General features: G+C 36.1%; 6 protein-coding genes and 1 pseudogene across 7 annotated transcripts; 2 read left to right on the top strand and 5 right to left on the bottom strand.

Moving 5' to 3' along the window:
- Window positions 1-18,777: 18,777 nt before the first annotated feature.
- On the top strand, window positions 18,778-19,589 carry LOC122298505 (classical arabinogalactan protein 5-like). The gene has a single exon (XM_043108278.1). The coding sequence runs from the start codon at window positions 18,901-18,903 to the stop codon at window positions 19,324-19,326; it is 426 nt and encodes a 141-aa protein (XP_042964212.1). The 5' UTR covers window positions 18,778-18,900; the 3' UTR covers window positions 19,327-19,589.
- Window positions 19,590-23,001: 3,412 nt separating this feature from the next.
- On the bottom strand, window positions 23,002-24,676 carry LOC122298586 (blue copper protein-like). Of its 2 annotated transcripts, XM_043108406.1 has the most exons (3): window positions 24,459-24,676; window positions 23,237-23,720; window positions 23,002-23,151 (listed from the first exon to the last, which is right to left on the bottom strand). In XM_043108406.1, the coding sequence occupies exons 1-2, from the start codon at window positions 24,628-24,630 to the stop codon at window positions 23,269-23,271; spliced, it is 624 nt and encodes a 207-aa protein (XP_042964340.1). In that variant the 5' UTR covers window positions 24,631-24,676; the 3' UTR covers window positions 23,002-23,151; window positions 23,237-23,268. The 2 variants fall into 2 exon arrangements, with proteins under 2 accessions (XP_042964340.1, XP_042964339.1); XM_043108405.1 differs by having other exon boundaries at window positions 23,128-23,720.
- A 6,093-nt stretch (window positions 24,677-30,769) lies between these two features.
- Window positions 30,770-32,370, bottom strand: LOC122298446 (28 kDa ribonucleoprotein, chloroplastic-like). The gene is made up of 4 exons (XM_043108176.1): window positions 31,899-32,370; window positions 31,709-31,807; window positions 31,196-31,483; window positions 30,770-31,056 (listed from the first exon to the last, which is right to left on the bottom strand). The coding sequence occupies exons 1-4, from the start codon at window positions 32,280-32,282 to the stop codon at window positions 30,913-30,915; spliced, it is 915 nt and encodes a 304-aa protein (XP_042964110.1). The 5' UTR covers window positions 32,283-32,370; the 3' UTR covers window positions 30,770-30,912.
- Window positions 32,371-33,741: 1,371 nt separating this feature from the next.
- LOC122298556 (intracellular protein transport protein USO1-like) lies at window positions 33,742-36,735 on the bottom strand. Its single transcript, XM_043108361.1, has 6 exons — window positions 36,203-36,735; window positions 35,829-36,101; window positions 35,156-35,313; window positions 34,760-34,865; window positions 34,501-34,626; window positions 33,742-34,364 (listed from the first exon to the last, which is right to left on the bottom strand). The coding sequence occupies exons 1-6, from the start codon at window positions 36,392-36,394 to the stop codon at window positions 34,227-34,229; spliced, it is 993 nt and encodes a 330-aa protein (XP_042964295.1). The 5' UTR covers window positions 36,395-36,735; the 3' UTR covers window positions 33,742-34,226.
- A 2,030-nt stretch (window positions 36,736-38,765) lies between these two features.
- On the bottom strand, window positions 38,766-41,204 carry LOC122298463. Its single transcript, XM_043108211.1, has 5 exons — window positions 40,687-41,204; window positions 40,509-40,577; window positions 40,143-40,225; window positions 39,817-40,019; window positions 38,766-39,047 (listed from the first exon to the last, which is right to left on the bottom strand). The coding sequence occupies exons 1-5, from the start codon at window positions 40,887-40,889 to the stop codon at window positions 38,985-38,987; spliced, it is 621 nt and encodes a 206-aa protein (XP_042964145.1). The 5' UTR covers window positions 40,890-41,204; the 3' UTR covers window positions 38,766-38,984.
- Window positions 41,205-44,172: 2,968 nt separating this feature from the next.
- Window positions 44,173-46,437, bottom strand: LOC122298645. Its single transcript, XM_043108482.1, has 5 exons — window positions 45,784-46,437; window positions 45,613-45,681; window positions 45,441-45,523; window positions 45,133-45,335; window positions 44,173-44,502 (listed from the first exon to the last, which is right to left on the bottom strand). Exons 1-5 carry the CDS (start codon window positions 45,984-45,986, stop codon window positions 44,401-44,403), a joined length of 660 nt encoding a protein of 219 aa, XP_042964416.1. The 5' UTR covers window positions 45,987-46,437; the 3' UTR covers window positions 44,173-44,400.
- A 2,222-nt stretch (window positions 46,438-48,659) lies between these two features.
- LOC122298727 lies at window positions 48,660-60,222 on the top strand (annotated as a pseudogene).
- Window positions 60,223-71,552: the final 11,330 nt, after the last annotated feature.

The following is a 71,552-nucleotide window of genomic DNA, read 5'->3' as shown; positions in this document are numbered from 1 at the left end:
GGTCCAGTGCACCCATTCCTATTATTCCGCAGGTAGTTTCAGAACTGTCCACTCCTATAGTTGCAGTTCGTAGGTCAGTTAGGACTATATATCCTCCACAGCGTTTCTCACCTACTTTGAATTACATTCTGTTGACAGATGGTGGAGAACCGCAGAGTTACGAAGAAACCTTGCAAGATGAAAATTCTAGCAAGTGGAAGCTGGTCATAAAAGATGAGATGGATTCCCTGTTAGGGAATCAGACATGGGAGTTGACAGAACTTCCATCAGGGAAGAAGACATTACACAACAAGTAGGTGTACCGGGTGAAAACTGAGCATGATGGCAGTAAGAGGAACAAGGCCAAACTTGTTGTAAAAGGCTTTCAGCAGAAGCAGGGTATTGATTACTCTGAGATCTTTTCTCCTGTGGTGAAAATCACAACCATCGGGATGGTACTGGCTATAGTTATTACTGAAGATTTATTTCTTGAGCAGTTAGATGTGAAGATAGTTTTTCTTCATGGAGACCTTGAAGAAGACATCTACATGCACCAATCTGAGGGGTTTGTGGTATAGGGAAAGGAAGGTTTAGTTTGCAAATTGAGGAAGAGCTTGTATGGCCTGAAGCAAGCTCCTAAACAGTGGTACAAGAAATTTGATAACTTCATGCATAGTGCAGGGTATATTAGATATCAGGCAGATCACTGTTGCTATGTTAGGCACTTTGACAATTATTATATTATTCTGCTATTGTATGTGGATGACATGCTTATTGCAGGGGCTAATATTGATGAGATCAATAATCTGAAGAAGCAGATGTCAGAGCACTTTGCAATGAAGGATTTGGGAGCTGCAAAGCAAATCCTTGGCATGAGAATTGTCAGAGATAGAGTCAGAGGTATGTTGAGACTCTCACAGGCTGAGTATGTGAAAAATTTATTCAGCAGGTTCAATATGGACAAGGCCAAACCAGTTGGCACACCCTTGGACAGTTACTTCAGACTCAGCAAGAATCAGTCACCTGAGTAAGAGGAAGAACAAGATTACATGAATAAGGTTTCTTATGCCTCAGCTATTTGTTCACTTATGTATGCTATGGTTTGCACAATACCGAATATTGCCCATGTAGTGGGAGTTGTGAGTAGATACATGAGTAACCCAGGAAAGCAACATTGGGAAGCAGTGAAATGAATTTTGAGGTACCTAAATGGCTCCTTAGAAACCTGTTTGTGTTTCTCTGGAAAGAGTTTAGAAGTGTAGGGCTATGTTGATGCTGATCTAACTAGAGATATTGATAGCAGAAAGATCACGGGCTTTGTTTATACACTTGGTGGTACTGCAGTGTCATGAGATTCTAATTTACATAAAACAGTTTCTTTGTTTACTAGAGAAGTTGAGTATATTACAGTATCAGAGGCTGCAAATGAGATGATATGGCTACAGGGCTTCTTGGAGGAATTGGGTAAAAAGAATCAGAAATGCACTCTCTATAGTGATAGTCAGAGTGCCATATTCCTTGCCAAGAATCCAGCATTTCATTCCAGGACCAAGCACATTCAGATCAGATATCACTTCATACGATCATTATTAGATGACGGACAGTTGCTACTCGAGAAGATTTGTGGAAGCAAGCACTCTGCTGATATATTGACAAAGGGTGTTACACTTGAGAAACTGAAGTTGTGCGCAACTTCAGTTGGTCTTCTAGCATGAAGATAGGTGTAGTGAGTTGCAAAGGTAGAGGATATCATGTTTGAGGAAAACGGCGATACAGCGAGTGTACCAGTCTCCAAGTGGGAGAATTGTTGAGTACTGTGGAGTCTGGTCCACACCGCTCGAGCGAAGGCATTGGTCACTCGAGCAAAGTCAGACAAATTCAAACGCTCGATGTCAGCTTGATAATGAGCTCGAGTAAATGCGGGAAGGAAGTTTGCTCGACGCGCGCTCGACACGCCGCTCGAGCGAACATGCATTTTACATAGCTCTAGGATTTTTTCCGTCGTTTGACTATATATATGATTATTATATATTATATGGCCATACGACATAAACACTGTGGACGTACAGTGATTGATCTATCATTGTTGTGCGATATTCCTTAATAATAAAATCTTCTGCAACTCCCGTAGATGTAGATAATTTGCCGAACTACGTAAATCTTGTATCGTGTGTGATTATTTTCCTCTTCTATATTCTTTTTTAATTTATTGTCATCGTTTTTTATAATAGGCCCCATATTTACATGGTTTAAAAATAAATTAAAGATAAAAATTAAAAATCAAAAAAAAAAAAAAAAAAGAAAATTAACTGACTACCTTAAAAAAAGTCAACAATGTCGAGAGGTGTTTGCTTTGAAATGAAGATCAGAACGAAGGAGAAAGAAAGTTAAAGAGCCATGGCATAAACCAGTTTTAACTTTTAACATGATGTAAGCCTTTATTATTCGAGAAATACTACACATCATTCTACACTACACATTTTATATATTAAAATATTATTTTTTATTATTTTTTAATTTTTTATTTCATTTTATTCTTATTAAACTAATTGAATTATTTTATTTATCATCCACACACTATATATTTATTATAGAAAAAATAAAAAAAAATAAATATGGTGTGTGAAGTGTGAGGATGACAAGAAGAATTTTCCTTATTATTCTATCCGGCCAGTCCCTTTTCCATCTTCTCCTGCATGATGTGTCCCTCTTTCATTGGAGGGTGTAATATTGAGTTTGTCATCTTGACTACCTTAAAAAAAGTCAACAATGTCAGGAGGTGTTTGCTTTGAAATGAAGACCAGAAGAAAGGGAGAAGAAAGTTAAAGAGCCGTGGCAGAAACCAGTTTTTAACTTTTAACATGATGTAAGCCTTTATTATTCTATCCGGCCAGTCCCTTTACCATCTTTCTCCTGCATGATGTGTCCCTCTTTCATTGGATGATGTGTCCCTCTTTCATTGGAGGGTGTAATATTGAGTTTGCCACCTCGTCCAATTTTAAGATTTTTATTTTTAGTTTTTATTTTTTATTTATATATATAAATTAAATAATAAAATCTGCATTTTAAATTTTTATACGAAAGTCATTCTCTAAATACAGTCCAAGAACCACAAAAATGGTAAGGCATGCTTAACCCTCTTGAGGGCAAGCACTATTAATAACATATATATATGCTCTACAGCTGCGAGGAGTTTAACTGATTTCCAGTGGTCGTTAGGTTTGGGTTTAACTTTCATTACTTTCTTTTTCTAATTTTTGATGATATATAACTCATGTAGCCTAACTTGATAATCATGGCAAGCGGTATAAGTCAGTATTAAGAAGGCGGGCAAGGTCGAAGACCGGACGACCTTAAGGTCTGACCGTCTGATACTTGGAGCTCAAAGTTTCATGGCATGACACATGACAAATTTATCCTAAAATGGGAACTACAATAACCAGATAATGGTCTAATGCAGCCTGAAGCTCAGAGTTTCAAGGATGACGCGACCGTAGGCTACAATTAACCAGATGGATAGTTAATCAGAGAAGACAATGAGAAGATCTTATTTAAATGTAGAGAAGAAAAATATTAATATTATTAATATCAAATTTATAAAAAAATTTTAAAAAATAATGAGTCTCATCAATAATTATTTTGAAATGAATTGAATTTGGTTCATCTTCCAAACGCAGCTTCACAGGGCAAAGGGCAAAAGGCAGCCCTAGTATGAGTACTGCTGAGTGAGAGGTAAGGTTAATATGGTCTTTTAAGGTCTTATTTGTTTATATAGATGAGATGAAATAATATAAAAATTAAAATTTGAATAAAATATTATTAAAATATAATTTTTAATATTATTTAGTGGATGATATATATATATATATATATATGAATTGATAAGCTTTACCGACATGATGAGATTCTATAAAAATAAATTTATAAATGATTTGACTTTATATGATCTATTAGATTTATTTTATAATAAAATAATTATACAATATGATAAACCATATCAAGTTACGTCAATTTGTAAAATTACTTCTATATAATATTTTTTTATTTAAGTATTTGTCATATAAATTTATTTAAAATATCTCATATTAACAAGTGTTTTTAAAAAGGAAAGAATTTATAATTCTTTTCAAAAAATTAAAACCACTTTTATTTTTCTTTCTGAATGGGGAAAAGCAATTAAAAACAACTAGAACGATCGGTAATTAACCATTTAACCTTAAAAAACGAAAAAAAAAAAAACAAAAAAGAACTAAGTTAAGACGAGAATGGGCTGAGCCCAACTTCACACGAAGCGAACAGAGCTTATAGACACCTATGTAGTCCATGCAATTAACAGGCCGCAATGTTTTTTATCTTTGAAAAATGCTGGAGTATTGGGTTTCGATAATTTTTTTTTTCTTTTTTGTAATTGCTATTTAAAATCTTTACATTATATATTATTTAAATAACATAATTTAAATGGGTAAGATTTAAAATTAAAATTTATCTTATAAATTAAATTATGTCACGTGAATAATATATGGTGTAAATCTTCTATATATAAAAAGTGTGTATGAAACAGAAAATCTTGTTTTAACGGTTTTTCTTGTTTTTCCGTTAAAGTTAACATCGTTTGTTTTAACAGTTTGGCACATAAAATGAAGACATAAATGTTGAGAGAGATAACATTCAATGTTGTTATATGATTTATTAATCTCAATAATTATAATACTTAATAGTTTATATAATAATAAGCAATTAAAGATTAGTTATTATATTTTTCTCTTTCTCCTTAACATATACACGTGTATTAGGTGCATAAGACGTGAATCCCTAAGTATAATATACGTGTATTATACGTTTCATTAACTCAGATTATTGAGTATTCCAAATTTAAAAATCTCATATAATATATAATACAAGTGTGTTTAATCAAAGTGTTTTTTTTTTCCATGGTAGTAGGACGTAGCTTCCGCTAAGTCATATTCCATACGTGGACTTGCTATGATAGGCACGTGACAAAGGCCGTGATCTTTGAGCTAATCAAGAAAGAGTAAATTCGGCCAACAATTTTAAAATATATTTTATGATTTATATATATGCTATATATAGAAAATATTATACCACAAATTTTATAAAAAGATTATGTTTTAACTTTATGTTGTCCCTGATCGACTCAACCAACAGCAAAATAAGATTTCAATGTTGTCTCTATTGATTGTCTACAGGATGACATAAATTGATGAATTATAATACAAACATCAAACGACACATATTTTGAACTACCGTTTGTGTTAGATTTTTATTAAATTTTTTGTATACATCTTTGCTAAAATTATAGATGTTAGAAACATATATTGGATTATATGATACTTTGAACTAATTTTTTTATTTTCTCCAATATGCCTTAAATTATTAAGTGACATCAATAATTTTTATAAAATATATATTATTTTTTACAAATAATCATTTCATAAAATTAGACAAACGTGCTTTACACGTTACTCCCACGTAGTACTTTCAAATAGGATTATTCATTCATCCAACACTATTTATCAACAGCTAGAGTGCAACATACAAATTTAATTTCAGACGTGGGCTTTATTAAACTATTAGCACTTAGATATTATTATTGTGCATGCAATGAACAATATAATTAAGGGGCATGCTATTTTTACATTAAATTTAATCATTAAACCATATATGCAGTACTTCATTCCCTATAAATTGAGCTATATATATATATATATATCTTTATATATATAAATAGCCTATCAAAGGGAAATTCTTTGTTTTAATCCTTCTGGCCATCGAACTTCACTTGTCTCATTGATTGTTGTAAAAGAATATTTATAAAAAAGGAAAATAACATTTCTAGTACCAGGCACTTCTTCGTATTCATTGCTCTCGCTTCGTCTTCCACATGAGAGTTCTTGATGTGCCTCATCAATAGATTTATATTCTGCGCCAATTAGCATACGCAGTAGAATACAGATATATAATTTCTTTAGAAATTTTGCCAATCTTTTCGTCTCCGCTATTGTCGCACCTCTCTCTCTTTGAGCTAGCAATCAGATCAAAACTTCAATGGCGACGAGATACTGGATCCTCTCTCTTCTTGTTCAGAACTCTAGCTCTTCTATCTGAAACCGATTGTAAGAACAAATCTCCAAACATTCCTTGGACACTCCTCTCTACAGAATATTTACTCCATTTCACCCATCCATTTCATTGCAAAGTATGTCTTTTTTTATATTGAATTAATGTATATTTGGTTCAATTTTTGCAGTTCAATCTTCCTAATTTTCGTGTTGGAACCCTTGATTCTCTTATCTCTCTTATCGACGATCTAGTGAAAGTAATTTATTCAAGACCTAGATACAATTTCGCATAACTTGGTTATTTAGATTTCAATATCTATTTATTTGATTCGGGCAAGATACTCCCCTTTTTTTATTTTTAATTTAAGATTTAAATTTTGAAGTTTTCTTTTGTTATCAATTTATTGTGTGTGGTTATATATATATATATATATATATATGAGATAGAAAAGACAAGAAAAGAAAATGTGTGTTTGAGAATTCGTACGTGTAGATCATGAAAAAATATATATATTATATATATTTATATTCCAAGATGAGCAGTAGCTCTAAATCTAGAGGTGCAGATCATGATGAAGAACAGACTAACACGATAGCGATAAATGGGTGTTCTGGAAAGTCCTAACGATGCAAGTGCAGGGCTCGTTCATTTTCATATCAAATGAAGAATTCAAAACTCACTTCAAGAAGCGTCTTTCAAAACAGCAACTTCTGCAGATCAAACAACACGGCCTGAGATTGAACATGTTGAATAAAAGCCAAACTGTACCAAAGAAGTTCTCAAAACTGTACACAATGAACCATACAACCAGATTTTCCCAAGGGATTCGTTCTTGTTCCTGCTGTGAATATGATGACAGGATTTGTGGAAGAAAACCCGGTCCAAGATTTGGGACTTCAAGAAGGAACAGTACTGGAATTTAAATGGCCGAATCCTGAGGTTCCGGAATGCCCACACTTCGAAGTTAGAGGCTAATACTTCATGTTAAAAGATAATCTCAATATTTGATGCAATATATATCAGGGTACATGAGATTAAAGTTTGTTAAGATCTGATTCTCTATAGTCGATGATTGCATATGACCTGATTCTCATATGGAAATTTTGAATTCAAACCTGCCGACTCCTTTAAAAAAATTAAAAAAAAAAAAACATAATCACAACTATGTAATGATAATTCTTATATTTTTATTAATCTTAAAATATTTATTTATTTATTTTTTTACAGCTACTTATTGAGTGTTTATCACGGCTATAAAAACATCAATGCATAAGCTAATTCCTTTTGAATTATTCTATTATTAAATTAATGTGTATAATATATCATTCATATCATTTAAATGGTGTCAATGTGAATGATATATTTTACGTACCGATTTAAGAATTAATTAATTTTTTAATGTTAGCTTTTATATCAATAATCATATTGTATTAGTATGTCAATCAGTGTTATTGAAAATATATAGTTTTTTCAGTAAAGTAATATTTTTTTTTTCTTTTATAGTTGTTAATGATGCTGCGAACTGAGAACCTGAATGTTATTTAAAGTTTTGCAATAACATGTTCATAGAATTAACGACCTTTTAACAAATATGGTATCTTTTTTATTTTATTTCTTGATCAACTACAATTAAGCCCGTTTGAATGTAGAGTTGAATTGAGATGGGTTAAATTCTTTATGAATAGTAGTGAGTTAAATAATTGAGTAAGTTTTATAGAGACCATCAAATATGAGTTTAGATGTGTTTAGATTTTAAAATGAGTTTATATATATTTATAAAAAGTTGAAAAAGATTATGAATTCTGCATGTAAAGAAGTATTGAGTTGAAAATAGTTGTGGGTCTCACATATAAAAAGATTTCGAGTTGAGATGAGTTTAGTAATTTGAGAATTGAGTATTTAGATGTTAGATTTAGTTTCAGTGGTTACAAAGTGAGACTAGCAAAAGCTTTACGACCTTTTTTTTTTACAAATATTTTCATCTTATCTTATATAATCATTATAATTTTTTTAAATTTACATTCAAAATAAAATAAATAATTCAATATTTTTGAATCCTAAAATAAAAATAATATTAAAAAAATATATTTTAATAATTTTTTTTTAATTTTTAATTTTTATCTCAATTTATTTCATCTCATCTGTAAAAATAAATGAGACCGAGATAAGCTCGACACTCACACCCTGTCACTACTCCCGCGAGCAATGATGATCATGCTTAAGAGGCTCCGATCTGCCACTTCTACCAGAAAATGATATTCATTTGTCGGTACCAAACCTTTATGGGCATGATTTCTATTGTGAATACTTATATGAGTATCCCAATGCCTTGGAAAAACTTCTACAAATTCTACTTATATTTCTCAACGTTGTTGATATGTCAAAACTTAATTTGTAAAAGGTGTTTAAAAAGTATATTCTACCACATCAACAAAATGATCAAAAGTGTATATCCTACACTGATTTGCAAGTAGAAGTACTTGTTTCTAACAATTATCCATGAACATCACAGCAACAGAGATATTATCATTTGCAACAACAAAAGAATTCATATCAATAATGATTTCATTGTAAATAGTGGGTATTTTAGACGTCATACTCTATTTGCTATGAGCTCTATTAAAATTGAAATGCTAATTTCTCAATCAAATTCTTATGGAGGAAGGTCTCTCTCACTCCACTTTCTTCATGATCCTTGAATTGCTCCATCATGGAGCATCAAGGGCATCGCAACAACTACTTGTTGATCATATTTCTTAGACAGTGTGTTGTGATTTGGACGCTCAGGTGCACAGAGAAAGATTTAGGTTCTATATATACATCATGGCATGATTAATAGTATTAGAACAAATACATTTGATGTTCCTTGGTCATATGTGAGTAGAGCAATAACGCAAATATATGATATGCATTCTTTTGTAAATACTGTAGAGGCATTAGGTTGTTGCTATCTACGGTTACCTGTAACAACTTTTATTCTCTTTTTTATTCTTTTCACAGTGTATATATTCACAGCATTACAAATGAAATATAATGAGGAGAATACACAATCTATTATGCTTAATTTCTCTGTATCCACTTTGCTCACTCTAACATGGTATCCAGAGCCATCAACTAACAGTCTCCGATCCATGGCTGAAACTTCTTCTACCCTTTCTCCTCATCCATCTTCATACTCCACCATTACTTCATCTTTCTCTCACATTGTTACCACCAATCTATCCATTAAAAATTATCTCATCTGGAAAGTGCAAACCTCTGCATATCTACCGGTTCAGGACCTTTTCTCCTTTGTTGATGGTTCTTCCCTCCCATACCAAATTTCTTCTTGCAACTTCCAATGAGCTCCCAAAAACAAATCTTGCCTTTCTCTCCTGGCGCAGGACTGACCAGCTCGTCCTAAGCATCATTTTCTCCTCCCTCTCTGAATCTATCTTAGCCCATGTTCTACCATCTACTACCTCTCATCAATTATGGACATCCCTTTCTTCCATGTTTTCATTCCAATTCCAAGCTAAGGAGTTCCAAGCTCGTTTTTAGCTTACCAACTTGTCTAGAGGAGATCAAACCACACCCGATTACTTTGGGAAGGTACGTCAGTATACCAACTTGCTGATTCCCTTGCCTCTACTGGCACACCTTTATCCAATAAGGAGCTAGTCACCTATTTGCTCAATGGCTTTGGTTCATTCAACGAGTCTTTCTTGACCTTAGTCACTACATGAGCTGACCTTATCTCATCACATGAACTCTATCAACTGCTTCTTATTTATGAAACCTAATTATCTCACAACAATCATCTTGCCATTTCTTCCGTTAAGCCTTCTATGCATTTTAACTCTACAACCAGAGATCAATGTGGGCACAACTCTTTTCGAGGGGGCAGTCAAGGCTGATGCGGAGGTCGTTATAACCCAAATAGCTGTGGTGGACGCACTTCATCCCCTTAGAACTTCTCCCAGCAATACAATTCATAGTGTCCCATTTGTCAAGTATGCCAAAAGGCAAGGGACGTTGCACTTCAATGTAGACATCGCTTCAATCACTCATATAAACTTAAAGCTCCAAGGACATTCTCTGCAAATTAAACTGCCCACAGCCCATCTCATGAATCGGTTTGGTACCCCGATTCAGCAGCAACTCATCATCTTATTAATGATATGTCTAACTTGAATTTATCTTCCAAGCCTTATGCAGGTGGTGAGAGCATTAGAGTGGGTAAGAATGATATGTCTAACTCTAATGGTCTCACCACTTGCATTCCTATAGAAAACTTCGGTGACTCTTCTATATGCTACAACTCTTCTTCTTTGCAACTTACTTCACGTTCCATCCATAACCAAAAATCTTGTCTCTATTCTCAAATTTTGCACTGATAATAACTGTTATTTTGAATTTCACTTCACACATTTTTCTGTGACAGACAAGGAGACGCATAAAATCTTCCTCATTGGGCCCACCCATGACGGACTCTACACTTTCCCCACTACTATGTCTTCATCGCCTTCCCCATCTATCCATGTTGGTGAGCACACTTCTATTGATCAGTGGCATAGACGGCTTGGGCATCCTTCTTTAGCCTTAGTTTCTCGTGTACTGCACTCTAAGTGTTTGCCTATTTTTCCCATAGAATTAGTTTTTTAATGTTCTTCTTATCTCATTGCAAAATGTCATCAAATTCCATTTCATACTAGTCAGTCCTATTATACTCGACCTTTAGAATTGATGTGCCGATGTTTGGAGCCCAGTCCACTATGTTTCTCACAATGGTTATAAATACTATATTTCTTTTGTTGACTATTATACTCGCTTCACTTGGCTTTTTCCAATTAAATTAAAATCTAACGTGCATCAAATTTTCTCTTCATTTTTACCATTTGTTGAACGATTGTTTAATACCAAGTTAATCACACTTCAAACTGATGGTGGTAGTGAATTTAAACGGCTCAGCCTTATATGCAAACAACTTGGTATAACACATCATTTCTCATGTCCCCACACCCATTAACAAAATGGGCTAGTGGAACATAAGCACCATCACATTGTTGAGACCGAGCTTGCACTCTTGGCCCATTTTTCCCTTCCCTTCACTTATTTGCCCGAAGCCTTTGAAACAACAATTTATCTCATAAATTTACTTCCTAATCCACACTTAAAAATAAGTCCCCTTACTCCATGGTATACAAATTTAAACTAGACTACGAATTCTTAAAAGTGTTTGGATGCGAGTTCTGGCCCAACCTAAGGCCCTATACCTATCATAAACTCAATTTTTGGTCCATGTCTTGTGTATTTTTGGGGTATAGTTCAACCCATAAGGGATATAAATGCATGGACCTCAAAACCCACAAAATCTATATTTCTCGTGATATTCTCTTGAATGAAATCTCATTTCTCTTCTCCAAATCTCGGCCCACCACTGTCCCTCTCAAATCTAGTCCTATCCAAGCCACACTACCCATCTTTCCCACTTCTCTACTGGGCCCAACTCCTAATCCAACCACTAATCTTCTCAGCCTATCCATCCTTGGCCCAGGTCCAGTGTCTCTATTCCCGACTTCACCTATCCCTCAAAACTCTCATTCTTCCTCTTTGACTTTACCAAACCCAAAAAATCCATCTATTTCTAATTCTTTTGAATCCCTCATTCCCTTACCTTCTCCTTCATCTCCTACTATTTTAGTCCTACCAAGATCTCCCATAATTACACGTGCTCAAACTAACTCTTCCCGTCCTCGAAAATTTACTGATGGAACTGTCTCCTATCCCACTCGACATTGTCTCACTGTCTTTGCACAGGTTCTAGATTAGCATTCAAGTTTCTCTCAAGCCTTCAAGTTCTCTAAGTGGAAACAAGCCATGAAGTAGGAATATGATGCCCTTCTTCAAAATTGTACCTGGACTCTTGTACCCCCGCTCACATAAACGTTCTTGGCTGCCAATGGGTGTTTCATACCAAAACACATGCTAATGGTTCATTTGAAAGGAGAAAGGCCCATTTAGTTGCTAAAGGGTATCATTAGCAACCTGGTATCGATTTTCATAACACTTTTAGCTCAATGGTTAAGTCTTATACAATTCGTCTTGTGCTGTCAATGGTTGTGTCTAGAGGGTGGCCCTTGCGCCAGATTGATATCCAAAATACATTTTGCATGGATTATTAACTGATGGTGTTTACATCCAGTAGCCTCAGGGCTTTGTGACTCCACTCAGCCTCATTATGTTTGTAAGCCTCAAAAAGCTATATACGGCCTCAAACAAGCTCCAAAAGCTAGGTTTGCTTAGCTAAGTACTTGGTTACTCGATTGTGGTTTTATTGCTTCTAGAGCTAACCCCTCATTCTTCATTCTTACTCATCATGATATTCAAATTTATTTGCTAGTGTATGTCGATGACATAGTCATCACCTCTTCAAAACAATCTACCATTGTATTTTTTATTCATGATTTAGGTTGCGCTTTTCCTATAAAAGACCTTGGCAGACTTGCGTTTTTCCTAGGCATAGAGTCGACTATACACAATAGGGCATTCTACGATCTCAGTGTAAATACCTAAAAAATATGCTCACCCAAAGCAAGCAAAACCTATGTCTTCACCCATGGCTGCATCTCTTAAATTGTCCAAACATGATACTCCTAATTTTGAGAATGTCACATTATATAAAAACATTGTGGGTGGTTTACAGTATGTATCCATAAGAAGACCCGATATTTCCTTTGCTAATAAACAAATTCTGCAAATTCATGCATACATTGAAACTTTCCCATTGGAGTGAAGTCAAATGGATTTTAGGATATTTAAAATCCACAATCAATCATGGTTTATTTTTTGTATCAAAGTCTAGTCTCACACTTCAAGCTTACACTGATGCCGATTAGGGTGGGTGTCCCAATGATCATAGATCAGTCAGGGGTTATTGCATCTTCTTAGGCAAACACCTCATATCATGAAGCTCTAAGAAACAAGCTATTGTGGCTAGATTCTCAACCGAGGCAGAATATAAATCCATTGCCTCATCTGCAGCTAAACTTATTTGGTTACAAACTGTTATGTATGAGCTTGGCATCCCTTTATCTCAAGCTCCAATGGTGTGATAACCTTGGTGCCACCTACCTATCAGCCAATCCTGTGTATTATTCAAGGACAAAACATATGGATATTGACTACTTTGTAAGAGATAGAGTGGCTGCCAAAACCTTAAAAGTTTCCTTCATCAGTTCACAAGATCAAGTTGGTGATGTGCTTACAAAGCCTCTTGTAGTTGACAAGCTCCTTCGTTTCCAATCAAGTCTCAATGTTGTAGATACACCCTTGAACTCGAAGGGGCGTATTAGAATAAATACCTTTGATTTTCCTTAGTCATATGTGAGTAGAGCAATAACGCAAACATATGATATGCATTCTTTTGTAAATATTATAAAGGCATTACATTGTTGTTATCTACGGTTACCTTTAACTTTTATTCTCTTTTTATTCTTTTCACAATGTATATACTCACAGCATTACAAATGAAATACAACGAGGAGAATTCACAATATGTTATGCTTTCTTTGTATCCACTCTGCTCACTCTAACAAAGAGAACTCAAGATATGTGTAAAGGGGTAAAATATCATAAGGTCCAAAATAGTTTTTAAGGCTTAGCCCATCAAAAGGTAATCACTAGAGGACAAAAGAAGAAATAAAGAGAGGGGACAAAGAAGGGAGACAATGTGTAGTGTTAGGGTATCAGGAGAGAAAAGAGGAGAAGAGATATAAATGAGGGGTGAGGTGACATAAAGTAAGGAGGGAGCAGGAGATAAAAGGCACAGGAGCTTACGACTTAGGGGGACTTTTGGCTAGGCTTCTTCGACAAGATTTCTTCAACCTCAAGACATAGGTTCTAGCAATGGAGTCCGAACCTCGATGAGAGACATTCGAAATTTATTACATAGTGAGGATGAAGGGCCTGTTTGGGGTTGCGTTATGAGTCTTAAAAAGTGCTTAAATAATCTTAAAAGCTTTTTAATGAAAAAACTAAGTGCATATTTGGTATTGCAGTGGAAAATATAGCTTATAACTTTAGGATTTATAACTTATAACTTGAGTAATTAGTTCTACTATTAAAAATTTATTTACTGCTTGGTAACCATATGTTTAAAACACTTTCAAACATGTTACATTTGTTTGAAAACAAATTAAAAAAGTAATTTCTAAAGTAGAAATGACGATTATTTAAATTTTTAAAATTTGAATTACGTTCCGCATTATTTAAAAAAGCATGTTTGAGAAAAAGCATAAAAAAATAATGCTTTTCCTTAAAAGTACTTTTTAGCTTATTTGAGATTAAAAGTGCTTTAATATGTAATATCCAAACGACCTAATTTTCTCATTAAAGAGCTTTTAAGAATAATTAACTACTTTTTAAGAGTCATACTGCAACTCCAAACATGCCCTAAGTCATTTGGATGTTACATATTAAAGTACTTTTAATTTCAAATAAGCTAACAAGTACATTTGAGAAAAGTTATCATTTTAAAAGCATTTTGGTGCCTTTTCTCAAATGTGTTTTTCTGGATAATGCGGAATATAGTTCGAATTTTAAAAAGACTGTCAATGAATGAAAATATCCATACAATTGGATAATTATAATTTTTAAACTTTCAAAAATATGATCATAATCTTTAAAAATTCAAATAATCGTCATTTCTATATTATAAAATACTTTTTTAATTTTTTTTTCAAACAAACGTAACATGTTTGAAAGTGTTTTAAAAATATTGTTACAAAATAGTAAATAACTTTTTAATAGTATGACTTATTACTTAAGTTATAAATTATAAGTTTTAAAGTTATAAGTTATATTTTCCACCGCAATCTCAAACATGCACGAAAGACCATGAGAGATTGTAAAACAAGCTTGTTATATCGGATTCCTTTCTCCTCAAACCCTCGTAGATATAGGCTCAGTACCGACTCACGTAAATCTATGTTTTCATCTCTCTTTACTTTCTCTATATTTATTTATTATTTACCACCATGGATATACGCACGGACAATGCATAGCCGCACTAGACCAATGCTAAGGGCCCACACAACATCAATTCAGGCCCAACACTATCTCAATGGGGTTAGGGATAGATCCTTCTTCCTTTCTAGATGCTTGTGGCGTTTTTGAGCATTAACGATGTGGACTAAACAAAGGCACAAATGTAACGTATATATAAATTTACATTTTCAGTACTGTATTAGAAACCTTCCAATTAAATGATATTTTCAGTCAAAGGGTGTGTAAGTCTTGTGTATTTCTTTTGAAAAAAATGAGTAAATCTTAGACCCACAAAAATTATTTTTTTAATAATAAGCCCCATTTATTTTCAAAAGGAATGAGGATGACTTGCACACACTAAAACAAAATCTATCATTACTCTTTCGTAAGTAAAGATTTATGGAAGAAAGAATATTCTTGTTCAAAAATAAAGAAAAATCTTATATTGTTACACGTTGATGACGCATGCATGAAAAATAATGTTAAATACAATTTTAAGATTTATAAGTCTCATACATCCTAATTTTGAAAAAAATAGGATCTACCATTAAAAGTGATTTTTACGTAAATTTTACATTTACCTACTTTTTTCAATCGAGATATGTAAGACTTGCATACATTAAGGCCGTAAATATTATTATTTTTATGCAGGATAGCAAAATAAAAAGGAAAGAGCCGAGTTGGCACACCTCTCTCTAGTTTCGGAAAACCTCTCCCTTCTCTCTAAAAAACACCCACCCACGTATCTCGGCCGGAGGGGGTGGGAGCTTCGGCTCCTTTCCCCCTCCCTCCCCCTCCCCCCTCTATTTTTGTGGTTTCATTTTCTATTTTTTGTTTTTCCAGCCAAATAAGGAAATCGTAGATTTGGAAGACTCCGGCGACCACCGACCAACACGGACCACTTCATGGTGTTGCCTAGCCACCGATCTTCAAGTCCATCGAATACGGTGCCAAACAGAGCGGTGAAGGGCTCGCACGCGCGGGTCATTTTTTCCGACGTTCCGGCGTGTGGCTCTCACGCGCCACCGGGAATCCCTCTGCCGACGTCACGAGCGGCGTTTCTGGTGCCTGTGAGTCGGGGACTACCAAAATCTGCTGTCGGTTTCCTCCTAGCGTGGCGCGTGTACGACACGCGCTACAGTGCTCACTGGTTCATTGGTTTTCCGTGTACAGCGATTCCAGTATTTTTTGTCTGGTGTCTTGTCTTTTATTTTCTATAAATAAAAATTCAAAAAAATAGTGCCATCGGACTTTTTTCCGGTTGGAGTAGTCCCCCCTCCGCTTCGCGGTGCTTGGTGGGGTTTGGTGCCCCATATTTCGCTTAGTCGGATATGGGGATTTGGTAACTCTATTTTAGATAGAGTTGAGCTGTCTCTTAGACTTAGGTCTTTAGAGTTTAGCGTCTGGACTAGACCATGTCAATCACATTAGTGTGTTGAGAAGTTATTAATGTTTGTAACTGGCTTGATATTTTAAGTCCAAGTTGTATGTTCTCTTTAAATGAATAGATGTGATCTGTTATTTAAAAAAAAAAAAAAAAGCCAATTTACAAGTGGGTAAGCTATTTTGATTCCTCTGTCATGCACCCACTACTATAGGACCACATGAGAAAAGCAAGGACTTTTTCTCTCTTTCCTTCAAACAAGTTCTGAGAACCATTGCGTATGAATTTGGGTGGAAGGTTCCGGTGGGAAGATAAGTCGTTTTCGTTGGAAATCTTTATAGTAATGACAGGTGTATTGACAGTAATGAAACCTCACAAAAAAGGGCAATCAAGTGGACCCTCCAACAACGTGACAGCCAATCACTGCGCACATATGCGCCTCCCCCACTTCTTCCCCAACCAACAACGTTCGATACAATATGGAAAATATATATAATGCTTTGTACACTTCCATTCCACCTTATTTATTATTTATTTATTTATTTTATAAAATAGAGTTAATTAATGGTCCATATGCAATACCATGTAATCATTATCTTATATGAAGTAAAAATAAAAATCAAGTGTAGTATATAACACATAGAGATATTAATTGTATTTAAGAGAAATTTATTTTTTTATATGTCAGTTATTGAAATATCATGTCGAAAATTATAGATTTAAAAAAAATTGATAAAATGAATTTTATATATAAAATTTTAAATAAAATTATAAGTACATGTAATATTACTGTATATCATCCATGTTCGGAACACATACATGGTACTCGTGTAGATATCCACCAATAAGAATTCAATTATTCTTACGAAGACAAATTATTAGTGGGACTCAAAATACAGCAAGTCCTCAAAACAAAACAAACGTGTCTTGGGAGAATAACTAATTTATAAATAGTAAGTAGATGGAGAAAGTGATAGCATATGACAAAATAATCTGGATTAGACAAAGTTCAACGCGTGATACGTGTGTGTTCTTCACTCATTGTACCTTGAAAGAGATGGTCCATTTCAAGTAATTAAAAATTAAAGCTAGGACTGCCAATATGCCCCCATCATAGCAACCCAAGTATATATATATATATATATATTTAAAAATATAAAGACAATCTTTTTGTATAATTTATTGAGAAATGCTACTTTATTGTATAAATTTACTCTTTAGATAAAGAGAAATGAAATTTATGTAATGCTTACTCACCTTATAATTATATGCAGCATTATTTTTATTCTTTATTTTTTTCAAATTGTGGGACATCTTCTCTTCAGATCTATTTTTTGTTCTATCTTTTTTAATAAGGGAACAACTAAGGCCATCGAAAGTTGTCCCGACAATTCCCACCGATAAATTTAAAATACAATTTTTTATATTATGTGCTTTTTGCATGCATTTTTTTAATCACTTTAAACATTTTGAAAAATAAAAAAATCATGAACTCATTAAAAAACAATTCTTTAACTATTATGTAAAAAAAAAAAAAAAATCGAATGAATAGAATTTATAGGAAGAATGTGTCGGTAGTTTAAGCAATTTCCTTTTAGTAATAGCAAAGACCATAATTAAAAAATTAAAATATGAATAAAATCATGATTTTTGAAACAAAGAAAATTGATCAAAACTTCTAATAACATTATTATTAGGTAATAAACTGATTATTATTAGTAATAACATTAAGGGATTTGATAATCATTTATAGTCAATATATCATTTTGTAGATGTTTGTCATAATGGTAACAAATTAATAAATTTTATGCTTTTTAACTGATTTTAATTTTTTTATTATATGAATTGTAAAAGTAAATTTACTACATATTCAGCCATATATAGAATTTTTCACAGTAATATATATTGAATAATTCTACTTATTATTTTTACACATCTTACATCATATTTTTTTTTTTGTCTATAACAAGTATATGATTGTAGATAATAAGTTAAATAATTCAATTAATTTAACGTGTATAAAAAAAATAAAAAATAATATATATTGAATAAAAAATATATATATATATTAATGAATAATACATATATGCATAATGCTATTATGCGGGCAGTGTATTGTTTAGTAAATTTTATTTTTAATTTTTAATTTTGTTATTAAAGAAATGAATTTAAGTATACTAATAAATTATTTTACTTTTTAAAAATATTTAAATAAATTAAAAAAAAAATGAACTGAGAGCCCCGCCCACGGAAAGAGCAGCAGCACAGTAACCCCACCCTATATATATATATAAAATATGTGTGTGTACAGTACGCAGCATTACAAGCCTCGCTGTGGCCACCATTTTAAACTGTCTCAAACTTGCTTCCAAGTTCCATCCGCTTCTCTCCTTCGTTCGCACGCTCGAGTTGAAGCGAAAGAAACATCAATGGCTTACTGTAGTTTTGCGGGTTTGATGCTATTCGCTTTGGTGGCTGGCTCCGCTTTTGCTCAGGCTCCGGGGGCAGCGCCGACCAAGTCTCCTCCGGCTTCTTCTCCTACGGCTGCTCCTTCGCCTCGCACCTCGACTCCGACGCCTTCTCCCACCATGTCTCCACCAGCCTCGGCTCCCGTTCCAACTACCACCAATGCCCCCGCCAGTGCTCCGGCCAGCTCGCCTCCAGCTCCTCCCACATCATCCCCTACTGAAAACCCTCCGACTAGCTCGCCGCCTACTGTTCCTACCACCTCCATCACCACGCCGCCGGCCAAGTCTCCAACTGTTTCTCCTAGCAGCAATGTCGAAGCGTTGAACAGAATCACCACCTCCGGATCTGTTGCAACGGTCATCTTAGCGGTGACTTTGTTGCTGTAGGTCCGATCGGAGGCACGCCGCGTCTCTCTGCTACGCCACCGTAGCCCCAGATTTGCTAGGGTTTGAACATCAGCACCAGTTTTCTTTTCCCTGCTAATTTTACTTTTATCATGGAGTTCGCATTTCTCTTTTGGAATTTGTTAGGTTACGCTGGTGTCTGCTGATTATCATAATCATCATTATTATTTGGGTCTGTACTTTTTCATTTTTTCACGTTTATTGTTCCTAGGTAAATTATGTTGCAGATCATTTTTAAGTACTCATTAATTTTTTGTTCTGATTATTCTATTCTGCTGAGTCCATTGCCAGTCCAAATTGGTCGTGGGTTGGCGTCCATTTTTGTTTTTGTTTTTTGTTTTTTGTTTTTTGTTTTTTTTTCAAACTATGTTCATACAAAAACCTATTTCCAATAGTTGATCAACGACCAACATGTCCCTTCGATCCGATGTTTACTTTTGAAAACCGGCGGTGTGCCTTAACGTTTGAAGTTGAGTTTCTGTTTTTCGAGTCTTTGTTCTCAATGACCCAGAATCTTTGTTTTCTGTGGTTTAACTTCACTCTTGTAGTCTTGTGTGGGGTTAACTAGAGTTTGAGACAACGTTGATGGTGATTAGGGTTACCAGACTAGTGTGTGTAAATCTCTGACTCTTAGGAGAAAAGGAAAGTAGGAGACTTTATATAGTACTGCAGGTGGGGATGGGGTTGTTTCATCTTTTTGTACGAGAGATTAGACTTTGGAGTAAAGGTGCCTGAAGACAGCTGGAAACAGAGACGGTATATATATATATGTTCATATTTTTTGTGCTTTCCAATTTTTTTCTGAAGTCAAGTAAAATGGTTTGGTTTGGATGTGCTGTTGGGTGGGGGCAAAAGAGAGACGAGGTAAGGAGAGTGTTTTGCACGTGTCAACTGGTCACGGCTGTTGATCTGGTTAAGGACCCATGTCGCCATGTGATGTTCAACAGCCACGAGAAGGGAGGCTGTTGACCAAAGTTTACATCTTGGGGGGATAAAAATCAATAAAAACTGGTCTTTACAGTGAAATTATTTATTTATTTTTCAATTTTGCTGGTGTGGATGGGCATATTCACTTTAGATTCCTTACCCTTTTGGAGAAGAAAGTTGATATCTTTATTGCTATACCCTTTGGATCATGAGCTTGATAGATGATTCTTTTCCCTGATTAAAGGAGTTGCAAGGAAATGATTTGATTAAGGGGATCGAATGGGGGAGATGGTCCAAGCATTTAACATATTATGGTGGATGCAATTGCGGAGAAACCATCTTGATAGACACTAGTAGGATTGGTTTGAGATTTTACATTGATTGGGGATTTGGGTATTATTTCATAGCTTAGGATTCTTATGTTTTCTCTCCCCAAATTAACTTAGAATGATGCATATGTTGCCTCTTTTAAAATTCAGCGAAAGAATTATACAATTTAGGTAAAACAAAGAAGATTGATGTCGGAATCCTTGGAAGCTACGAGGCTTCCAAGGACTGAAAGAAAGGCCTGATTGTTGTGCGCAAAAGGTTGTAATATGCAAGAAGAGAAATGTTTGTTCATAAAAGATTTCATAAAAGTAGACTCACATGTGCTTGTATAGACTTTTGTGAGTTTTACTTTGCAAAAGGAAACCTAAGACTTACCTTGTAGCAACAGATAAATTGGTTTTTCTGATAGCCTCTCTGTGCTGCCTAAAAGTAGCTCAATGTTCAGGTGGATTTGGCATAGAGAACATGCACGTTCTATCCGGCAATGCATTAAATTCTAGTCACGGGTATGCTGTAGTATCTGCTAATTTCTCCAGTTATTCACTATGTCATTTGAATGGTACCCATTGTCAGCATCAACATCTTTAATACGGACTTGCTTCAGCCATTGTTTCTTTGGGCACTTTTCTTCTACTTATGATTTCTTTCATTTTTGATTTAGTAAAAAAGAAATGCCTCGGAGACTAAACGGTCGGTGTATGATTAATTAACATGAATGCTCTCAAACATCAAAAGACGAAAGAAAAACGAAAGGCTAGAGCCTAGAGGTATTGAGTTTTTCTACATTTTACAACCTTTATGTGTTACCAATTAACATTTTTATTGTCCTAATAACCGGGCCATCTCCCTCTTTCTTAAATAAACTAAACCCTCCTAAATAAATTAAACCTCCCTAATACTAGGTTTGTACCAACTTCTAATGTCGGGGGGGCGGGTGCCGGGCTGGACCTTGGGCCTGCCTAAGTTTCACCCATCCACCGGCCCACTATAAATATATATATATTTTATTAAATATGTCAGATATATTTTAAAAAAAATTAATAAAACGAGGTTGTTTTCACTTAGGTTAAGTTTTAAACATAATTTTTCTCCCTTCGCTCTCACCCCCAGCCCTAAGTATCTCTGTGTGTCTCTCTTTGTGTGGAAAACTTGCCACGCGATACCACATGCCGTACGGTGGACAGATAGCACAGAGTGCCAATTCGGCCTCTAGTATATGGACGGGAGCACCCACCCATGGGTATGAGGTTGGGGCCGAGTGGCCTAACTCGCCCCTACCCATGTGAGAGCAAGGGTGGGGCCAGGAGGTGTGGGTATTATACTCCTAATGGGCAACACAGGCCTCGTGCGTGAAACTTTAGTGCTAGTATGTTTTTGTCCTGTAACGATGAGACACGCTGCACCATTCAATTTTAAGTACCCCCCTTAAAGTCCTGTCACCACCATCCTGCTCCTTTCAATGTAAGTGTCATATGTGCTCATATAGAAACTTCCGACTCCCAAGTGCCATCTAAGGTGTGATTGATCAGTTCGATCTATATTCCTATCTTACTGCTTTCCTCCAAGATCCAAGGGAATGGAGAACAGCACTAACTCGACACAAGGTGAATAGTCATAAAGCTACGACATCCACACAACATTACACTAATTACTTCCCTGGCATAAAGCAGCTCACTTCTATATCTACATACGCAACCACCAGTACCGTCAGTGGCCCTTTCTCTTGGGCTTTTGGCCCAGTAATTACTGAGCTGGACGCTATGGATTTATTTCCAAAACTTTATTTTTCTGGTTTGTGAAAGTTGGTTTGAGTCAGTATTGGGGGATCTCCAACACAATCTCTTAACAAGTGCGCTATCAGTGTCGCTTTCACCTAAATCAAGGATCGTTCATGGCCAATGCATAGTCGTCTTCGGGGAATTTTGTTTTCTTCTCATTTCTTAGGCTGTCCCAGACCAGTTCAAGCCTGGGTTCCAAAAATTGACAGAATTGTAGCTCTCAGTCATCCAGCAGATCCATCTTCAAGAAAAATAAATAATTGGTACAGACGTAGGTTATACAAACTCTGTGCATTCCCTTATAAAAAACCGAGATATACTTTTTTATATTGGATCACGCTTTTTTTCAAAACGCCTGCATAAAACTTGTACGATCTAGACTTGTATGTATCATGCCTTGATGTGCCCACGCAAGTTCAAGGGTTGAGCCAAGTGCCAAGTTCTGGATCTCCAATGTTGATTTAGATGATTTTAAACTGAAAGACACTAATGACCAAACCCGCCAAACTATTTTTGTTTGGTGCAACTTGTTTATTAATAATTGTCACAAAGGTCTCTATTGATGTTGAAGTTAAACTAGCAGAAACTACTTTCCTCAGCAAACAAATTAGGGACAAAAGTATTTCCCTTTAGTAACCAATTTTCCCTTTTGTTTTCATCAATTATTCGTGCATCCAAAGTTCACATACATATATTGATCTGATCTGTATTACCCTTTTGTTAATGTGTGTGCTGTGATTCCAAGAAATTCATAGCCAACACCCCTGTCTTCCTGCAATTCAAGCACCAATCCATAAACTAAGGAAAATCTCAATACAAACAGGACAAAGAAAGAAAGAAAGAGCACTGCCTCCAACCTGGCTACATTATGCATGCATTCTAGCCAAGTTTATGTGAGAACCAGCATAGAAAAAACAGGCCAAGAAATAACCAATAGAGCCACAGCAATTGGAGAGAGAGCAGTCCCTGAAGATGATTGAGTGGAGGTTGTGGCTGAGGATGTGGACGTGGGTTTGTTAGCAGCTGGAGTGGTAACAGTTGTATTGCCACCCGATGGTTTTTTGGTCCCGGACGATGCAGTGGGTGCGTCAGCCGCCTGTGTATCATCTGCTGATGGTGCAGGGGCTGATGCTTTTTTAGTTTTGCTCACAGTTACAGCAAGCTTCATACCACTCCCGCAATGGCCGACGACTGCACATATGAAGTAGCGAGTCCCTGCAGTTTTGAGAGCGATGGTGGATGCGCCGCTGGTATCCGAACTCAGGGAATTGCCCACAGTGCATGTCTTGTAGTCGCCAGCACTCACCTCATCCACCGTGTGTCCACTTCCATAGTTGAACACTGTCACATTACAAGAAAAATAGTAAAGATTTGAGTTTATTCATGGATTGCAGTACTGTTTTTATCTTAAATAGAAAATGCATCTTGAGAGTGAGGCATATAACATATAAAGTGGGCCATGGAGTATTTATCTTCTCTCTCACTTGATGTATCTATCTTTCTTTCACTTGAGAATTTGAGGGATCTCATTTAGATCCCAATAGCGTGAAAAGAAATGACATCCCAATCACCATTAAATCTACAGTCAAAATCCATAGACTAGATTTATGTACAAATTCTAAGCATACAAGTTTCATACAGATCTTTTGTAAGTTGTGGACCCTACCATGAAAAGGTATTAAAAGAAAAGTCACTTTTTTAGTGAGACCTAATTTTTTACAACAGGCTTACAAAGTTTTAAAAAATAAAAATTTTATATATAGTTATTTTTGTATATTCTTTTGTTCACTCTCTTGACGTGATTGATTATGTATTAAAAAAAATTAATGTAGTTAATCATATTAGTGGAGTGCGTAGGGAGTATGCTAAAGTGACTATATTACTCTTTAAAATATACCTAAAAGAAAATTATGAAAATATTTTAGTCTTGAAAATATGTATAAAAAAAAGTTATGAATATATATGTTTCTCATTTCAATAATTGAAAATTACTACATAAATTTTTGTGTAGTCCATGGTCATAATAGATCAAACTGTTCTGATCATCTTTTGGAGTAGATTGGAGGCCTGAAAACTTACCGAGGCTATCGCCCACTTTAAAGGTCTTGCCACTGGTCCAGGTGCTATAATCGACACCCATGACCCAACCGGAGGTGTCTCCGACGGTGTAAACAGTGGCCAAGCTTGGCACAACCATACACAACACTAAGAGAGCTGCACATACAACTCCGGTAATATTGGAGCTCGCCATTGTTGAGGTATAGAAGAATGATGCTGCTTTTGCAGATGAAGTTGGTGAGGGATGGGGTTTCTTATATAATAGTTTAAGGGTTCGGAGTTTGTAAAGTTGGTCCATATCCATCTCATGACTGGCCTGAATAACTTTGATAGGAACTCATGATTCCATGGGGGATGACTTCAATAATAAACTATACCTACTGCTGAGAAAGTGGGTCCTCTTTTTCCATCTCCAGTTAAAATATGGTTATCAATTGAATGACCCATTTTTATGTTTTGTAAAAACCAGTCCAAATGGTTTTGTTTCCCTTATCTTTAGGTAAAATAGAGTTCAAATAGTTTGTACCCAAACTCTATTTAAATTTTATTCGAATACGAGTCGAGTTTAAGTTCGTTTTCGAGTATATATTCGAATACGAGTTGAGTTTAAATTTGTTGAATATATATTTTAAGATTAAAGAAGAAAATTGGTCCATAATCAATAATACTTGCTTATATGCTGTATAACTTCCTAAGGGTAATGCTGTATAACTTTTGTATGTAGCTGTAGCAGGATCGATCCAACTTCCTAAAACTTTAAGGAGTTTTATGAATTTATTTATAACAAAAATAAAAGAGGTGTGAGTTGAGAAAGCCAAAAGATATTTGTTAGTAAAACTAACATTATTAAATGAAATTTATTAATCTAACAACTTTAGCTTGAATTAAACATAGGATTTAATTTTCATTTGATGACGCATATAATAGGAGTGCATGATGCAGTTAAACAGAAGTAATGCTTCATTCAATAAAATTAAAGGTGTAGCATGAGAGAGAGATGTCATCATAAGGTTAAATGATTTTTTTAATCATTTTTCTATAGTCTTAAACATAGATAATTGAACAGTTTTTGCTAATAAAATAATATTTTTGCCAATAACTTATGGTTACAAACCTTTAGACATAAATATAGTTGCAATTTGTTTTTATCCATTCACCAAACATATTGCTAATGAGAAAATCTTCCATATCAGTTTACATAAAGGATAATAATATTTTGATTCTTTTAATGAATATAATAGATTTCAAAACAAGTAATGTTTTGATTTTCTCATAATTGTTTTTAGAAGTTTTATGGTTATAAAAAGATTTTAAAAAAGTAATTACAAATTGATATAATTTCATATACTATGTTAGATTTATTTTACAATAAAAGTAATTTTACAATATAACATATCACATCAAGCCATACTGGTTTGTGAATTTATTTTTGTGAGATCTTCTCGTGGTTAAAACATTTTTTTTTTCAAATGAGTTGTGAGTTTTTGTTGCTTTGAGCTGAGAAATTTGTAAATAATAGTGAAATAGTTTGAGTAATTACTTTTATGAAATTTTTAGAAAGGAAAGAGAAAAAGTTGAATAAAAAATTATAAAATTAAAAGAAGGTTGGAATATATTCATCATCCATTTTCTTATCATCCAATGATATGGTATTAGATGAGAGGTTCATAAGTGAAATATAATAAATAGTTTTCAATAATCTAATGCCACATCCTGGAATAATAAGAGGACGAGGATGATTAAAATGATAAGTAGCATTACTCAATTTATTAATATTATTTTTATTTTGTAATTTGAAAAAATTAAATTATTTTTTGTGTTTGTATGGAAGTTTTAGAAAGTTGTAATGATTATATAATAATTAAACAAAAAAGTTTAAAATTTAAAATTAAAAAATATTTGTGTTGAAATAGTATTTAGATGTTAAAATAAGATAAGATGAAATGAGAGAATTTTAAAAGTTTGGGAGACCAAACAGGCCTAAGAGTTTGTGAGACGTTGAAATTGATTGGAATTGTGAAGGATAGAATCCTTAAACATCATAATTAGATATAATAATTATGCTCTGGAAACCGAATGAGTATTATTATCATGTTTGCTTGAAGCCTACTCAGTGCAGTTTTCCACGTTAATGCAAAATTTGATCTATTAAATGCAGAAAATAGCCTTATTTGACAAAAACTGCTTGAAGAGTGGAAGTTCTTATCATTTCAACTATTAATCGTTTATGGTTTTATCATTTGACCCAAAAAAATTGGAAAAAATACTAATCATCATGACATGGAACTATTACAATATAAATCCATATACAACACATTTGAAGAGTTTGAAAAATTCTATTTGCAGTTTCTACTTGAGGATTGTATGTGCAGGCTCTTTATTAAAAGAGAAAAAAATATGATTTTAAGATGGATATTTTAGTAATTTTAAAAAATTTTAAAAATGAAATTTCTTATGCCTGCATTACAGTTCCTAAATAGAGATTGTACGTAGCATTGTTCATGTTCTATTTTTCTTTTTCTTTTAATATGACCTTGTAGGCTGGTAATGTCAGGTTAAGCAGTCCATCTGAATAGTAAACTCAAATAACGAGTAATATTTTTTGAAAAAGTCTAGTTACAAGCACACTTATGTATTAATATGTGTATCAATTTATTGTGATTAGTCAAAAAATAAATTTTATTAAAAACAGTATTAATTTAACTTTTAAATATGAAAGAATCAATATTGGTACACAGATTAGTACACAACTTTATTTGTATAAAACAAAACTCATATTTTTTAGATATTAAAGATCAAAAGCATAAAGTTGATCTGACAGCCAAAGAATTATGAAATCCATTGTTCAAGTGAGGGGACAATGGCATAATGGTATGGCATCAAAGTCAATAAGATTCAACTTAGGTGGTAATGGTATTGCATCCAATTCATTAGCAGCTTAAATCTGATTTAGTGGAGGTTAGGTATAACCGCTGGAAGAAAGGACGACTCCATGATAATAACTCTTCTCTCTCACTTTTTAATCACCACACCTCTCTCCCCACCCACCAAAAATATCAACAATTTCGAATAACAAAAAGAGTTTAAACCACAAAAAGAAACACACTAATATGAAATAATTATTCGTGCCAGATGCCAATAAAAAAAAATGGCAATAATGTCACAAAATCAGTAAAGAATGTGACATTATCCATCAACTTTTAAATTTATTATTTTGAAAATAAATCTACTCTAAAAGTTGATAAACAATATTATTGTGCTTTTGACCTGTCTAAAATCATACAAGACAATATTTAAGTAGTTTAACAAATTGCCTACGTCCATTAGAGCCTCTTTTACTAAGTTTATATGAAATTATAAACACTCAACAAATTTCTCTCGCATATCTTCTCTTTATCTAATTTTTACCCACACAAGTTTATATATATAAGCTCTCCTTTTATAAGAGAAGCTCTCCTGAACATCAACATTAATTAATGGTGAGCTAGCAACTAGAGTTGATCTTCAACCCATAGGACGGTGCTGATTTTCAATTTGGACGGTGGACGATGCATGTGCAGCAGCTGTTTAATCTCTCCATTCACATTTAAGTGGCTATTTTCAACAAATATCACATCGACAGTGCAATGAAAGTGGAATATGAATACGTAGTATACAACATATGTAACTCACTGGTTGGTGCTAATTGGAATATCAATTTCATTTTGTAGGGCACAATGTTAAGGGGGTGGGAGGTCCCAACTTTGGTACAAACCATCACCTAACCAGGGACTAAAAATGGCGAAAGGCATGGTCTCTATACGATATGACAAAGTGCTTCACACAAGTGGGTCTGCGCCACATCTCTAACCCACTAAAAGCATAGTATTTGTGGATAGATTTTGTTGTAGACAATCCAACAAGTCCTTAAAAAAGAGAGAAGTGAGCTCTATGGTTAGGAAAATGTTGCATGTTGCACCATTGTCATGTTCGAATTCTATTATGACGTAATATTTTCCATCAACCCTTGAATTTTTTTTATTTTAAATAACAAGCTTAATGATCGATAGACACTATTATATCAATAAAGTGAGATGAAAATGTAGTATATATTATCGACAGCGGTTATGGCTCTAAGATCATAAGAAGATACCCATTTTCAGTATTCCAGCCTATTGAACAATTGATTGCATCATTGCCATGCATTCATAAATAGGTAGAAACAAATGAGAAGTAGACACTAAACAAGTTAGGATGAACCTCTATTATGAATACATTGACAATAGAAGTATTGAATAAAGCTACATCTAATACTTAATACTTGGGTAGAGTTTCAACATCAACAGGAATTTCTCCTCCCATTTTCCATCTCTCATTCTTCTTTCTCGTCTTTTGAATAAGGTGAGGGCCTAAGACATCAAGAAAACCTTAAGCACCGTCCCAGCTACCTATGGATAGCTACAGAAATCCCATTTCACATTCTGTTCTGGTCTCTGTTTTGTCAAAGATGAAAATAAAAGGCTCGGTATTTCTAATTCAAATACTCAATGCTCATTTTCCTGATCAATATTCGAAGCTTTAGGAGTACATTATTACTAAGCATTTCCTTTTATTACGAGGAATCTAGAGATTATGCAAACACAACATATTTTTTACTGTTACCCTGGACTCATGTAACACATCCCCATGGCACGAATCAGGTAAATCATCAGCTTTTTATTAAAAGGACTGTGACCCCTAGGAAGTTTGAAGAGAAAGTGTTGCTGTGCCTAGGAGGGAAGGAGGGAGAGGCACCATAAAAAGAAACACACAAAGGAAGATGAGAATAAGCTCCAAGGGAAAAACAACACACGTTTTCAGGTACTAAAAGCATGAAATTAAGTACTGAGACAACCGTATTCTGAAGGAAAGACTTTGAGGTTCAAGAAAATAGTGTAGGATGAGTGAATTTTGAAAATGCGGCGGTTTCTAATCATGTGACTGCACAATGGAAATTATTGAGAGAGTTTCTGTAGTCTTTACAGATACAGAATACATATAAAGGTCTAGGCGGCTTCAATTTTGATGAATTCAGTTCTTAGAGGCAGATTCTATCAACTGCATCTTGAAAGCCTCAACTTTACTTTTCTCGAATAATCCAGTACAACCTAAAAAATGTTGCAAATAATTTCCAAATAATCTGCAGCCAATGCTCTCGTATCCTTAAGACAAATATAAATGATTAAATCTACATTTATCCATCAGCTTAAAATTTTTGGACAAGTAGTGATTTCACACTTACTGATACAGTTTGTTTAAGTCTACAAATCTAAATCCAACTTCTAACCAAAAACGACCGCTTTAATACTTTTAAAAGAAAAATAGTACACAACAAGACGATAGAAGATCGTCCTAAAATGGACTACAAACACAAGAGAAGACAGAAAATAATCTCAAGTCAGGGTGATAAGATGGATAGAGTATGATGGTCTGATACCATACACAGAGCTTGAATGGAATACGAACTTTTTTGTTTTGAATGGAATACAACCTTAAGTACTAGAACCCAAGAACTGAAATAGAAACTTCAGGTTACAGGTTCTAATTGCAGGCACACATCCCTAAAAACATGTGGCTATCGTTTTTTATTAGCACCGGGTGTCTGAGAATAATGTTCCGACTAATCCCGGCAGTGCACAAGCTCCCAGCAAGGAGTTTTGCGCAAGTGCACCTTGGATAATTCAAGGGAAAAATCTCTCAGTCCAATGGTCCCTAGAGATTGTTCACACCCAAGAGAATTTGAATATTAGATGTGGGGGGAGCATACCCTCAAATCCTAGGCCTTTACCACTTGAGCCAACCCCTATGGGTCAAAACCATGTGGCTATTGTCTTGGAACAAAGATGGTGTATCAACTGAGTTGAGACCCACATTATAGGATATCGATCCCAATACAGTATTTTTACAGTTCAAAATTATTTTAGGTTTAGGCCTAACATGCCACACCAGAAAAGTAAAAAAAGAACAAGATATTGCCCATGATCCAATATAAGATCGAAGTCACTAGCATAATTCTTCCTGATCATTTATATAGAATGGTCCAGACCATTTTCGGGTCGTTTCTGTCAATAAGGTCAGGTATCTTTCATTTAAATTGACCAGATCGGTATTGGAGATAATATCAAATCAATAATTTGATTTAACTATCATCCTGATTTGATTTTCTTAATCATCAAATCTAAGACGAATGCATGGTACCTGTGTTTACTCTCGTAAATTATGTGACAAACTTTAACCTGTGACATGGGAATGGTCTGTCTCACTCCAACGCCTAGCATTTAATAAACAAAATAGAAAATAAAAAAGCTATGAAATGATCCAAAAAGGCATGCCACCTCAATGATTATATAGCTTCTAACTCATAGGATTGATGAAAGATACGAAGCTTTACCGAATTAATCATAAAGAGAAAAAAAAAAAAATGAAGTGTATTCACTGTACCCAGAAAAGTTCATGTTCAGTTCTCATTAGCAGAATCTGCGTGCTCTGCACTAGTAGGGGTTGACTCAATCGATTTATCTCCAGACTCGGCACCCTCCTCTGCTCGTTGTTTAATAGATTGTCTACTTCGTGCCACTCGAATTGGTCTTCCCATAAACATCTGCAGGACAATTACTCAGAATTTCTTGACTAGAAATAGACTAATAAAATTCAGAAGGATTGGAATCAAGCATAATAAACATGCCCACATCCATATTCACCACTCATAAATGCAAATGATTCAGCACAGCCCAAATTACCTTCCCTTGGAAAGCAGGAAGAGCTTCGTCGGCATCTTTCTTGGATTTGAAAGCCACAAATCCATACCCAGAGGACTTTCTTGGATTATCATGAAATATAACTTGCGCAGAAACAACGTCACCACTCCCTGAAAAGAACTCTCTGAGATCTTTTGACCTTGCTTCAAACGGCAAATTTGCCACAAACAAGTTGAACGTTACTGGGCTTGGTTGCACGGGAGGGGAAGGGGAAGGTCTCTTCTTTCGTGCTCTGGCATAAGTGACCTTTATAGTTCGGCCCTCTAACTCCTAGCATACATCGAAAAGAAAATCCAGCAACTCAACAAGATGGCAAGGAAACTACAAGCAAATAATCTTGTGTATAGTCGTGGAAAAGTGGTAAGAAAACTAAAAATTAAAGCCTTGAATCCGATGTTTTTATTCCCGAATTCGCTTCTGCTCAGCAACCCGACTGACGTAAAAGTTAGAGGTATGTACAGGAGAAACAGGAAAATAAAAACACAAAACGCTTACATAGGATACGAGATTGTTGAGAGCCGTACGAGCCTCCTCAGGCGAACCCATAGTGACAAACGCTAAGCCTCTGTTTTTGGTCTTGTTATACATAGAAAGCTTAACCAACAAAGCAAAATACCGCAAACCCAGATCAGAAAACAACGAGACAACAGAAACAAAAGTGCTAAAAAAAACAAAAGCCAAAAACCTCAACGTCCAGGACCGTTCCATGCTTCTCGAAGAGAGCGCGAATGTCTTCAACAGTACAAGTCCATGGTACGTTCTGGGCAATCAATCTGGTTCGGGAAAACTCTTCGGTCGGTACTGGTTCCGAGTCATCGCTTTGTGTGGAGACAGAATCAAGAGCCTGTTCTTGCGCGGTAGAAGAGAAATACAAAACGAAGTTTTTTACTCTTTTGGCCTTAGCGGAAAGGGTATGCGTATGGGCAGGAGAGGGATGAGAGAGGGAGGAGAGAGCGCAAGAAAAAGGAAGATTATAGGTGATAGTATTAGAAAAAGGTGTGCGTGAGAAGTTCCGTTGCTCATAAGGGAAGCGAGTATTCGAGGAAGAGTACAAAAACCGAAGAGCCATTGATCCTTGGAAGAGAGACTCTGAAGAGAGTGTTGGCTTTTTGGTCGTGCTTTCATAGACGCAGAGGGAGAAGCCGAGAAGGGGGGTTTTGGATAAGAAAGCGAAGTGTTGGCTGTCGAGTTAGAACGTGGTCGTTTGGCCTGATGTTATCTTAACTGAACACTACGTCGTATTATCCAGACGCGTATTAAATGATGTGAAAAAAAAATGATATTATATGTTTAGTTGTTCTTGCGCATTCTACTAATGTAATTAATTAGATTATCTTTTTAATATAAAATAATTATTTTAATCAATTATATCAATAAAATAAATAAAAAATACTTAAAAATAATTGTAATATCAAGCATTTCACAAAAAATAATTTCAAAGGAATTTTTAAATTTTCCATTCTTGAATACACAGCAGTTCCCTATGGTTGACTTTTCAAGTTGTTTTCCTCAAAACATCGTGTCCTCACAACAAAACGTACAAAAAAAAAAAAAACTTACATATCCATGTATTTTTTTCATCTGTACATTACTTTTATTAAAATAAATAAAATACAAGAAAAGAAAAAATGGTATGAAAAATGACGTGAAAATATGTAAATTTTTTGTACATTAATTTGTTATGATTAAATTTAGCATTTTCCAAAATGTAGTTTAGATTTTAGAACGCAATTCGGCAAATCATTCGTACCGTTCAGTTTACTGAAAGTTCGAGAATGCTATTATGCTACACTACCCTATTTGCATGATTGACTTGCTAATTTAAGTGCAGTTTGAAGAGTAAAATGAGAAGGGTGATTTTAGATAAAAATTAAAAGTAGAATAAAATATTATTAGGATGTTATTTTTTAATATTATTATTATTTTGGTATTTAAAAAATTTGAATTGTTTATTATATTTTATGTAAAAATTTAAAAAAGTTACAACAATGAGATGAGATGCGATGAAACATTTTTACTATTCAAACGGAGCCTTAATCACAAAGTATAATGATATCAAAGGGTTTGTTGATAGACATAATTTGTAAAATTGTTCTATATCAAACAATTCTAAAGCTTGATGGAGAATTTTACCTTAATTCTTTATTCTGAATCTTGAATGAGGTCTTTTTTGGTGCCTCAAATGAAGTCTGTCTTATTTGAAACCTTTGAGATGGTCATTATGATACCTCCGTAAAGGTCTTTTTTGTGCTTTTATGGATGTCTTGTTACGCTATTCCTGACACCCGATGCCCAAAAAAAAAAAAGAAGAAGAAGAGAGAGAGATGGAGGTCTTGCAGAGATCAGTATTAGGCCTTATAAGATGGTCTTATAGATATTGGCCTTGCTGGTAGTCTCTAGCAAGAACTTGGTTTCTTTCCTCCTCAATAATCGGTAGAGGGTCTTATGAAGATTGTGACACAGGAGACCACTTTCCAGTAGCAAAGGAATTGTGGAAAAAATGGTAAACAAAAAAAGAAGAAGAAGAATGCTACATGTACCAAAACTCTCCATTTAACCTAATAGGCAGGCGTACAAACTCCCCCATCCAAGCAAGTGATTTTGGCAACACAGCAAACCATAGTTCCATAGAAAAATACACAAGGTTTTGCGATCTCCAAGGGAAAGCAAGAACAAATCAAATTTATTACAGATACTGTGACAAGGTTCAAATAAAACTCATATAAGATTGCCGAGGAAGCTCTCATCAAAATTCACATTTCAAATGTCAGACCTTTCCCTATAGTGCCAACTCAGACAATAACAAGATCTGTAATCTTTCTCAGCTACGCTTGTTTTAAGTACTCTTCTAACGATTGATGTTGCTGTCGATCAGGAAGAAAGCCCTTCCTTTCCTAGAAATCTTAGTGACCGAAAAAAATGTTCAAGATATTCTAAATTGTAAATGCCACTGTGAATACAGAGAATTACCAAGGGGGAAGAAGAGAACATCAGAAATATTTATGAAATTCAGTTAGAACTTGTGCATCTTAGGGTTAGGGGAGTTGTATTGCAAGATTGACAGGGGCTGTCTCGTTGACTCTAGATCATTGAAATCAAGCTTCTTCTCAATTGGGCTGCTCATCTTGGGGCTCGATTTTCGCTTGTTTGACTGCAAATAAGTAGATTATAATATTAGGCAACATAAACAGAAACATCAAGCCAACGTAGTAGTATCAAAACATGCATTTTTTCTATTGTTAATAAGTAAATCATGCAAGTTATTCTTCTCCAGTTCTTCTTCTCACCTTGGCAGAAGCACTGCCAGTGTGTTTCCCACCAGAACCATGATTGTTTCTTTCTTTCTGGAATTGCCTCAGTAACCTTTTATTCTCTGCATCCAAGATGTTATTTTCTTCAAACAGCATTTTGACCTGCATATATCAAAGACATTTGAAATTATTACACGGAGAACACACAGTCCAATATGCGCATGTGCACACATGGGCATGCACAGTTCCCAGGTGTGGGGGCGCTGGTGGCTAATCTATTTACTACTGAACTCACCTCCTCTTCAGCTCTATTAAGGTTGACCTTTAAGCGTTCCTTATCTTTCTCGAGTGTATTCACTTCAGCAGCTAGTGATAGAGCCTTCTGCGTTGATGGCCTCAAACTAACACAATATCATAGGAAATTTTCACTAATGATCATGAGAAACTAACATGTGGGCAACGTTTTATGATGATCAATCTTCTAAAGACATTGGAATGATATGTAAAACAAAGTGAGCAAACGTTTTATGATGATCAATCTTCTAAAGACATTGGAATGATATGTAAAACAAAGTGAGCACTAACTCAATCAGCCAAGAAGAAGGAACGATGTCGAAGTCAGAAAAATACTCAACAATTCAACAACTTTAGCAAAATTAGACATGAGTCAAAATCAAAGAAAAATACTCACCAATTCCACATCTTTAGCAAAATTTGACATGACTCATGTCTGCTATTGGCCTCCAAGAAAGCATGTGCTGGGGCAACATCATCTTTACTGATCAATGTGGTTAACACTGACTCAAGTAAATTGTTCTCGATAATTGTTTCCTCAGAGGATGAATCAACCTTCAAGTTAACAGAAAGTGTAGGTTTGTTAGCCTTCATTTAATTTAGGACAGAATCAAAACGTCTAAATAGGTCTACCTGTTGAAAATTCGTTATTGAGACAAGGAAAGAAATAATAAAAAGACACACAACTAGCACATGGCTTCAGCTAAAATCAAGTTTTTCAATAAAAACCTACACTGTTATTAGCCTCCTTTGTACCTTAATTAAGAATTTATTGGTGTACACGTTAAATCTGAATCATCCATCTATCATGCAGGGGCAGACACTGTTATACTAAAAGAGTTTATAAAGAATTAAAAAAGAACTGTTTTTTTTTTTTTTTCTAAATTCACCTCCAATGCGCTTACAAACTCCTCTGATCAAACAAAATAAAATCCCATCCTAATCGATTGAAATACAGCCCCAATTAAATTCCCCAGGTACCCTTTCTCTTGCAATTTTTCTCACAATTAAGACAAAAAACCATACAAATAGATCAAGAAAAAAAATAGAGGGGAGATTTAAGAAATTACCGAACGCATGTCGTAGTCGTGCTTGTAGAACTGCAGTTCATCCGACAACCTTCTGACCTCCTCCTCTAACTCATGAACTCGAATTTCGGCCTCCTTGGCACGCTCATCGGCCTCGTTCCCAAAATCCATCAAAGCTTCGCGGTCTTGATCGTATAGCGAGCACTCCCTCTCCCATTTCTTACACTGACTTAAAAGATTCCCACACTCCATAGCCAATTTCTGATTCTCCTCCACGAACTTCTTCAATGCTTGTGCATTCATACTCGATTCAGCCTTCAAAATCAAATGAATAGTTTAAACCCGAAAAAAATAAAATATTTAAAACAAAAAAGAAGAAACCACATATATTATTCGTAGGGTTGTAGCGTACGAACCCTAATTCGCTCGATGACGTCTTCTTTCTCCTGCAATTTGTTCTGGAGGGAAAGGCACCGGTTGCGGAGTCGGCGTTGTGTGTCTTCAAAGGCGCTAAGCTTCAACAAAAGAGTTCGCTTGGATACGGGGAGACCTAGTGAGTGATCAATGGATTCTTTAATGTAATCGTCGAGTTCTTGGGGGGGATCCATCCTCAGAAACTCCTTAGCCCGATCAAAGCCCTAGAAACCTCAAGAACCCGAATTTTACCGTTGGAAATGGAACCTGTCCGTAACTCCGCAGATCGTGAGGCGGTAACTAAATCAGGGATTGATTTCGGATATCTTTCTGATCCTTTGGGGAATTAAAACGCTAGAAACGGGAAGGGGGATCGGAAGGGGAGGGACAAGAATTGATGGAGGATAAAAGGAATGCGAGAGCCAGAGAGAGAGAGAGAGAGAGAGAGAGAGGGTCCTGAAAACCAAAAATGGACTAGGTTTTTTCCGTTTGGATTACTGAAAAGTTTCTTCTACCCTTCCGCAGCGTCTCTCAGTCGAATTTCAAATAAAAGAGGAGAGTAGCCGTTGGGGTGCGTTTTCAAATGTCATCAATTTACCGGGCCCACATGTGATTGGCTCGTAAGATACTGGGAACGGAGCTATTAAGAATAAGAATAATGTTATTTCTGTCTTATCCCTGTTGATTCTTATTACGTTTACGTTTTATTATTTTTTAAATTTTAAATTCTTAATCAAATAAAATAAACAATATCTATTTTACCATCAGTTAACGTAGCAATTGGCGTTTTATGAGTAACATTAAGGCCGTTTCGGCAGTAGAAATATTTCATATTATTTTATCTTATTATTATAATTTTTTTAAAATTTTTATACAAAATATAATAAATAATTTAATTTTTTAAATATTTTAATAATATTTTATTCAACTTTCATATAAAATCATCTCATTTCATCCAACTATTTAAACTGCAATTAATTCATTTTAGTTTTGTTATGTGCAAGTTGGTATTTTAACATATCACTTAGAATAGTGCTATAGCTACAAATGGATTATATAAAAATGAACTCATAAATTAACGTGATTTAATGTATCCGTCAAATATACTTTTCAATAAAAGTAATTTTACAACTTGAAAAACCATATCTAACCATATCAGTTTTTAGAATTATTTTTATTTAATTACTTTGTGGCTAGAGTATTTCTCTATCCCTTAATAGTAAAGAGTACTTGACGCCTTCAACGCACTAGAATGAGATTGAAGATGGGGAACCTTATGAGTCTATGGTACCTAACAGAAAAGAAGTAAATGAGAATCGATATGGAGACTAAAAGTGCATATTATGGTGAAGCAATTTCTATGGAAAGCAGAACATGATATACTTCCAACTAGAGAAAATATGTGTAAGTAAAAGATAAAAGAAACTGATTTATGCCTAGTATGCATGTGAGAGACAAACAAAAACTATAATTCATGCACTATGGAGTTGTCCTGCAGCTAATGATGTTTGGGGTGAATCCAATTGTCCAGTTAAAAAATGGTCTAGTATGGAAGTCTGGGGCTATGGAAGAGATTAAATATTGAAGGCATGGAGTTAGAGGTTACACAATGAGAAGGACCTGGTTTAGAAGGAATTCTCTTTTGTCTTAAAAATAAATTTGAACATCCAAGGAAATTGTTCCAGTTAGCTAAACAAAGCCTTGAAGATTAGTCTAGCACAAAGTACCATAAAGGAAGGGATCCACCTGGAGATGCAGGAAGACAACAAGTAAATTGGAAAAAACCATCTGTGCTGAAGTTTAAAGCCAATTGGGATGCTGTAGTGGATAACAAAAATAACAATGGAGGAATAGGGGAGGTGAATAGAAACAATGAAGGGGAGCTTATGGTCTCTTTCTGTTTAAATGCTAAATCACTATCTGAATCTAAACGAGCTCTAAGTAAAATATATGACTTGTAAATAAATTCTTTTCATTTTAATTTAGATTCTTGAATTTTTAATTGATTTTAAACTTCTCATGATGATTGCATCTATAGAGCTTATTACAAATGTAAGATTTGTTAGTTTAACTTTGACAAATTCATATATAATTAGAGATTATAATTAAACTATATTTATGAACACAAAGAAAGATTTCAATAATGTAATTATTTCTCACAGAAATAACAAATTAATCAAATAGCTTGTAAACAAGTTCGAAAATCATTTGAAAAATAAATGAATGATTTGAACATATACTATAGTTTAATGATAAGTTCAAGCTTGCCTTGTGTTGATAAAAATTAAACTAAGTTTAAATACTCAATACTTGTTCAAATTTGAGTCGATTAACCTGTATATTTCAGCCTTGAAATAAGCCATAATCGAATCCGAATGATAGAAAAACTTTGAGTTTTACAAAATCTTGCATTCTCTTTTTATTTGATATGTATTCAAATTGAATATTTTATGTTCTGAATCGCATTAAATAAAGTAGTTTGGATTTTGACTGATTGTTATTGGTATTTATTATCCCCACATCATACAATAATATATAATTTATCCTTTTATTTAAATACACATATTTTCATATCAATACGTATTTAAAGAGCAATAATACACACAATACAGTCAAAATCCATCAGGACTGGAATCCATCATTTTACACTCGTTTTTCTTTGGATTCCAGCTACAAATAGAGAGAGCGCATTTAATAAAAAAGTAACATCATTTCAATCTACCGTTCAACAAATTACAAGGCAAGGCCTACAACCTGCGCTGTAACTGTAATGTCGTTTCTTGTTTACTGTTGCTGGCCATTTCCTGGTTCAAAGATGGACTCCACTTTGTCCTCCATTTCTTGAACCTGCAAATTGTACATGGATATAAACTGTTACCACCAAGAAATGTTTTGGTTGTTTCCACAGCTTTATATGATTATCTAGGAAACGCCCTCAACCGATTGGCAGCCATATATGAAGAAGCAATCAGACTAGTCAATGAAGTTAAGAGTCTTATTGGTACTGCAACAAGGAATAAACAATTGAACAAGTGGGATTCTTCCCTAATATCTACTATTAATGTTGTCACCAACAGTGAGACTAATAGGTAACCTAAACAGAAATCTTTAGTTAGATTAGATAAAAGAGCAGAGGAATGCTATTTCTATTCTAAGTTTTATCATCCTCAATTTACAGAAACAATTTAAAACGTGCCACTGAAGCTATCAAGTGACAATTTGACAGGCTCCCACCTCTCAAACCAATAGCAAGCTATTAAGATATGATGTACATAACTAAAATTTATCTTATTTCCTCAGTTTAAGCTTTTAGAACAAGTGAAAATTTGACATGGTATCAAAACAGAAGTCTTGAGTTCGAAACTCTACCTTTACATTTTACCTCATTCAATTAAATATTACCTATACCCATCAACGTACATTTTTTAGACAAGTTGTAATTTAACAAGCAAATAGGATCACATGGACCCTGATGCATGCTGATTTAAACCAATGTTTCAAAACACTCTTGGTTGACATTGTTTTGTCTCACATTTGACATCACTGAAAAGAGGATATAAGAAAACTCAAGGTAATGCAATTACTAGTACTGGTGACGAAAGGGATTAGGAAAGACCTTGTCAATCATTCCATCTACTAAATGGGCATCCTTTGCTGTTTCTCTGGCTAAATTTTCGATAAACGTTGCAGCATCTTTTAGTTTTCCACCAGCCTGAACGTGATCGGCAACCTCTTCTGCTGCGTCCTCCACCTTCTCAGCTACCCTTTCTATTGTCTCTGCTACATCTTCTGCTATCTGCACCGCCGTGTCAACTTCACCTATAGGTTGAATCCAAGTTTGACATTAAACCCTCAACATATTGACAATGACAATGAGTGGTCTAATGCAAATATATACATTATAATTGGTAGAATGGTCAAGAGCAGCTTTGAGTTGCTTACTTTTCAGTTTCATTAATGGCCCCCATTTGAACCCCAAGAATGGCAGAATTACTGATGCAAGAATTCCAGCAATCCAAACATCCCTGTTAGGATTTTAACAATAATTATGAGAATAGTTTTGTTACTCATCATCTCCACACACTACATTTATTTATTTATTTTTAGTTTTATTCTTTTTAAATTAATTGAATTTTTTTACTTATCATCCATGCATTACAAATTTAGTAAGAGAAAAAAATAAAAAATGATGTGTGGTACATGGTGTAAGGATTATGAATAGAATTTATCTTACGAGAAAGAGGACAATAACAGGGAAAAAAAATCGCAAATCAAATAGATTATCAGTTATTTCTAAATAGTAAATACCATGAGCCCGGAGAGGGATTGGAAGGAACAAGAGGTCCAGGTTGTACACTGATATCGGCAGCCACGTCCCTATATCATTATATTCATATAGAACTTTAGACGAACATCATATGCTCAATAATAAATCATCCAGAAATTCTTTGGCATAATTAAAAACGAAAAAAAAAAAAATTAATACCACAGGTGTGCTTTTCTGACGATTAGATCTCCCAACCCGGTGCAGAGAAATTGCAAACCCTGACCCGTTCCAAGAAAACAGCTTTTGATATCGCGCCTTGAAGTAATCGGAAGAAGACTAGGATTACGAAATGAAGATGGGTATCTGGGAGAAGTGCCAATGGGAAGAGCAGGGCGCAAAAGAGATGAACATGATGCCGACATGACCTGCGATTATCTAGAAACCTCTATAACAGTCTGTGCAGTGCTGCTGTAATGCCAAAACAGTTTCTGAGATAATAGAAATTCGGAAAGAAGACGGAGAGATGGAGGAGGTTTGAACTTCCGGTTGGCAGAGAAAGTGCCTGCAAGAGAAATACAGTGGGAAAATTTTCACTGCGACGATGGCCGAGCCTGCAAAATATAATCGGTTGCAAGATGTCTTTCCCCCTTTTTGGTCACCAAGTCAAATCTTGTGCGGAGACAAGGAAGTCTTCCACTCAATCAAGATTTGTCACATTTTTTTTCTTCATAAAAAAGATGAATTACACGTTAATTTTCATTTCCACGTTGAAAACAAAACATTAGGAACATTGGAAGAAATTTCAGATTAAATGTGTTATGATAGGGTGAAAATTAAATAAAATATTAATAAAATATTATTTTTTAATAATATTATTATTAATTTAAAATTAAAAAAATTAAATTAAAATTTTAAAAATATATTTATTTATTATATTTTATATAAAAAATTAAAAAAAAATATAATAATAAAATAAAATAAAACGAGAGAAGGTTATACAACATAAATAATTTGCAAACCCAAACGATTCCTTAAATTTCTTCATAGAAATAATTAAACATGCTGGTAAAATAAAAGGGTAATGATAAAATTATCATTATTCTATTACTACTTTACCACTTATAATGTATTTATTTTTTTTTATTTTTTAAATATTTTTTAATATATTTAATTATTAAGAAAATTTTTTTAAAATATATAATTTTATTAATAATTACTTTTTTAATAATTAAAAAAAATTTAAAAAAAATAATAAAATATGTAAAATAATGATAAAGTTATCATTATTTAAAATAAAATAAACCGGCGGCGTCATTTATGTCTCTGGGCTGCCACGGCCCACTGTTGTCCATGACCGTACAAAACCTAAATAAAAGGAAAGGAAGAAAAAATCGTCGAACTTATTATCTACAATAACGGTGAGATTGAAACATTTAACCAAACGAAAGAGCAAATTTTATTTTTATTTTTTTTTTAAGAAAATAGTGAAGCCTTGTAGTCATCTTCGGACGTGGAAACGTAATTGTAATATTTGTAATTATGAAAGAAATGTAATATTTATAACTGTAGAGTGTGTAAATATTACATAATGATTTTAAAAAAAGTGAATAAATAAGATATTATATGAAAAAAATTAATTTTTTAATAATAAATCTTACTTTTTTTTCAAAAATATTATGCAACGCTTGTATTTTCCACGACTGTATATAGCATTACTCATTACGAAATTGTAGACACCTTAAATCCAACCAACAAATCCTAGATTGATGATTGATTTGCCCGTAAGAGAAATGCTAAACCCACACATGGGAGCTTCCGATAGTGTTTTTATTTATTTATTTAAGGATTAAGAAAATATTTTTTAATGATGTTATGAATTTAAAAAAATATATATATTTAAAAATGTTAAAAAAATACATAAAAAATATACTATTGGGGAGCTCCATGTGTGGTTGTAAAGCCACTCTGTAATATAATTTGATCAAGGGATTACAATAACCTCAATATCATTACGAGGAAATCTTTCTATCGGTCCGTCTACTGTTTCTTAAATAATAGTCCTCTAATAAAATTTTGCCATGTAGCTCATCCATTTTACATTCTATATACCTGTCTATAGTTGATAATTGTGAAAGAATTCATTTGGTAAAAAATCCTCCCTCCCTCTTCCAATGAAGCCTCCTCTCTCTCTAGAAAGGAAGCCTCACACATCTGTATTATGAAAATTGTAAACAAAGATGTTTCTCTTGGATCGTGCTAGTTCAACAACCATTGTAGCCTTTCCCCATGAATAGCCATGTCACCAACTGTATTTTGAATCTCCCCAACAGTAATTTTCAACTGATCATACTGCATCCTAACAATTCCCAAAGGCCAGGATGTTGGGAATGTATCAAATTCTTCATCTAAGATGTTGAGATCCTTATGGAAAATGTGATTGTCTAGTTGTTCTGGCCTCCATATGTGGTACCGAAGTATAATGAAGAAAAGGTTTAGGAGAAATGCAGGTAAAATGATCTCCAGGTACATGACCAGGATTATAAAAAAGATATGGACAAATATAGTTGTGACAAGTTTATCCCAGTTGCAAATCTGATCAACCAGTTGATAAAAGCAAATAACTCATACAAGATACTCCAAATCCTAGAAAAACTTGCATTGATCCTTCTCATATTCCACATCTAGGAGCCCTCATCCAACATGTACTCCACCACCCCTTTTGTACTGGTAGCTCAACCCCACTCAACTTCATGAATACAACTTGAGTTGTGCAATATTTGAGGTAATCAACTTGGCTAACAATGATTGGATGAAGATAGTGCATTTTAGGTAAAAGAGGTTGCGAGTACATATGCATCATCCTAAGCAAAGAGGAGCAACTGAACTTCATAGCCAAATGAATTTCACTCATCTTCTTTAGTCCATTGCCGTCGGACTGGCTGGTAGTATCGGAATGGCTTGGTGGCTACTGGATGGGTTTTCAAAAGGGGCACGGGTAGCAAGAAAGAGAATGGAAGGAAAATATAGGATGCTTTAGGTAATAATCTAATGCAATTGTTTATGGTTTTATTTTATACACTACTGAAATGTCAGTGTGTTATTGGCTACTACTCTTAAGACCTAAAACAGTCATGACCGCTTCAAAGCGAACTCTGTCATTATCTATCTCCCTATTAATCCTCATCATGACTCATAATTAGACCGGTTCCTGGTCCATATCTTATCTAAATGGGCCTGTGGCCCACATCAGCTTGGACTTATGGTCCATCGAATTTGTGGCTCGTGGTATATTCAAAGAGGCTTGCGGCCCGCATCAAAATGAACTCATGGTCCTTATGGCCAACAAGAAGATGCAATTTGGATCTGAGCTTAGCTCATGGAGTCATCCATGCTGCAAGAGGTCCAATAGAGAAATTTGATTTAAGTCGTTAAAGCTATAGGTGACCAAGGTCCAAGGAGACATGACTTTGCAGCTTGGATCTTGAATTGGTGTCAAGTGCCATACGAACGTCTAGATCAAGATCCACCACTTCAACATTTTAAAGAGACATGTTTCTCAACCTTGTTCCATTCAGAAAATGTAGTTTTTTTTAGGCTAATTTGGAAAATATTTCTTGCTCAAGTTAACACCTTCTTGTTTTTTCGCATTAATCATTGTCTCTTCTATTGTCTAATTGTTGCGACACTTGATCCCATATATACACATTGAAAATGAAAATCCATCAGCAGATGGTTAAATTTTTGTATTTTATTTACTTGTGTTATGACTGGAATCCATCATTTTACACTGGTTTTTCTTTGGAATCCAGCTACAAATAGAGAAAGAATGAAAAAAGAAAAGAAAAAAAAAATGCACGTCATTTCAATTTTCTGTTCAACAAATTACAAGTCAAGGCCTACAACCTGCGCTGTAACTCTAATGTCATTTATTGTTTACTTTTGTTGGCCATTTGCTTCTGTAGGCATCTCATTTCCTTGATCAACGGCTGCCACTGGTTCAAAGAATGACTCCACTTTGTCCTCAATTTCTTGAACCTGCAAATTGTATATGAATATAAACTGTTACTACCAAGAAATTATGTTTTGGTTGTTTCCACAGCTATATATATGATCATCTAGGAAACACCCGAAACCGCGTGGCAGCCATACATGAAGCAATCAGACTAGTCAATGAAGTTCGAGTCTTATTGGCACTGCAACAAGGAATAAACTATTGAACAAGTGGGACTCATCCCTAATATGTACTAATCTTGTCACCAACAGCGAGACTAATAGGTAACCAAACCAGGAAATCTTTAGCCAGATTAGATAAAGAGCAGAGGAATGCTATTTCTATTCTAAGTTTTATTACCCCCAATTTACAGAAACAATTTAAAACGTGCTACAGCAAGCTATCAAGTAACAATTTGACATGGTAAAGTCTGTGGTCATACATCATTTAGAGGCTCCCACCTCTGAAACCAATAGCAAGCTATTAAGACAAGTTGTTTTTCAACAAGCAAAGAGGATCACATGGACCCGGATGCATGCTGATTTAAACCGCTATGTTTCAAACACTTGGTTGACATTGTATCGTCTCACATTTGACATTACTGAAAAGAGGATATAAATAAACTCAAGGTAATGCAATTACTAATACTGGTGACGAAAGGGATTAGGAAAGACCTTGTCAATCACTTCATCTACTAAATGGGCATCCTTTGCTGTTTCTCTAGCTAGATTTTCGATAAACATTGCAGCGTCTTTTAGTTTTCCACCGGCCGGAAGGTGGTCGGCAACCTCTTCTGCTACATCCTCCACTTTCTCAGCCACCCTTTCTATTGTCTCTGTCACATCTTCAGCTATCTGCACCACCGTGTCAACTTCACCTATAGGTTGATTTAATGTCAATGACAATGACAAATTGAGTGGTCTAATGCAAATATATACATTATAATTGGCAGAATGGACAAAAACAGCTTTGAGTTGCTTACTTTTCAGTTTCATTAATGGCCCCCATTTGAACCCCAAGAATGGTAGAATTATTGATGCAAGAATTCCAGCAATCCAAACATTCCTGTTAGGATTTTAACAATAATTATAAGAAAGAAGAAAATACAGGAAATAAACCGCAAATCCAATAGATTATCAGTAATTTCAAAATACCATGAGCCAGGAGAGGGATTAGAAGGAACAAGAGGTCCAGGTTGTACACTGATACCAGCAACCATGCCCCTACATCATTATATTCATATAGAACTTAAGCCGAATATCATATGTTCAATAATAAATCATCCAGAAATTCTTTGGCATAATTAAAAACGAAAAAACTCCTACCACAGGTGTGTTTTGCTGACGGTTAGATCTCCCAAGCCGGTGCTGAGAAATTGCAAACCCTGACCCGTTCCAAGAAAACAGCTTTTGATATTGCGCCTTGAGGTAATCGGAAGAAGACTAGGATTACGAAGTGAAGATGGGTATCTGGGAGGAGTGCCAATGGGAAGAGCAGTGCGTAAAAGAGATGAACTTGATACCGACATGACTTGCGATTAACTAGGAATCTCTATAACAGTCTGTGCAGTGCTGCTGTAATCCCAAAACTGATCTAAGATGGAGACTTGGAGGAGGTTTGAACTTCAGGTTGAAGAGAACGTGCCTGTAAGAGAAATTCTGTTTGGGAAACTTTTTGATGGCGGTAATGGCCGAGCTTTCAAATATATAATCGGTTGCAAGATTTTCTTCTCATTTTTTTTTGCGTGGATGGGGATACCAGGTCAATCTTGGAAATGTTCCAAAGGTCAATTGCTCTAATCCGCGTCATCTGGATAATTTTTTATGACATTGAAGGCAAACATTAGGTACGTTCGTAGAAATCTCTGAAATTCCTTGCAGAAAATTAATTTAACGTGCTGGGCTTAGGAAAAAAAAAATAAAAATAAACGTGCTGGTGAAGAGAAAGTAACGACGGTGCCGCTGCCACTAATGACTTTGGGCTGCCAGGCTCGTACAGAACATAAAGAAATGGAAGAAAAAATCGTCGTACTTACCCTGTTTCTATTATACTATGTTGAGATTGAGACAGTCAACTAAAAAGGAGGAAAAAAGCGTGCACGTTTGCTTTTGCTTCTAGAATAATGCTAGGTTTATATATAATAATGTTTTTTTTTTTGAAAATTTTGCAATTAAAAAAGTATTATTTAATAATATTGTAAATTTCTTTAAAAAATATTTAAAAAATTCATAAAAGACAAAAAAAAAAAAAAGCTTAAAATTTTATTAGTTGTAAGGGTGTAATTCAGTCTAGTTTAGTTTTCGACAAAATTTAGGATCAAAACTGTATATATCGATTTAGTATTTTTCAAAACCGATTACGCATCGGTTATCTTTCGGTTTTACCAGTTTTCGGTCCAATTAGATTCGTTTTAATATACTATATACTATATTATATAATATATAATATAATACTATTGTGATAATATTATAATATATATTATAATTATATTATAGACTATAATGATATAAGATTTTAAAATTAAATATTAGATTAATTAGTAATTTATTATATAATATAAAAATATTTTATATATAATTATATATTATATGTAAAAATCATAACAATACAAAAAATTAAAATATATATATGAATGAGTTTGGTTTTAAAAAAAGAAAAACCAGAATCTTACCAATTTTAATCAATTTTAAGAAAAATAAAACTATTATCCGATCAAACCAAATTTGATACTAAATCCAACATACGGATTTGATCCCACCCGGTTTACCGGTTCTATCAATTTTTTTACATCCCTAATTAACGGGAGCCCAGCCGTGGGAGTCTCACCTCCCTTGCTTCCATTCGGACTCGTGTAATCGTGAAAATTCTCGTTGTCGGTGATTTTCTGGAAAGGGTGAAGCTTTGTAGTCATTTTCTTCGAATTTGGATATCTTGTGCTGTTTCAATCACTAATTACAAAGATGTAGATTTAGAGGCTCCCACCTCTGAAACCAATAGCTTGACAAGTTGTGATTTAACAAGCAAATAGGATCACATGGACCCCGATGCACGCTGATTTAAACCGCTAGGTTTCAAACACTCTTGGTTGACATTGTATCGTCTCAGATTTGACATTACTGAAAAGAGGATATAAGAAAACTCAAGGTAATGCAATTACTAGTACTGATGATGAAAGGGATTAGGAAAGATCTTGTCAATCACTCCATCTACTAATGAGTCTTGGAAGATCAAACCTACAAGTTAAACTCACATTTTTACAAAAAGCTTTTTCATTTGGGCTTTTAAGTTGCATAAGATCCCACCCGAGACTCTTGAGTTCAGACAACAACAACTTACACGTTTGACAGCCCACAAACATTATTATCCACATATTATGGAGCCAATTTCTCTTATGAACTCATTATAGTGGCCTTCCATTTTTTGAACAAGCTTCTCACTCTCACTCCCTCTTCCTCCTTCAAGCTCCTGAGGTTTCAAGACAATACATCTTAGGCTCTCATATAAAACCATAAGAGCTTTCGTATTGAATAGTGATGAAACGTTTGAGCTTTTCTTTCTTTTTAGTCACTGTAAGTAGGTATTTCTTCTTGTATACTTCTTATGTACTTGGATTTTACCTATTTACGATAATAAAACTCTTATTAACTATAAAAAATAATCTTTTAATAATATTTTATTCAACTTTTAATTTTTATCATAATTTACTGTTCAAACTGCACCTATTATATCAATAGAAAAAAAAAAAGAGTATGCTCTGAACTTAACTCACTTTTTTGGTGGGTTTGATTGCTATGTTCTGATATTTTTGTTGTCATCTTTATTCCCTTAAGATTTCCATCCAGTGTCGAAGAATATGGCATTTTGAATTTGTTTTGTTGTTATCACAGGCATAGTTACCATCAGCAACATTTAAAAAAATTTTTACATTTTTAATCTGATTTTTTGGGATCTCTCTCTCTCTCTCTCTCTCTCTCTCTACAGTTTGAGGCTAGGATGGGGAGTGGTGGGATGTACGTTCCTTCTTTACGTATGGAAATATCCTGTTTTGTAATGATATGTAATTTTTAATCACTTACTGAGTCAGATTTCTAGTATATAAGCCATGCAGATGCTTGGGAAGACCATGAAGCTCCGTGCTTATAAATGTTTATTTATTGTATATTCAAATCTTATAGTTGCTGGCATGTAAGAGAGATGCTTCATGTATAATTCATATAATTTACAGGAAGCAAGAGCTCTTCTTGGGAAGTTGGAGTATCAAAGAGGTAATGTAGAAGGAGCTCTGCGTGTGTTTGAGGGCATTGATCTCCAAGCTACTATACAGCGATTGCAACCTTCCATTGCTGAAAAAGTACCTTCCAGGAAGGGTTGATCTCGCACTGAATCAATGTTGGGAGCTATTCTGACACAGAGATGATTATAAATAAAGGAGAGACAAAATTTAACATGGTTCGGCAATTGCCTACGTCCACAGATGTTGTAATTTCACTATAAAAATAATTTTTACAGAAATCTCTCTCTGCTCACCCACTCTGTTTCTCTCTTCTTTCTCTCCCACTGTCTACACCCACACGCAGCACACACTCTGTTTTCTCTCTGCTGCACTCTGTCCGCTGCACTTCTCTGCTTCACTTCAACTGAGCTCTCTCCTATTTATAGGAGAGAGCAGCCTACAATATTTTTCGGTGCATTCGGTGCTTAATATGACAAAGAGACAAACAGTGCATGACTGACTGTTTTCTCTTTTTATTTTCTTTTTGTCTCCATCCGCAACAATCTCCCACTTGGAGACAAATGAGTCTACATATCTTCATAGCAACTATCACAACAACTTCAAGTCATGCCTTTAAGTACGGAGGCCAACTAAAGCTACACATAGCTTCAGTTTGTCAACAGTAACTACTTTTGTGAACATGTCTACTGGGTTCTCTGTTCCTCGAATCTTCTCAAGTATCAGCTGTCCACTATCGAGAAGAGATCGGATAAAATGGTATCGCAACTGTATGTGTTTTGTTTTGGAATGAAAGGCTGGATTCTTTGCAAGAAAAATTGCACTCTGACTATCACTGTGCAGAATACCTTTTTCATTCTTCTTTCCCAATTCCTCCAAGAATAACTGCAACCAAACCATTTTCTTCCCTGCTTCAGTTATAGCAACGTATTCCGCTTCTGTAGTTGAGAGAACAACAATCTTCTGTAACTTAGAGGCCCACGATACAGCTGTACCACCCAGCGTATACACAAATCCAGTAGTACTTTTTCTGCTGTCAACGTCACCTGCTAAATCAGTATCTACATATCCCTGTAGTTTTGAACCTGCTTTTGTAAAGCATAGTGACGTATCTGAAGAGCCTTGTAGATATCTTAAAATCCACTTGACTGCTTCCCAATGCTACTTTCCTGGATTACTCATGTACCTGCTCACAGCTCCCACTGCTTGTGCAATATCTGGCCTTTTACAGACCATGGCGTACATAAGACTACCAATAGCAGATGCATAGGGTATTCTGTTCATGCATTCTTGCTCATCTTCCGTCTTTGGCGACTGATCCTTAGTTAGTCGAAAGTGACTAGCTAAGGGTGTGCTCACTGGTTTCGCCTTGTCCATGTTAAACCTTCTGAGCACCTTCTTTACATACTTCTCCTGCGAGAGCTTAAGAGAATCATTAGTCCTGTCTCTAATAATTCTCATACGAATGATTTGTTTTGCAGCACCCAAATCCTTCATCTCAAATCGCTTTGACAAATGCTTTTTCAGTTTATTGATCTCCTCGATGCTTGACCCTGCAACGAGCATATCATCCACATACAACAGTAGGATAATATAAAAGTTGTCAAAGTTCTTCATATAGCAACAATGGTCAGCCTGCAGTTTTGTAAATCCATTACTGCACATGAAGTTGTCAAACTTCCGGTACCATTGTCGTGGAGCTTGTTTTAGGCCATACAAGCTCTTCTTCAATTTGCAAACTAGATTCTTTTTTCCCTTCACTGAGAATCCTTGTGGTTGGTGCATATAGATGTCTTCCTCCAAATCACCATGAAGGAATGCAGTCTTCACATCTAACTGCTCAAGATATAGATTCTCTGCAGCCACAATTGCCAACACTAGCCTGATTGTTGTCAATTTTACAACTGGAGAGAAAATGTCTGTGTAGTCGACACCTTCCTTTTGTTGAAACCCCTTCACGACCATTCTGGCTTTGTAGCGCTTGCTACCATTGTGTTCTTCTTTAATTCTGTACACCCATTTATTATGCAAAGCCTTTTTGCCTTTTAGAAACTTAGTTAGCTCCCATGTCTGATTTGACATCAATGACTCCATCTCATCTTGCATGGCTTTCTCCCACTTGATCGAATCTTCTATTCGTAGAGTTTCATCATAACTTTATGGTTCACCACTATCTATTAGCAAGATGTAGTGTAGAGATGGTGAGAACCACTGTGGTGGCCTGATTGTCCTTGAAGATCTTCGAATAACAGTGAGTGGTGTACGTTGTTCGATCTGTGTATCATCATTTTCTTGATCCTCGTTCTGATCAGTGTTGACTCGAGTAACATCAAAATCAACAACCTCAGGTTTCTTTGGCTGTTCCTCAGGTTCAGCTTGTGACTTACCTTTGTACAGAATCTGCTCATTAAATATCACATTTCTACTTCTGATGATTTTGCGATTTTTATCATCCCAAAATCGATAGCCAAATTCTTCATCACCATAACCGATGAAAAAATATTTTCTAGATTTGGCTTCTAACTTATTACGATCAGTAGAATCTATGTGAACATATGATAAACAGCCAAAAACTTTCAAATGGGAAAGATTTACCTTCTTTCTGCTCCAGACTTCCTCTGGTAGATCGAACTTTAAGGGAACTGAAGGTCCCCGGTTAATCAAATAGGCTGCAGTGTTAATTGCATCAGCCCAAAAACATTCAGGCAATCCTGAATTCAGCGTCATGCTTCTGGCACGTTCGTTGAGAGTTTTGTTCATGCGTTCAGCTACGCCATTCTGCTGCGGTGTCCCGGGAATAGTCTTCTGAAATCTAATCCCATTTGTAGCACAGAATTCTTTGAACCCTTCGTCGATGTACTCTCCTCTATTGTCTAACCTCAGACATTTTAACTTCAAGCCTGTTTCATTTTCAACCATAACTCTCCACTTCTTGAAAGTATCAAATGTGTCAGATTTATTTTTCAAAAAATAAACCCATACTTTCTTGCTTGAGTCATCAATAAATGAAACATAGTACCGCGATCCTCCAAGAGAAGCGACTGAGGATGGCCCCCACAAATCTGTGTGCACCAACTCCAACTTTGTAGACTTTGGAGTTCTACCATTTTTAAGGAAACTAACATTTTTCTGCTTCCCAAAAATGCAACCTTCATACATGTCGAAATCAGTTGATTCCAACTTTGGTAACTTCCCCTTGGATAATAGTACCTTCATTCCTTTCTCACTCATGTGACCAAGCCTTTGATGCCATAGGTTGGCATTTGCGTCAGCAATTGCAACAGTATCTCTAATGCTTGAAGTCATATATAGAGTACCTGTTTTTGTGCCTCGAGCTACTACCATAGCTCCTTTTGTTATCTTTCACGTGCCACCGATAAATAGTACTGAATGCCCATCAGCGTCAAGTTGTCCTACAGAAATCAAGTTCCTCATGAGCTTAGGAACATGTCGCACCTTTTGTAGCAATCATGCACTTTCATTGGGCAGATTGATTGGTACATCTCTCATGCCTTTGATTTCCAACGCTTCACCATCTGCTAAGTACACCTTCCCGAAATCACCAGTGACATAATTCTGCATGATTTCTCGGTGTGCTGTAGTGTGGAACGAGGCTCTTGAATCTAACACCCAAGATTCAATTTGGTTGTCGACTGAAAGGAGTAAGGCATCTCGGAGATCTTCTGTTGTGGCATTAGCAGAGTCATGCTCATTCTTCTTCTTTGCTTCCTTGTAATTATTTTTGAAGTGACCAATCTTGCCACAATTCCAGCACTGTACTTGTTTTCCGGTCCTAGATTTACTTCTACCTCTTCAGGACTTTGACCTGCCCCGATTTGAACTTCTACTAGTTCCTCTACCTCTCGTCTCGAGGTTTAAGGCAGAACTGGAAGTTGATGCTTCTCCTGTATCTCTTCTGCGAACTTCCTCGCTAAGAATATGGTCCCGGATATCTTGATACTTCATCTTTGTTTTGCCATAAGAATTGCTAACAACTGTTCTCATGGCCTCCCAGCTTTTTGGCAATTGAGCTAAAGCAATCAATGCACGTACTTCATCATCAAATTCAATCCCCACTGAAGCTAATTGATTGATGATGGTGTTGAACTCATTCAGATGCTGAATAACTGGAGTTCCTTCTGCCATTCTCAAATAGAATAGCTTGTACATCAAATGCACTTTGTTATTGGCTGATGGCTGCTCATACATGTCTGATAGAGCTTTCATCAAATCTGCAGTGGTCTTTTCCTTTCCCACATTGTGTGTAACTGATCTTGACAGTGTTAGTCGAATGACTCCCAACACTTGTCTATCAAGGAAACTCCAATCTTCATTGCTCATGTCATCTGCCTTTCTTCCTAGGAGTGGAAGATGTAGTTTCTTCCCATAGAGATAATCTTCTATCTGCATTCTCCAGTAGGCAAAGTCTGTACCGTCAAATTTCTCGATACCAACACCTTTAGCTTCTTCTCCAACCATAACTTTACAAATGCGTTCAAATTCAAACAAACAAAGATCACCGTTGCGTCCGAAACACTCGAATTACCTGGAAGCGAGTCCGGAATGATCCAAATAGTTTGTCAGCACTATTTGATCGTCGCGATGGAACTTCAACTGGCGTGATCTAGCCCAAAATGATCTGCAACACGTAGATGGTTCAGATCCAATGTACTGATGCCGAATCTCAAAATTTCGACCGTACGGATGAGTCCGGAATGATCCAAATAGTTGGAAAGCACTATTTAATTGTTGAAATCGGACTCCGAATGGCTTAGATCTAACCGAAAACAGATCTGCAAAATGGACGGTTCTGATTTTTCTGGCGCGTGGGATACACGCACTGCACAGTGAGCATGGGTGGCGCGTGGGCGCATGTATTACACGCGCTAAAACACTGTGTGCGAGTGGGAGAGAGTGAGGCACGTGTACCTCTGTAGGGCGCGTGGGCGCTTGTCCTTCACACATCTTCAACCTCTGGAGCACGTGTGGGCGCGTGTGGTGCACGCGTCTTCAACCTCGGAAGCGCGTGGGGGAGCGTGCGTTGCAGCAGATGCAAGCGCCGATCTTCTAGGGGCGCGTGTAGGCTCGTCCGACCTCCGTTTTTGATTCCGTTTGCGCAACGGATTCGTCTCGACGCAAGGAATACCGTGGAGTTGTCAAAAATTGATTTTGAATAACTTGAATTTTCAGACAGCTCGAATCAGTACTCTGATACCAGTTATTGAGAGATGTTCTGACACAGAGATGATTATAAATAAAGGAGAGATGAAATTTAACGTGGTTCGGCAATTGCCTACATCTACAGATGCTGTAATTTCACTATGAAAATAATTTTTATAGAAATCTCTCTTTGCTCACCCACTCTGTTTCTCTCTTCTTTCTCTCCCACTGTCTACACCCACACGGAGCACACACTCTATTTTCTCTCTTCTTTCTCTCCCACTGTCTACACCCACATGCAGCACACACTCTATTTTCTCTCTGCTACACTCTGTCCACTGTACTTCTCTGCTTCACTTCAACTAAGCTCTCTAAATAGGAGAGAGCAGCCTACAATATTTTTCGGTGCATTCGGTGCCTAATAAGACAAAGAGACAAACGGTGCATGACTCACCGTTTTCTCTTTTTATTTTCTTTTTATCTCCATCCGCAACAATCAATTCATGCAGTCTCACAGCAGGCTGCTAGCCTGTTGCTTGAAGCCATATACTTAAAAGCCAAGTCTCTTTAAAAGTTGGGGCATTTAAGTGGTATGATATACCTTTGGTTTTATTGAAGTTGGTTTAATGTGACGTTATTTTCCAGAAAACTCTTCATATTATGTCCAAGTTTATTATGTTTAGTTTTTACTATTATTAGCTAATCTTGGAAGTTGTCTTTCTAATTTAAAGATGTTGTGAGTCTCAATGTAAGCATATATATCAGATTAATGAGAAATGAAATAGCAGAACATTTAGAATCAATCTTCACGTTGGAGATTGAAGTTTCTCTAAAAAAAATACTCTGTTTTCCTTCTGTTATTATCAACAGGTTTTATTCCTGTCCTTTTTTGGCTTTTGTCCTTTTCAAATTTGAATTTCAGCACACAGAAATGAGCCCGTGCTTCATGGGGATTTGTAGAGGCTACTCATGAATGTAAAAGTGTGCTTGATGCTATAGAGAGGATTTTCTACCAAGGCATTCCTGATGCTCAAGTGGAGAGTAAATTGCAAGAGACAGTCAGCCAAGCTGTAGAGCTCCTTCCAGAACTCTGGAAGCAAGCTGGTTGCTATCATGAAGCAGTTTCTGCTTATAGACATGGCCTCCTTTTTCAATGGAACCTTGATAATGATTGCTGCACTAGAATTCAGAAAGGCTTTGCATTGTTTTTGCTGTACGGTGGAGTGGAGGCTGGTCCACCCAGTTTAGCTGTCCAGATTGATAGTTGTGCGTACCTAAAAATAATATAGAGGATGCAATCCTACTATTGATGATTCTTATGAGGAAATTTATCCTTGGTACGGCTCAATGGGATCCATCTGTGATGGAGCACCTAACTTTTGCCTTATCTTTATGCTGTCAAACGTGTAGAGAATTGCAGAAAGATATTACAATGGAAATATTTCTCTCATTTCATTGATATGTTTTGAATATAATTTATACAGAGTTTATGCCAAGCGTAAGAAATTACAATGGTCTGAAAAAGGAATGAATTACAACTGTGTTGCTGAAATCCTGCTGCGATATCTATTTACATTAATTGTAGAGATCAGTGGCATTATTCTCGGTGAGAATATTCGCATGATTGTAGGCTAAGAATTTGGTTGATTGTCTCGTGAATGATCTGCTTGATACACCCCCTCAAAATTGAGCTGCCATCAATAAGAGCAATTTTGCTTCTGAGTGTTTTCATCCGCTGCCTTGAGAGAGGTTTGGTTAATAAATCTGCTAGCTGGTCTTGAGTGTGGACATGTTTGACTTGAAGAACACCCTGTTGAACCAAATCTCGAACAAAGTTCATGTCAATTTGGATATGTTTCATCCTTGAATGTTGAACAAGATTGAAACTAAGATGTGTAGCTCCAAGATTGTCACAAAGCAGTGATGAAGCGGATTGAAGCTTGAAACCAAGTTCTTGAAGAAGGGAGTGTAGCCAAATAGTTTCAGAGGCAGCATTAGAAAGAGCCCTGTACTCGGCTTCAGTTGATGATCGTGCCACAACTCGTTGTTTCTTTGAGCTCCAGGAGATGGGATTGCAACCGAGGAAGCTGATATAGGCTGAAGCGGAGGTGCGATCATCAAAATTGTCGGCCCAATCAGCATCTGAAAAGGTTATGAGAATGGGGTTTGTCTTGCAGGTCAGTTTAACACCATGGAAGATGGTGTGTTTCAAGTAGCGCAGGAGACGCTTTGTTGCTGTCCAATGAGTTTGAGTAGGCTTGTGCATGAACTGAGACAGTTTGTTCACAGCAAATGAGATATCTGGGCGAGTGAGGGAGAGGTATTGGAGGCTGCCAATAACTCTTTTGTATTCAGTGCTATCAACGGAAGCAGTACCATCATTGAGTTTGAGAGGTGTGCTGGTGGAGAGAGGAGTGCAAACTTCTTTGGCCCCAAGCATGTTTGTATTAGATAGCAAATCATAGACATATTTATGTTGGGAAAGAAATATGCCATCCTTAGTGGGTAAGACTTCCACGCCCAAGAAGTAATGTAAGGACCCCATGTCCTTTAATGAAAATTTCCAGCTAAGTTGTTCCACAATAGAACTTACAAATTTGGAATTATTTCCAGTGATTACTAAGTCGTCCACATAAACCAGAAAATAACATATAATAGCTTCATGTTTATAAATGAACAACGAAGAATCTGCCTGTGAGTTCTTAAAACCAAACTAAAGTAAAGCATTTTTTAGGGCTGAGTATCACGCACGAGGTGCCTATTTTAAACCATAGATAGCCTTGGGAAGGCGACAGACATGATCAGGCTTGGTTAAATCTTTAAAGCCTGGGGGTTGTAGCATGTAGACAGTTTCAGTAAGTTCCACATGCAAGAAGGCATTATTAATGTCCATTTGCCGCATACCCCACCCATTCATCATAGCAATTGATAGTACAGTTTGAATCGTGGCTGGCTTAACCACATGACTAAATGTCTCTCTATAGTCTAAACCTGGACGTTGGTGATACCCTTTTGCCACAAGGCGGGCTTTAAACCGATCCACAGACCCATCAGGTTTACGCTTCACTCGAAAGACCCATTTGCAGCCTACTGGACTGCAATGACTTGGAGGGGGTACCAGGTCCCAAGTCCCATGCCGCATGAGTGCAGTGAGTTCATGGGACATGGCCTCACGCCAGTGAGGTTCAGAGACGGCTTGACTCACACGTGGGCTCAATGGTGTCGGGTGAGGGGTGTTTGGTAACAGTGTGCAACTGTTTTGGTTTGAAGATTTGGTTCATAGACTGAGTGGTCATATGATGGGTTTGGGAAGTGGATGAGTGAGGGTTTCGGGAGGGATTTTGAGGTTGAAGGTAAGATGGATGGATAGAACTATCTCCTAGGTCAGGATTGACAGAGGGAGTGGAGGAGGGATTTAGATTCGGCGACAAGTTGGGGGAGTTAGGGTATGCAGCGTCGGGTTGTCAACATTTGAATCTAAATGCAATTGAGTTTGTAAATCAAAAGAAGTAGAGACCCGAGATGTACCTGGAGTTGCAGTGACTATGGTGGGAGAACCTGCCGGAGGCACTGGTGGCGACGGAAGGAACACAGGCGGCACAGCAGCTGGAATCGAATGTGGAACTTTGGAGAGACTCAGAGGAGAAGAAGAGAGTAAAGTAGAGGAAGGTTCAGTCAAAAGGTTTTGGGCCTTGTCAAATAGAACATGGCGTGAGATGTAAACACGCCGTGTTGTTGGATCGAGACAACGATAAGCATTCTGAGTGAGGGAATAGCTCAAAAAAATGCAGGGTGTGGATTTTGGGCCCATTTTGTGTCTGTTGTATGGTTTGGTGAGTGGATAACACAAACAACCAAATTTTTTTAATTTAAGATAATTTGGTGGTTGACCAAAAAGAGCTTGGTACAGAGAGATATTTTGGAGTAATGGTGTGGGTTGACGATTTATAAGATATGTGGCTGTTTGAAAAGCATGTGGCCAATAAGTGAGAGGTAAATTTGCATCATGAAGCAAAGTAAGACCGGTTTCCACAAGATGACGGTGACGTCGTTCTGAGACACCATTTTGTTGTGGTGTGTGTGGAGCGGTAGTTAAATGACTATGCCATGAAGAGCAAAGAAAGGTTTTAAACTCACATATTCTCCCCCATTATCCGAGTAGATTGTTTTAATTTTGCATTGGAACCGGTTTTCAACAAGAGTTTTAAATTGGGGAAAAATTTTGGCAACACTGGATTTTGTGTGCATAGAATAAAACCACATGTATTTGGTATGATGGTCAATAAGAATAAGATAATATCTAGAACTATCTAAACCAACAATATGAGCGGGACCCCAAACATCGGTATAAATAAGTTCAAAGGGGGCATTACTCGAGAGACTATTAGAACCAAATGGTTGTTGATGAGCTTTATTAATAGAACATGAAGGACATAAAAAAGAATCTTTATTTTTTGTGACTGGAAGGGAAAAATTTCGCACGACATTGTGAACAATTTTGGAGGACAGATGACCAAGATGTTTGTGCCACCCGTCAATAGAGGTTCTTTCATGCACATTAGCAACCATTGGAAAAGAAGATGCCACCAGTGTTTCTGGGAAGATGTATACACCATTTTCACATGCTCCTCTTAATAGGTTCACCCCCAAGGTCTTGTCCCATGAGACGTCTTAGCTGTAGCAATGAGAGGGGTGATTGTGGTGGAGGTAGAGGCAAGGAGGGCACTGAGAATCAACTTGTCTTGCCCAACCCAGTGGGTGATTTTTAAGGCAAAAGGTGGAGTGCCATCGGATGATGGACAGACCGAAAGACCAGTTACACAATCTAGTAGGTCGTACCCAATGAGAAGAGCTTCAAATTGGGCACGCCATTATGGAAAGGTGGAGGGAGTTAATTTCTCATTGATTTGGGCTGTGATATTGAGAGCAACCAGAGGAGTGTCGGTCGGGGAGGGAGGTTGAGTATGTGGATTTTGAGGGGAAGCCATGTCAGATGAAGGAATCGTATTCTCGTATGAGTTGTGGTCGTCTGATACCATGTAGAGAATTGCAGAAAGATATTACAATGGAAATATTCCTCTCATTTCATTGATATGTTTTGAATATAATTTATACAGAGTTCATGCTAAGCGTAAGAAATTACAATGGTCTGAAAAAGGAATGAATTACAACTGTGTTGCTGAAATCTTGCTGCACTATCTATTTACATTAATTGTAGAGATCAATCGCATTATTCTTGGTGAGAATATTCGCATGATTGTAGGCTAAGAATCTGGTTGATTGTCTTGTGAATGATCTGCCTTGATAAAACGCCTGTTTTGGCTTAGCAAATTGAAGAGATAATGCCTGGGGTATATCATCGTGCGAGGAGCTAGACAAGACAAGGTTGCATTGAACTTACTGAGAAAATCTTTACATAAACATGAACGACCGAATGATCTCCCTGCACTCTTATAGGTTGCCAAGATATGCAGCGAGGATTCCAATTTAGCTGCTGAGGGAGTGGAATATGCATGGAGGACAAATAATAATGCTCAGGGAATTGATGAGCACATAAAGGGTGTGGGTCTTCGCATGTTGGGCCTTTGTTTGGGAAAGCAGGCTAAAGTATCTTCTTCTGACTTTGAGAGGTCTCGTCTTGAATCTGAAGCATTGAAGTCATTAGATGAGGCCGTTGCTTTGGACCACAATAATATGGACTTGATTTTTGAGTTGGGTGTTCAGCGTGCAAAGCACCGAAATTTGGATGTTGCTTTACAACATGTGAAGAAGTTTCTTGATGAAACCGGCGGATCCATATTAAAACATTGGAGATTACTTGCTCTGGTTTTTTCCGCCCAACAGCGACTCACAGATGTTGAGGTGGTCACTGATGCTGCTTTAGATGAGACTACAAAATGGGAACAGGAAGTACCACTTCTCAGGGTGAAAGCAAAGCTAAAGGTCTCCCAGTCGCCACTCACGGATATTGCTATTTGACTTATCGTTACCTCCTTGCATTAGTTCAAGCCCAAAGGAAATCTTATGGTCCCCTTAGAAAGTTTACTCAGGTTAGATATTCTATTTGCTTTATATGCTGTACTTCAATTTGAGAAAATAATTTTTTTAATAATAATTTTAGCCAAATGCATGTCTTACAATGTCTCTGAGGCACTCGTTGAAGCTTCAGCTTAAAGGGGCATACCATAGGTTTAAATTGTATAACTTTATCCAGATGCAAATGATTGTAAAGTAACTAACGTTGAAATCGTTCCTGAGCTTGTATCAGGTTGGTATCATTATAAAAAGGGAGTTTGTTTTCGTATATGATAGCTAGGTTGGGGATGATAAAGTCAATGGGTTTGAAGTTTAGCATGGTCTAGCAATCAAGTGAGAGATGTAAGGATCATTGGACCCATAAACAAGCTTGACAAAAAAACCATTCAAGGATACCCCTGAAGACAATCTCGACAGGCATTAAAAATCCTTTGGAAGTATTGTCCAGCTAGACTAAAAAATGTACCATGTACATTTTGTGCAACTTCCAATTGCATTATTTTTCCCCAAAACCACCTTTTTTTATAAATAAAATAAAAACCCCCAAAACACATCTCCTCAACATGTATAACAATAAGTCCCAACTTGCTTGTCCATATGCTATATTCAAACATAGATGATACGTTAAGCTCTCCAGAATGAATATCAGAATCAAGACATTCATAGTGAGGAGAACAGAACCTATAATTTTGCTATGAGACATATAGGATCATTTCCAAATATGTTTAGACCCTATTCGCATGACATATTGCAATGATCTTGTAAATTGCACTCACAAGACTTATGGATTGGAAGTCCTTTCTAAATGAATACCCTGGCTTTCTTGGAATGAGAGTAATAAAAGTTGTATTAAGGCTTTTGACAAACCTAATTTTAGTATGAAGTGCAAAAATACTTCCACGGTATGTTAGTCCAAAATGCCAATGAAAAATCATCAGGCTCGAGGGTCTTTCTTTACCGTTTAAAGCTCTCATCACCTATAACAACCCGTCCCTCTAGGTTAGGAATATTATGTACGTTCGTACTTGTGCTCGTCAAAGAGACCCATCTTGATGTAACACCTAATTTATTCCTCAGTTTCTCCTCTTCTCATAAATCTCTCTTCTAATAAAGTATCCAAGTCTTTAACTTGGTTTAGAAGAATACTTTTCTACATATCTTTCTTCTTCTTCTTCTTCTTTTTCTTTAAAATTTATTTGGCACTGCGTATCCAAGAATAAAGTCACGACCCATCCAAGAATAAAGTCACAATTAATCTTGGGGTTGGACAAACCCTCGATAAGGAGTTTCCTGCAAGTACACATCAGATAATTCAAAAAAAAGTTTTTCCATTTCGATGGACTCTAGAAATTATTAGCACCTAATAGGATTCAAATCTTAGACTTTGAGAGAGGATAGTACCAACCGCAAGTCATTTTCTACGTATCCACATTTTCAAATGCCTCATTCCACAACCTTAATTAGCTTTCAAAATAAAACTCTGGGAACCAAGAAAGCAATAAGAACCCAACTAGTGTTTTATCCTTTCCGTGAAACCTTTTGACTTTAACTATACATATTTTTAGATCTGATATACCTTTTTTTGCCTAGAAATTCTTGCAATCCAGGAGAATCGGAACACAATCCTAATGGAGTCTTGGAAGATCAAACCTACCAGTTAACTACCTCCTCCTCCTCTTCCATCATCTCCCTCATATTCCATAACTCCTCAGTACTCTACCTTGTGATCTCACTTACCTAATTTCTAGTGGACGTTCTTCTTCTTGTAATTAGTTACTATGCTTTCAAAACAAGGTTTTGCTCTAGTTGTTCTTGCCGTCGGAGAAATAATTGGCCGGCATTGTCCAAATCGGATGATGTCGACACATATCATGAAGATCAGTTTCTCGATAAGATTATAATGCAATTCTCGCACATCCCTTTAAAATAATTGGACAAATATTGAATTTATGTTATTTAAAAAAAAAAAAACAAAAAACCTTATTTTTTTAACGATAGACTTACTTTTTAAAAAAAAAAGCGCATGAGCTTACATACCCTAGAATAGAACTGTATTTAACACTATTGCAGTTGTAATCTTAAATAGAGCTATGAATAGCCCTAGTTGTTAAGTTTGTATTTTCTTAATAAAAATGATTAGTAAAGTCCTAAGAAGATGATTAGTACCTATCAAAGATGGGCTGATTTGTCTTGAACTTGATAGATGAACCATGTCTAAAAGCCAGAAGCCCAAGCCCAAGTCCAAGTGTTCAAGCACAAGTCCAAGCCCCATGTTCTTTCTTCCTCTTACCAGATTCTTGATTTTCCTTATTTCTTCCGCATTTCTTTTTCTTGGAAACATAAATATATATATATATATATATATATATATAGGGTACTCCTAGTGGACCTCCTCTCCCGCCTCTGGGAGGAGACACACGCATTCATGATGGAGACAGGTGGCCTTGAAGAACCCAACTGACACAGGTTGGCGTAGACATATGTGGGGGTAGTAAAAGGCGCATGAAGGACATGAACCGACCTGCAATGTGGAACGAAAGGGGGGCTAGATTGGGCCCAACCGTTGGGAATCCTTGAGGCTGTGGGAGCTCAAAGGGCCCTCTTATATTGATGGTGAGACAAACGGTAGCAGGGTACTTGTCCGTAAAAGGTGAGCTAAGGTGCATTGAATTCCCATCACATTTCTGTGATAAGAATTCATGGGGTACTGTGAGGGGGGTCTTCTAGAGACCAGCCCGAGCCCAACGGGATCGGCCTGGGAAGTACAAGGAGGCCCTAGGCCCAAAAGGCAAAAGAAGAATTATGCTTGAGGCCGGTTTAGGAAGCCCGGGCATCGAGTCCAACTTGAATGAGAAGCCCGACCATGAGGTAGCTGGAGAGCATGCCACAGACAAAAATCACCTAATATTGAAGTGGCTGACAGAATCCTACAAACAAGGACGAGAACAATGCTTGCTTTAGAAACCCAGTGGCTGGGCATGTCTAGGAATGGGTGCGCTTGACCAAAGTCACATCGCATTCAATGGAACATGGAAGGAAGGCACACCACAGCCAGAGACGAAGCCACATTTAATGCACACTAAGGGGCAGACACGGAACAATGTGCTTGCTGAAATGTCAGATGTCGGCACAACCCAGGCCTGACACATTGTTACCTAGCAGAGACACAGACAGCAAGTCTAACCCTAGTATAGACTGACACCCCACAATCTCCCTAGGTGGCCGAACCCAAGTTAGGTATAAATACCCCCACCTCCACTGAGGGTATGGGCTTGATTTTCTTCTTCTTTCTCTTACGCTTTTATTATCTCCATCACTTACACAAGAAACTCCGTCTGACTTTGGCATCAGAGGGACCTCAAAACACCCCGGAGTCCACTCTTCGTCTTGGTTGTAGGTTTTGGTATTGGGCCTTTGTGGAACTACCCAGGCTGTGAAACACGACATCAACACATAATATATATTCTCCACTTAGTTAATATTAGGATTCATATAGCTCATGAGCAAATTTATATTGATCGTGAAATTCAAATATTATGTCTATCTCTTATCCTAATGGCAAAAGGAGCTTAGATAAAAAGGTTATAATTCTTAGTCCAAAAGTTTAAGCCATATATCAACATGTGGGACCTTTAGAGGAGATAAGACATTAACAAGAGCTAATGTTTCTGCGTTGAAGTTTGGGCATGAATCAATGCATGGAATGATGGAATGAATGGAGCCAAGGCAAGCTGGCTTCGTCCCTTCTTCCTCTAGCTAGCTTTGTAGCCTTTTCTTTTTTCACCTAAAGTGAGAACACAAATCTAAGAATCTTTGTGGTACGGATTTAAACTTTAATGAATAAAGTTACCTCACTTTTTATATCATGCATGCATTTTAATTTTCATTCAACAACCCGTCATTATTTCAAAAAGGAAAAAGGTGTATTGAATTTAGGCAAAGGGAAACGATATTCCCACCGACAAAACTCATGATTGTATTTGTTTTTTTTATTTAATAGTTAGGAAAATATTTTTTAATGAGTTTGTGACTTCAAAAAAAATTAAAAAAAAAAATGCTTAGGAGTTTAAAAAAATGTTTGGAAAAAAAAAAATTGGCATTCAGTGGCTCCCCTCGGTGGGTGCATAGGCAAATACTGATATCACACCACTTGCTTTTCATCATTTGAACTTCTGATCCGGTTATTCAAGTTTCACAGTGTACTCATGTGTTGGTATACGTACAAATCACCATGATTAAAAGCCTAGCCAAGGGTCTAAATCACATTCGAAGTCCATCTTCATAGAAGAAAGAAGAGGCAAAGGAAAAGTAGTCCATCAAATTAGTTGTAATTAGAGGACGTAAAGTAAAGCTACAGTCTGACACGCACAAGGATTTAGTATTGAATAAAATTGATTGAGGAAGTGACATAAAACAAGGAGACAGATATGCAAAAGAAGGCACGACCAAAGGAAGGGATCGAGTTTTCCACGCAACTAAAGCTATCATCTTCATTTCCAACTTCTCTTCTCCCTCCATTTGGAAAAAAGAAAAACTGATGGTAAAGCGAGTCATAAATGAGTATATCAAGCACCTCACCACCATCCGGAAGGGTAAAAAAAAAGACTCGTGTCCAATTTTTTGTAAACTTTTTGACGAAAACACTGACGTGGGCTGTTTAATCAAGACTATAATCCTCTAATAATAGAGCTCTGTTGGTTTTGCATGGACAGAGACTATTCAATGTATATATAATAGCTTACATCTCCCCTTTAACATGTAACATCATTTAACATTATACAGATCACCTTACAGTTTTTATAGCACCTTATCAATTCCAAAGCATTTTCTACTTGAATTCCTTAATTCTCAAAGTAAAAAGAATAGAGAACTCAGAAATCAAAGAGAAAATGATGTTTTTTTTTTGGGGGGTGGGGTTAGTGGTTGGTGTGTAACCCATTGATTATTTGAAAGTTGAAACTCGAAAAGTGATGATTAATGTTCCTTTCGAATAATAAAGAGAATGTGAAAGTGGTAGACCACCTTCTTCGAGGTAAGAGCACGATATTTTCATGAAGTGATATTAGGACTAGTTTGGATAGTGAGTTGAGATAAGAGGATTTGTAAATAGTAATAAAATGATTTGATCAGTTAAAAAGTTTTGTGGGGTTTTTGGAAAGGAGAGACAAATATTTGAATAAAAATATTTTAAAGTTAAAATATTGTTAGAATATAATTTTTATTTTGAAATTTAAAAAAGTTGAATTATTTTTCGTATTTTATTTAAAAGTTTGGAAAACTTGTAATAATTAGCTAATAATTAGATGAAGAATTAAGTTGAAAATTTGAAATTGAAAAGTATTTGTCTTTGTGATACTGTTTGGATATTGAGATAAGATGTGATAAGATGGAAGTATCTTTCTATCCAAACCAACCCCTATTTGCATTTGAGAGGGAGCATGATATTGATGGAAGTGGGCGTTGTGCAAGCCCTCAAAATATGCAGGCGTGTTGTAACAAATTTATTTAGAAATTCATTTATACTAGTTTGCGCAATAAAATATTTGTAATTTTCTTTCTTTTTAGAAATTCATTTAGAAATGGAGATGTGTGAGAATTAATCACCTGCTTTTTGCAGATGATTGTGTTATTTAGTATAGCAAAGAAGGAAGAATGGTGCAAACTACTGGAGATACTTCATAGGTATGAAACAACATTTGGTCAGGTTCTCAATAAGGAAAAAACCTCCATTTTATTTAGCTCTAATATTGATGAAGGTGAAAAATGAAAGATTCTAAGAGAAGCAGGGGGAGTTGTGTGTGATAATTATGAAAAATATTTGGGTCTGCCTGCTATGGTGGGAAAGTCAAAATATAATACTTTTAGATGTGTTAAGTAGAGAGTTTGGAAAAAGATAGAGAGTTGGAAAAATAGTTTCTTGTTTCAAGCAGGGAAGGAGATCTTAATCAAAGCTGTTCTTCAAACAATCCCACATATACTTTAAGTGTTTTTAGATTGCCAAAAATCTTATTTATGGAGCTAAATTCGATGTTATCAAAATTCTGGTGGGGTAAAGAGATGGCTAAGAAAATTCAGTAGAGAAGTTGGGAGAAGATGAGAATGCAGAAAGTTAAAGGTGAGTTGGGTTGTATAGATTTAGAGAATTTTAATTTAGCTATGCTTGCCAAGTAAGGTTGGAGAATGATTCAAAACCCTTTCTTGATTGTGGCTCAAGTCTATAAAGATAAACACTTCAAAAGCACCAGTTTTTTGGAAGCAAAACTTGGGAGAAGTCCATCTCTGATTTGGAAAAGTGTGTGTTCAGCTATTGGCTTACTAAAAGAGTGTTTAAAGTGGAGGGTTGATAATGGAGAAAAACAATTAAATATGGAGCTGTAAATGGTTATCTTCTCCTTCATCTTTTAGTGTGCAATCTCTTATAAAGATTCTTAGATGGGAGGATGGTGTTAACAAGCTAATTAATGCTCAGACAAAAGAATGGAGAGAGGCACTTATCAAAGAGAGATTTGTAGAAGAAGAAGCTGAGCAAATATGCAGGATACCTTTAAGCAAGTTGGGAGCAAATTATAAGTTAATTTCAGGATCAATTCTTTTAGAGGCAACTTGAGGGTGGGAACCCAGCCGCATCGGCTAGCCATGTCAACTGATATTTAAAAAAAAAAAAATGAAATGAGGGATATAACTCTTTGTTGGTTCTTCACTATTCATTGGTAATTTTATTGTTTTACTAGAGAAGTTCAACCACTTGTAGGTAATTTTCTTGTTGCCTTCAACCCGTAGGAACACGAATGTCCCTCCCAAAGAACATATGAAGAAGTCATCATAGCTTCTTCATTTGATATTGTTCTTCGGCATCTTGGTTTTGGGTCAAATCCCCAGCTTGATTTTGTTTTCTTGGTTAAATGAATGTTCGGAATCCAATAGCTAAAATTTTTCCTATTATTTTATAGTAGGTATTGGTGAATGTTTAGAATCCAATGGATGAATAAAATTTTCCTCTCTCTCTCTCTCTCTCTCTCTCTCTCTCTCTCTAGCTCTCAACAAATCGCCAGCTTGATTTTGTGAAACAAGGATAGAGGTGAAATTGACACTGGATAGAATAACAATTATTCTGCAAGTTAGTTTTAACAGATAATTCACATGAAAAATATAAGAGAATCACCCAAAAATATAGAGAAACACCTTTAATGTTCAATTTAATATTATCAAATCAAATGATGTCGAAAATTAGCTCACAAGCGGGGCTGTATAGTTGAAAATCATCCTTATCAGAATTTTATCAAAAATAGCAAAATTTCAATAATCATGCAAAAATTAAATACGTAATAAAAGAAATAATTTGCTAAAAACCTAGACCAAATCAGATTCAAAATCACTTCCCAAATGATAAATGAAATGTTACCATAAAAGGAAAAAAAAAAACTAAAAATGAGGATTCGGAGAGGAAAATAATGGATTTTAACCTAAAAAAAGATATGCATCGAGCAAAGCTGGGTGGCCACGATGTGCGTGCCAAAAGGAGTTTTTGGAATCAGGGTCATATGTGCGGTTATGATACCCGTAGCCAAAGTTATGGCCAAAATACTGAAATGTGCTCAAAATTGCCCTAATTAGGAAAATATGATGATTACCTGTCATCTTTGTGTTGGTCTGCCAACTCAAGGCAAGGAATGCGCATGGACTCATACTCTCACAGATGCATCACCTCTCCAACAACTCTACCACCTGTCGTTGTAAATCTTCAAATTCATTAGGACTAAGGCGATACACTGGTTGATTAGGAAAACTTGACCCCAAAACAAGGTCGATCTGATGCTGAATATCCCTCATAGGCAATAGCCTAGGAGGAAGATCCTCTAGCATCAGGTTAAAAAACTCTGCTAGCAGCTGCTGCACCTCTGCTGGTAAGTCTGAATTCACGTCTGCTACACTATTCTCATAAGGTAGCGGAGCATAGACCATGTCTCCAAGCTCAATCTCAACTAAAAACGTGGACATAGAAATCAGGTTAGAATTATTGGCTATGAGGGTAGGAGTGGTCCCTTCCCGGTGAGGGCGAACACAATTTTCTTCCCTTTGATGCTAAGGGAATATGTATTTTTCCGCTCATCATGAACAGCACTGTGATCATACTGCTAAGGTCTGCCTAACAATACATGACAAGCATCCATAGACACTACATCACACTAAGCATTATCAAAATATTTCATCCCAATCGAAAAAGACACTAGGCATCGCCTATCTATTGTTACCTTGATGCCTTTATTCAGCCACAACAATTTGTACAGCTTGAGAAGACGATCAATTTTCAACTGCAATTTCTGGACGGCCTTTTCAGACACCATGTTCTCACAACTGCCACTGTCAATTATCATCTTGTAGACTTTATCTGCAACTATGTAGGTCGTGTGGAAAATATTGGTTCTCAACCAGTCGTCACTTGAATTGCCCTTGGGAGTCAGTAGACTCTTACGAATGACTAGAGTCTCATGGCCATCACCATACAACACATCTCTATCTTCATAATCTCATACACAGGCTCTCCAACCTCCTCAGTTTCGTCTACCACGTCTTCCTCAATCAGGAGATTTTTGCCATTTTGAATAGCAGGCTTCTTGCACTCAATTGCTATATGTCCCTATTCACCACATTTGAAACATCTAATATTAGAGTTAGAATTACCCTACGATGGCTACTGGGGAGGATGAAATTATTGAGGGCAACCTAGCCTGTTGCTTTGATCGCTTCTAATCACTGGCCTCCTGTTCTGCTACTTTTCCACAACAAGTGCATGCTAGTATGCTTCAAAAACGGTCCGCAGCGAGTGAAGGCTAAGGACATCCTATAGGGGCTGTCATAATCCCCCAAAATATCGCCCACATCTGCTCCTCCGTCTCAGATAAATCATTCTGAGCTATCAATTGATAGAACTCCTCCGTGTAATCATCAATTGATCTCGTGCCTTGCCTCAATGAATGAAGTTGTTGAAACAAGATTTGAGTGTAGCCGAAAGGAAAGAAGTGTCCCTTCATCTTCTTCTTCATTTTCTCTCAATCAATGATCTTGGTCTTGCCTTGTTTGTCTCGTGATCGTCTCAATTGCTCCCACCACACAAATGCTTTGCCTTTGAGTTTGATGAAGACCAGTTTCACTTTCACAGGATCTGAGACTTCCTTATAATAAAAAATCTGCATTACTTCATTCAACCAATCAATGAATCTTTCGGCCTGTAACATTCTAGAAAACTAAGGTAGATTCACTCTGAAACTGAGGTCTCCATGACGATTCTCCTGACCATGGTGCTCCCAAAATAAAGCATGATTGTGATATGGGTTTTCGAAACTGGAATCAGAATCATGATCTTCCATCTCATGATCATCCAAATCCTATGCTGTTAGACATCATATTAACTCTGCAACTTGCCATTGCACATGCTCAATCATCACATCTTGAACATTATGATCACGGTAAGGGACTTCTTCGTTTGGAACCTGCCCACGACGACCACGACCACGACTACCAACCATTAAAACTGATGATATCTCACCCTAGGAAGATGCTAAAGCTTTGATGCTAATTGACGCTAGACAAAATAGAGATTATTCTACAAGCTAGTTTTAACAGATAATTTACGGGGAAGAACACAAGAGAATCGCACAAAAATACAGAGAAACACCTTTGATGTTCAATTCAATATTATCAAATCAAAGAATGTCGAAAAACAATCCACAAGCCGGGTTGTATAGCTGAAAATCGTTCTTATCGAAATTTTACCAAAATAGCAAAATCCCAATAATCATGCTAAAATTAAATACGTAATAAAATAAGTAATTTTAAAAAAATCTAGCCTAAAATCAGGTTTAGAATCACTTCCTAAACAATAAATGAAACGTTACCATAAAAGGAAAAAAATAACTAAAAATGAAGATTCAGGGAGGAAAACAATAGATTTTGACCTCAAAAAAGATGTGCACTGAGCAAATCTAGGTGGCCACAATGTGCATGTCAAAAAGAGCTTTCTGAATTGAGATTATATGTGTGATTTTGATACCCGTAGTCAAAGTTATGGCCAACATACTGAAACGCACCCAAAATTTTCTCAATTAGGAAAAGATCACGATTATTTGTAGTCTTTACACTGGTATGCCAATTCAAGGTATCTCAACACCATCAACGTGCCATCTAACAACTCAAAATCATCTGACTCGGATCCTCTTGCATCAAAATCTCACTAAAAGACATATGTTTCCTAAATTGTTCATATTCATGTTTATAGATCACAAGACCCACGAAGACCCATAGAGGCAGATTGTTCATATTCATATTGAATGTCAACGACCCAAACCTCTCAGGAAGCATAGTGCTTTCCCTCCAAGCTGAGCTCTTATCGAAATTCTTAGAGGGTACTTAGCAGTGACCATACCGACCTAGAACACCAAGTCATTGTCATTGGTTCACATTTTGGTGATGGACCCCCAATTGAAAAATGCTCGGACCCAAATACCATCGATGTCGGCGATTCTACCAGCAACGATCTTGTCGATTATTTTCTTAAAAAAGGTAGCCAAATAGCTGTCTAGTGGGAGAGTAACCTTGCAGGAACCGCTGAGGTCGATGGAAAAGTCTCTAGTGGTAGTATTAATGAAGTAATCGTGAACAAAAGAAGGTACGGTGGGAGGGAAAAGGGGTAGACTTGCAGAGGAGGCAGATTGGGTTAGTGGAGGAGAGTGGGGATGGAGAAAACAAAGAGTAGGCTTTTGTCTTTGTAGGGAATGAGCATCGTGAGGATGGAGAAGTCCCAAAGAACGAAGGGGATGAAAATAGAAACAGTGTCATTTCTAATTATGCCACGTTAGACACGATGCCGCGGGGGTTCTCCAGGTCGATTGCGAGTAGAGTTTCTCTTTGGGGATATAATAAAGATGGGATTTTTTTTCTATAAGGAGTGTACACCATTTGGATATGAATAGATGAAGAGTAATGGGGGAATCCTCGGAGGAGCATTCAAGTGTGGCAAGTTGGAAGAACATGTGGAAGTTAAATGTCCTTAGTGTAGTGAAGATGTTTATTTGGAAGGTAGGGAATACTATTCTGCCTACCAAGATTAATCTGTACAAGAAGAAAATTGTAGATAATCCTATATGCCCAATATGTGAAAGACATGAGGAGTCTGTGATGTATGCCATTTGGAGTTGTCCATTTGCTAGTGATGTGTGGGCAGAGAGCTCAAGTCTAGTTCAGAAATGGGTTATAGTTGAAGAGGATTTTCTTGAGTTGTGTGAGAAACTGAAGGAGAAGTCTAAAAGGGCAGAGGAGTGGATTGCCACTACCATGCGCAAGATTTGGTTAAGAAGAAACAAGCTCATTTTCGAGAATCAGTTCTACAGCCGAAGGAAGGTGATTTAGATGACTAGTGGAGGTATGAGAGATTTTCAGGTTGCCTAACTAACGCAGGAAGATCTACTAAATGCTGGAAAAAAACTAGATGCTAATGTTGTAAAGGCTAATTGGGATGCTGCTTTAGATCCAGAAAGCAAGAGAATGGGATTGGGCATTATCATAAGGGATGCTGAGGGGGGGGGATATTAGTTTCAGTGTGTGCTAATAGAATGCATGTTACTCAGCCAGCTTTAGCAGAGTGTTATGCACTTTTGAGGGCTATTGAAG

The sequence above is a fragment of the Carya illinoinensis genome, chromosome 16, assembly GCF_018687715.1.
Source record: "Carya illinoinensis cultivar Pawnee chromosome 16, C.illinoinensisPawnee_v1, whole genome shotgun sequence".
Lineage (NCBI taxonomy): Eukaryota > Viridiplantae > Streptophyta > Magnoliopsida > Fagales > Juglandaceae > Carya > Carya illinoinensis.
The sequence above is the reverse complement of the archived record's forward strand: the minus strand, read 5'-3'. Positions and strand labels throughout refer to the sequence as shown.

Excerpts from the sequence above, each read along its gene's own strand:
- LOC122298505 (XM_043108278.1), top strand. The coding sequence starts at position 18,901 with ATGGCTTACTGTAGTTTTGCGGGTTTGATGCTATTCGCTTTGGTGGCT.
- LOC122298586 (XM_043108406.1), bottom strand. The coding sequence starts at position 24,630 with ATGGCGAGCTCCAATATTACCGGAGTTGTATGTGCAGCTCTCTTAGTG. Across the intron at positions 23,721-24,458 it reads TAAAGTGGGCGATAGCCTCG|TGTTCAACTATGGAAGTGGA; the intron begins GTAAGTTTTCAG and ends GTAATGTGACAG.
- LOC122298446 (XM_043108176.1), bottom strand. The coding sequence starts at position 32,282 with ATGGCTCTTCGGTTTTTGTACTCTTCCTCGAATACTCGCTTCCCTTAT. Across the intron at positions 31,808-31,898 it reads GAACGGTCCTGGACGTTGAG|CTTTCTATGTATAACAAGAC; the intron begins GTTTTTGGCTTT and ends TTGTTGGTTAAG. Across the intron at positions 31,484-31,708 it reads TCAACAATCTCGTATCCTAT|GAGTTAGAGGGCCGAACTAT; the intron begins GTAAGCGTTTTG and ends GATGTATGCTAG.
- LOC122298556 (XM_043108361.1), bottom strand. The coding sequence starts at position 36,394 with ATGGATCCCCCCCAAGAACTCGACGATTACATTAAAGAATCCATTGAT. Across the intron at positions 34,866-35,155 it reads TTGCTAAAGATGTGGAATTG|TTTGAGGCCATCAACGCAGA; the intron begins GTGAGTATTTTT and ends ATATTGTGTTAG. Across the intron at positions 34,365-34,500 it reads CTGGCAGTGCTTCTGCCAAG|TCAAACAAGCGAAAATCGAG; the intron begins GTGAGAAGAAGA and ends ACTTATTTGCAG.
- LOC122298463 (XM_043108211.1), bottom strand. The coding sequence starts at position 40,889 with ATGTCGGCATCATGTTCATCTCTTTTGCGCCCTGCTCTTCCCATTGGC. Across the intron at positions 40,020-40,142 it reads GCCATTAATGAAACTGAAAA|GTGAAGTTGACACGGCGGTG; the intron begins GTAAGCAACTCA and ends TTCAACCTATAG. Across the intron at positions 39,048-39,816 it reads TAGATGGAATGATTGACAAG|GTTCAAGAAATGGAGGACAA; the intron begins GTCTTTCCTAAT and ends TACAATTTGCAG.
- LOC122298645 (XM_043108482.1), bottom strand. The coding sequence starts at position 45,986 with ATGTCGGTATCAAGTTCATCTCTTTTACGCACTGCTCTTCCCATTGGC. Across the intron at positions 45,682-45,783 it reads GTCAGCAAAACACACCTGTG|GGGCATGGTTGCTGGTATCA; the intron begins GTAGGAGTTTTT and ends ATAATGATGTAG. Across the intron at positions 45,524-45,612 it reads AATCCCTCTCCTGGCTCATG|GAATGTTTGGATTGCTGGAA; the intron begins GTATTTTGAAAT and ends AAATCCTAACAG.